General features: G+C 34.0%; 3 protein-coding genes across 3 annotated transcripts; 2 read left to right on the forward strand and 1 right to left on the reverse strand.

Moving 5' to 3' along the window:
* Nucleotides 1–9,675: 9,675 nt before the first annotated feature.
* On the forward strand, nucleotides 9,676–9,915 carry K441DRAFT_530084 (uncharacterized protein; the record flags this gene model as incomplete). The annotated part of the gene is made up of 1 exon (XM_067642173.1): nucleotides 9,676–9,915. A coding segment is annotated over one exon (240 nt), but the record flags the coding sequence as incomplete, so codon positions are not given.
* A 925-nt stretch (nucleotides 9,916–10,840) lies between these two features.
* K441DRAFT_461423 (uncharacterized protein) lies at nucleotides 10,841–10,990 on the forward strand (the record flags this gene model as incomplete). The annotated part of the gene is made up of 1 exon (XM_067641778.1): nucleotides 10,841–10,990. A coding segment is annotated over one exon (150 nt), but the record flags the coding sequence as incomplete, so codon positions are not given.
* Nucleotides 10,991–67,271: 56,281 nt separating this feature from the next.
* Nucleotides 67,272–67,673, reverse strand: K441DRAFT_578379 (DDE-domain-containing protein; the record flags this gene model as incomplete). Its single annotated transcript, XM_067644287.1, has 1 exon — nucleotides 67,272–67,673. A coding segment is annotated over one exon (402 nt), but the record flags the coding sequence as incomplete, so codon positions are not given.
* Between the last annotated feature and the right edge of the window lie 4,416 nt (nucleotides 67,674–72,089).

A 72,089-nucleotide genomic window follows, 5' to 3' on the forward strand; every position in this document is an offset into this window, starting at 1 on the left:
GCTCCGGCGATGGTTGTCTGCCTCCGGCGATGGTCGTCTACTAGCTGTCGTTCTGGTGTCTTCCTAAGTAGGGAGGATATAAGGAAGGGTAAAAAATGAGGTGGCTACCTAGGTATATATAGGGGGTATACTTAGCAGAGGTATGTGTAGAGGCTATTGGGAATATAGCGGGGACCCGATGCAGAGCTTCGCGTAGAGCCTCCATACGTAGAGCTTCGCGCAGAGCCTCGTGCAGAGCCTCTATACATAGAGCTTCGTATAAAGCTTCGTGTAGAGCCTCGTATAAAGCTTCGTGTAGAGCTTCGTGCAGAGCTTTGTATAGAGCTTTGTATAGAGCTTTGTATAGAGCTTTGTACAGAGCTTCGTGCAGAGCTTTGTGCAGAGCTTTGTGCAGAGCTTCGTGCAAAGCTTTGTGTAGAGCTTTGTATAGAGCTTCGTGCAGAGCTTTATATAGAGCCTTTATATATAGAGCTTTGTATAAAGCCTTATGTAGAGCCTTATATAAAGCTTTATATAGAGCTTTATACAGAGCTTTGTATAGAGCTTCGTATAGAGCTTCGTATAGAGCTTTATNTAGAGCTTTATATAGAGCTTTATATAAAGCCTTATATAAAGCTCTATGTAGAGCCCTATATAGAGCTTCGTGTAGAGCTTCGTGCAGAGCTTTTATGGTATTTTTGTTGCAGCCGAAAATTAGGGTTTAGCAATTTGCGGCGATTTGCATAAGTAGCCTGTGTGTTTGTAGTAAATCGCTACAAATCGCCGCAAATTGCCAAAATTGCGACTTACGCAGGTTTTGCAAACCCCGATTTTCGCTTATAACAACGTGCCTAAAAAAAAAATCCTGATGCCTTCCTTTCTTAAACTTGTGCCTAAGCAATTGTAGCTATTTCCTTTTTCTCCTTTCTACGCTGCTGTTTAGTATTCTTGGTCCTCTGCTTAGCCTTATCTACAGCCTCCCTAGCGTTGATAAGTGCTTTAGCCTATTCGGTAGTAAGGACTGATTTAGTAAAAAGTACTACCCGCTTCTTTTTTTTCTTAGCTCTTCTATCTACAGCGCCATTGCGAAGCTCTATATTTTCCAGCCGTAGTATTTTTATACCTTTATCTATTATATTTATATAGCTTATAAGCTTCCCAATAACAACGTTAATCGCTTTAGTAGTGGTATTTAAGGGTTTATTCGGTTGCAAATTGCCTCCGTTATAGAATCTGTTCGATCTATGCGTATTTTAGCGTCGCCCATTTTATAATTAGTGGCGGCTACTACCGTAGTTCAGTTAAATCTATAATTGAGCGATCGTTCGGTTAGGCTCCAGATAAGGCTCCAGATTTGGCTTTGCACAATGCGTGATTGATTTTGGTGAGCGATTTGAGTGCCTCTGCCACAGGCCCTATCGCGACTCTATGCCTTGGTCAGGGCTCCCAATGATGAATGAATGTATATTCATACCACTTATCGTATTCATATCATTAAGAGCCCTAAGATATTCATTATCGCGATAGTATCGCGATAATTAGTATCTTATGTAAGCTATACAACCAGTCTTAGCAAAGTATTAAATTACTTAGAATTCTTCTAAATTACCACCCACCCTATATACCTATGTATAGATATATATTAGAACGCGCGGAGTATCTATAGTTCTTAGCGAATCCTTTACTATAAGCCACTCTTTTACACTGCTACTAAAGCTTTAAAATATCTATATATATTTATAAGCTTATGAATATTCACAAGCAAATATTATATTCATATCGCTTATTATTATTAATATTATCGCGATAAGCTTATGAATAACGTTATCGTTGGGAGCCCTGGCCTTGGTGTAGTAATGGAACCTCCTCCTCAACTAACGCCCTCTCGTCCGTCAATATTTTCTACACCTTTGCCAACCTCCCGTACAAGCCACAGCAGAGTACGCACGCCCCCCGGAAATAAGCCCATCGCGATTACGAAGGTTAAGACAATAACATTATATAAGGCTTGCAAATGCGACAGCAGTATCGCAATCAGAGTGTGTGGAGTCGCCATATTATAAGAAGTCGTTACTTAGGCGCGTATGCGAGAGCTCTAGATTGTAACGGAATATGTAACGGGAGCTCAAAGCTACATATTGAAACGGTGCCAAGAACCTCATTACAACTACTATATATGGTATAGCTTGCAAATTTAACGCGCTTACCGATATACAGGAGCTCCATATTTAAACGGCGTTAGATCTACCGAACAACACCCTTATTTTTATATTTGAGCTCCGGTTCCGTTATAATATAGAGCCTCTATATTTGTAACGGAGGTGCAACCAAACGACCCCTAAATAATGGATTGTATAGCTGTACCGAGCTTAATTGGAGTGGCTTTTTAGAGTCTTTAGATGTAGAGGTAAGGATAAAAGCGTTGGTTTATTTAAGGGCTGAGGTGTATATAGTCGCGCATAGGAAGGTTACCCTATAAGGTGTTAAAGGACTTAATTAGGGTTAAAGGAAGGAGGCCTGTAGCTTTAAATGCACTATTAATGAGTTCGGGTGCGTATATTTAAGGCCTAATCTCGCCTAGGATCTATAGAAAGTAGTCTTTATTAATACCAGTAATACTATAGGCTGAGTATTCGTTGACTTTGGCTGAATATAGGCGCTTAACTACTGAAAAGATAATAAGATTTAGAGGCTATAGGAAGTGGGTTAAGTAAGGTAGAAGATATATAGGAATAATCTTATATTTCTAGCAGAACTCTATAAACTTAATATTAGTGTAAGAGATATGCCCATCTATAATAAGCAATCGGTAGCTATAGTGTTTAACGTTTAGTGTATTAGTTTTAGAGGCCTCCTATACCTCTATTTGTTAAATATAACGCTTAAAATATTAAAGCCACTTAAGGCCTATTTCTTTATTTAACTAGCCATTCTCTGTTATTCTAATTAAGCACTTGCCTGTAGCTTCCTCTACTGTTTCCCATAGTATATTTATATACTGCTTTCCTTTAAAAATAATAAATAGTGGAATTATCTATCTATGCATGCCAATTAAGTTAATTTAGGTGACCTACTCCCTATTGTCGTTAATCGTCTTAAAGTTAATAATTCTGCTTTTTAGTATATCTACTTTTGCAAAAAAAGCTAGTCCCATTATATAGCCTATCTCGTTTATATTCCACCTATTAAATTTACTAATATTATATCGGGTAATAGCGTCGGTATAGTTAGTAAAGAATCTCTAAATAAGGCCGGGATTATTATTTCTAAGAGCTTGTTCTTAATTAATTAAATATATATAGTAGTATTAAAGCTTATCCTGCCGTCTTAGGAAGTTATATACCTACTTTATACTAAGAGGGTCGATATAGACGTATTAAGAAAGGTTGGCATACTCCCGGTGGAGACTACTATAGCAATTAATTAAACGGTATGCTGCCGATATAGAAATCCGGTGTTTGCAAGATATATAAGGTGTTAAACGATTGCATCTTTGCTAGCCACGGTAATACAATTTTGGTTAGTATGGGCGACTTTATAGGGCTGTTGCTTTCCATTAAGACGACGTTAAAATGTCTATAAATCTACCTTATAGGCATTTACACAAGTTTCCCGGTCTTTGTAGAGCCTAGAATGCTAGGCAATAATAGCGCTCTATATTTTCTCTTCCCTATTAGGTTATAGGAGCCAGTGGGGCATTATAGTGTTAGTAAAAGATTTTTTAATTTAGTCGCAAACATTTAAAATAAGATAAAGTTGCTACTATTTTGATTTTGGAACCGGCAATATACTATATTAGGAAGGCGGTACTAGCCGACCGTTATAACCCTATCGCCGTTATAACTTTATCACCTACGTTATAAGTTAGTAATTTAAAAATTTTCCTTAGAAAATTTAACGGATTTCTCGTCTCTATATAACTGTCTTAACTTCTGCTTAGTCCGCACTATTATATATAGGAACATTTATATACTAAATTAACTTTTTAATTAAGTCTTATTAGTGGACTTACACTTTAAAAAACCTAGTTACCTAATCTCTACCCCATTAAAATACTAAGATTTTTACACTTACGATGCATCCCCTAATACTATATAAATAAAATTTCTATTTATATAGACTTATAGAGCTCGTAAAGCGCTTTAAAATGGTATAAATTTTATCTAAATATCCTAAGGATAAGTAATATTATGCGGATGTTTATAAAAGCCTATAAAACCAGGCTTAGGGGGAGCTGTACACGGAGCTCTATAGGCTCTATAGGCTCTATAAGCTCTATAAAAGCTCTCTATAAAGCTCTATATAAAGCTCTATAAAAGCTCTATATAAAGCTCTACTTAAAGCCCTATTTAGAGCCCTAAGGCTCTACTAATACGTAGTACTAATATACTAGGAAGTCTCTACAGACGCCCCTACGGACGTCTCTATAAACAGCTCTACATCGGCTCTATAAACGGCCCTATATTGTCTTTATAAACGGCCCTCTAAACGGCCCTGCATTGTCTTTACAAACGGCCCTATAAACGGCCCTATATTGTCTTTACAAACGGCCCTACAAACGGCTCTATAACAGCTCTGCACTATCTCTATAATTAGCTCTATAAGCGACCCTCTATAAACGACCCTATAAACGACCCTATAAATAGCTCTATAGCTACTCTACTAACGGCTCTATAACGGCTCTACTATCGCCTATATAATTGTCCGTATAAATAGCTCTCTAATAGCTTAGGGGGAGCTATACGCAGAGCTCTGCCTAGAAACTATTACGTATATACTAACTACGCGTATATAACCACCGCGTATATATTACCACTACTACTCTATAGATCTCCCCCTTAACTAGCTATTTATTCCCATTACTATTACGCTAGGTCTATTTCTAAATATCCCTCTAATTCTAACGGCCTCCGCTATACTATATGTATTTACTACCAGTATAGGTAAAAGGAGAAGAAGTAGGCACGACAGCGGCCTCCGCAGTAGCCTCTGTAGTAGTCTTTATAGTAGTCTCTATAGTCTTTATAGCAATCTCTATAGCCTCCGCAGCCTCCGTAGCCTCTATAGTAGCCTCTATAATAGCCTTTATAGTAGCCTCCGTAATAGTCTCTATAGCAGCCTCCGCGTTACTACTTTAGTTATAACTAGCTACGCTAATCGTTCTAATTTAATCGGTTTAAAACTTGTAAGATTTACTATATAAATAAAAAATCTATACGCTAAAGGTCTAAGTAGAAGTGGTTAAATAGCTAGCCTCTATTACGGGAGTTAGCGTAGATATATTTATAGCAATAGGTATAGTAGGCTGGTAAAGAGGAGGTTTATACTACTACGTAGATATATAAGGGCTAGAAACCGCTTCTTTAGTATAAGCGGCAGTTATTAACTATAGATAATTACCTTTAGGAGATTAAGCTATAGGGGCAGCTATAATAACAGGAGTAGTATAAATAGCGTAAGTAACGTTAAAAGCAGCTTTATTAGCTTTACTAGTAGGGGGTATATAAGCACTAGTGGGTATAGGCTATATATTAGGTATAGAAGCAGGAGTAGCAGTAATAAGAGTAAAAGCGGCGGCGGCAGTAGGGGGAGTAGGAGGAGTAGTAGTAGCAGGATATTAACTACTAGGATAATAGTGGATAGAATAGTCGCTAGCAGCCTAGATGGAGGAGTAGTAGGGGCGGTAGCGGTAATAGATGCATTAGGGGTAATAGGGGTAGTAGTAGTAGTAGGGTAGTAGTAGGGTAGTAGTAGGGCAGTAGTAGTGTAGTAATAGGGCAGCTACTTAGTTTGTAAATAGACTTTGTCCTAAAAGGATAAAAGCCCGCCGTAAGCGTAAGAAATCTGTTAAATTTCTCGTCTTATATATACTAAATTACGGTTTGACCTAAGTTTCTAATTAGTTAAAAATTTATCCTAGTTACCTGATCTTATATACTACCTTATTAAATCGCGACTGGTATTTACACTTATAAGGGCTTAATGAAATCGGCCTCTGCACCTCCACGCGGTGGAGCCCGGGAACCTGGCAGCTACTATTGATGTTCCATTTGGATCGTGTCAATAGACTACCAGAGCAAACGCAGAGACGTGTGTACGGCTGCGCAGCGCCTGCGCAGTGACGTGGTGGTGGTAGTGTGAAAAAAAAATTTCACTAGGGGGTGAGCCCCAGTAAAAAGTTTGAACATAGCTACCACGTCTATCGTACACGTTCGGTCATTCGAATCGATAAGCAATCATCCCTCCGGCGTACCCCCTCCCTCCTACGAATACTACATACACCGCGCAGCACCCACACATATACGTAAACAATCCGCGCCCTAAGCGTAGCAGAGGCCCCCTATTTTAACATTACCTGGTAACCTGGGTATCTAGTTATAGGGACTAGTCCCCCCTATTAAATACTAGAGCGTCCTCCTATACCTCACAAATAGGTGTAAGGGCCTGGGTTTGGGCCCTAGCGCAAAAGCGATACCAAGTTATATACACCCCGTTGTAGAAACCTTTTAATAGAGAAATAGATAAGAGACCTTAGCATGCAGGCCCGGGCGGAGGGCAAGCGTTATTATTAGGAGATATTTACAGGAGACTTAGAAAAGGAGCTAGGGACAGGCACACAACTCTATACAGGTAATATATAGACGTGGCAAAAATAGTTTAAATGGCAGATAGGGCAAGACAGGCATTTTAGACACTCCTGCGTAAGGGGAGTCTCAAAGCAGTAACCTGACGGTGTTTTTCCCCCCGTTGATGTAGTATGGATGCTATCTGGAAGTACTACCTCTCACGTTTCCCTTGGGGGTTTTTTATTCACCCAAAAATGGGTTTTTCTCAGTAAATATTGAGTTTTTACCATAGGAATTAGTCTGCGTGGACCCATTAGGGGGACCGGGTCGGACGGTAAATTAAATCTATTATTATTTACACTTATAATACACCCCCCAATATTACCTAAATAAAATTTCTATTATAATAGATTTATAAAGCTTGTAAAGCGCTTTAAAATAGTACCACTTTTATCTAAATATCTAAAGGATAAGTAATATTATGCTAATGTAGAGTTAAAAGCTCCGTAAAATACTTAGGGGGAGCTGCGTATAGAGCTCTATAGGCTCTATAAGCTCTATAAAAGCTCTTTATAAAGCTCTATATAAAGCTCCGTAAAAGCTTTATATAAAGCTCTACTTAAAGCCCTATCTAGAGCCCTAAAGCTCCACTAATATATAGTACTAATATACTAGGAAGTCTCTACAGACACCCCTATAGACGTCTCTATAACGGCTCTACTACTACCTATATAATCGTCTATATAATCGTCTATACTAACGACTCTATATCGGCTCTATAAACGGCTCTACATTATCTCTATAAACGGCTCTACGATGGCTCTGCATTATCTCTATAAACGGCCCTATAAGCGACCCTCCGACGGCCCCGTAACGGCTCTATGACAGCTCTATAAACGACCCTATAAATGGCTTTATAGCTGCTCTACTAACGGCTCTACGACGGCTCTATAACGGCTCTATAAATAGCTATACGAATAGCTCTATAAAATAGCTCTACTATCGCCTATATAATTATCTATATAAACGGCTCTCTAACGGCTTAGGGGGAGCCGTATACGGAGCTCTGTTCGGAAACTATTACGTGCGTATACTATATATATATAACTATATATACACAACCACGCGTATATAACCCTTATTACTACCACTACTCTATAGATCTTCCCTTTAACCGCTTATTTTATAACCGTTATTATTGCCCTAGGTCTATTTCTAAATACCTGTTATAGTACGTGCCGACTATTAAGGTACGTTGTACGAGGTGACTGTATATAATTAATAAACGATATTGTGTAAGGATCTATGTAGGAGGTAAGGCGGTATATATACACGTCGCTCAGGGGTCAGGTCTGTGCTCGTGTTATAACAACACTAAGTTATAACAACGTGTCAGGTCAGTGCCGTGACAATACCCCTTTAATTCTAACGGTCTCTACCTTATTATATATATCCACCACCAGTATAGGCAAAAGGAGAGGAAGGAGAAGAAGTAGGCGGAATAGCCTCTGCAATAGCCTCCGCAGTAATCTCCGCAGTAGTCTCCACAACAGCCTCTACAACAGCCTTTGCAACAGCCTCCGTAACAGCCTCCGCAATAGCCTCCGCAGTAATCTTTATAGTAGTCTCCGCAACAGCCTCCGCAATAACCTCCGTAACAGCCTCCGCAGCAGTTTCTACAGTAGTCTCCGTAATAGCCTCCGCAATAGCCTTCGCAACAGTCTCCGCAGCAGGGTTGTTTTGGATAAATCTTATCGCAATAAGGCGCAATGGATATCCTTATCGCGATAAGGATATCCATTACATCTTATCGCGATAAGTCTTGGCATACCCCAAATAAATTTTCAGTCGCCTTCTTCTTCTTTATTATTATACAAAATATGGCTTTAGAAGTGGAATTAGAAGCTCTTAACTCTATTAATACCTCTAAATAAAAAAAATAAGAGGTCGCTTAGCTCTTTTAACATAGGAGCATACCTGTCCACTAGGCAGTAATAAGCCCGTATAAAATAAAAAAAGCCTATCTTTTATTCTATTGTAAACACTATACAAAGTTATACGCTATATAGTTAACTTCTAACTTCTAAAACTACTTAGCGTTAAAGCATGGCATTACGGTTAAGCCTAAAACTAGTTATATAAAAGAAGCAATACGGGATTAATTAAAAGACCTTTACCTTAAAGCGTTATCTTAAAATAAGATAGAAGAGCTAGATTTAGAAGTACTCCGAGCAGTCCTAAATAAGGAAGTTATTAATAAGGCCCTTATTACATTAATTATCGTACAAAACTTACCATTTTAGATAGTTAAGTGGCCAGAGTTCCATGTTTTTCTATAGTTAATTAATCCTAAAGTAGACGGCCATATAACTATAGCCCATTTAATAGTTAGTAAAAAGATCTATAACTTATGGCTATCGTAAAAGGATATTGTATAAAAGAGGCTACAGTCTACACTAATAAGTATTTATCTCTCTATTAATATCTAGACCTCTCTAAATAATTACCTTCTTCTTATAATTTGCGGCTATTTTACGGACAGTTAGAAAAAGCTTATCCCTTAACCCGCCGACGTCCACTGACTATGTGGTCCGTGCGGAACACCAGAATCAAAAGTACGCGTATAGCCAATGTAGATTTAATCAATACAATACTATCAACTATGCCGTCTAATCTCACTTCTAATGATATAGACATTATTCAGCCGACTCAATATAATGTTCAACCAAATCGCGTCGCTAAAAACCTACCACCAGAGCCGTGGCCGCTGCTCGATTTTACAACGGCTTTGTATTTCTAATCACGACGATTTGATTGCATTGATCTTATTGGTTAGTCCTTATCGATACCGAGTGGACGAATTTCGGCGGGTTAAGGGATAAACGCTCTTCTCGGCCTCCGTATGGTAGCCTCCTATAGCGGGGATAAGTAATAGAATACTCTCCTTCTAGTGCTTAAGGACTACGGGATTACGCGAAAGCTGGGTGCCGTTATATCCAATAACTATACTATAAATAATAAGCTCTGTNNTANNATAAGCAACTAGCTTNTNTAGGAAGAAGGAATTAAATAGAATCCCGTCTACTAACGGATCCGCTATTAGGGTTATATTCTTAACCTTACCGTATAGGCTTTCCTCTTTAAAAACTTAATTAGTCTTAATAACATTAAGTTGTATAAAGAAGATAAGGTAAAAGGAAAAGAGTTAGATCTAAAAGAGGAGAAAGAGAAAAGTAATATATTTCGGAAACTTGGCGCACTTAAAAAGCTTTATAATATTACTATACACACCTATAGCTCAGCCGGTTATATAAGGGAGTTTAAAAGTCTTATAGGGAGAAGAATTCCGCTTAATAATCGTATGAGATAAAATAGCTAGTATTTTATACTCAGCGTAGTAATTAAGAAAGAGTCTGCCCTTAATACGTATACTAAGCGTAACCTTAATACGCTTAAAAAGGACTATCTTAGTCTAAAGGACTAGGAGGCGCTTCGTATGATAAAAAGTGTAACCGACTACGGTGCTGCCGAGACAGCCTTAACGCCACCCAATATATTGATCGCAGATCAATATTGCTTGCAGATCACTGTTCCCATTTCAGCTACCATTTCATATATATATACCTCTTAATACCCATAGATTTACAATCAAGTTGCTCGTTTAATTTCACACACTGCAAAGCTTACAAAAAGTTTTCTTTAAATATTTTACTAAGCAACCCTAAAATGCCAAGGACACAAAGCAACGCTTAAGAATATACTCTTTATAATAGATATTATAATTAAGCACCTTAATAAATCCTAGGTTAGTTTATCCCCCCTTTTTATTTCTTAATTTAGCTAATATTATATAATAAAGGGAGTATATATCTAATAAGGAGTTCTCTAAACGCATTAAAAATGCTTAGAATACCTTTAATAGATATTATTATAAAACAGATAACTCGCCCCTTTACGCCGCTGCACTTATTCTTTATCTAGCCTATTATATAAGATATATTAAGTAGGTTTAGAAGAAGGAGTAGCGTAAGCCTACACTTAATAGCGTTAAAGAGCTTTGGGAAAGATATTAGAATAGGAGTTTTACGCCTAGAAGTATATTGTGATATAAAAGGCTGGCTCTAGCTCAAAACCTTAATAAGTTTAATAAGATTGCTAAGGATTTTAATAGTATAATGTTTTGACTAAAAAGTCAAAACGAGTATAAGGACTTTATCTCTAAGACGCCATATAAGATTTTAACAACTGCACTTTAGTGGTGGTCTTAAGAACAGCAACAAAAGCGCTAGCTACGGCTCTCGCTTATGGCAATTAAAATTCTCTTAATTCCAGCAATAAGCGATAAGCCAGAAAGAGTCTTTTTAGGAGGACGTTGTACGGTATTATGGGAGAGAATGCAGATAGATTCTAAAACTCTTAAGAAAACAGAGTGTTTAAAGAATTGGCATTAGAGAAGAACTATAAGAGAAATAGGTAATTTTTCTCTAAGTATTTAGCTATATAGTTAGGGGGGAAAGGTACTGTAATATCCGCAATATCTACAATATCCGCAATATCCGCAATATCCGCAGTATTCGCAATATCCGCAATATCTGCAATATCCGTAATATCCGTAATATTTACAATATCTGTAATATCTGCAATATCTACCAAATTCTGCTAAGTCTACTAAATTCTGCCGAATTCTGCCAGGAGTCTTACTAGTTAAGGTAGAAAAGCTCCGCATAGGCACTTTTATCCTTATCAATTGCGATATTTTATACATTTTCTATTGGATAAAGGATATTTTATGCTCGCTTATTCGCATTATCCAAAACAACCCTGCTCCGCAGCAGCCTCCATAGTAGCCTCTATGCTACTACTCTAGTTATAACTAGCTACGCCAACCTTTCCAATTTAGTTGGTTTAAAACTTGCGAGATCTGCCTTATAAATAAGAAAGCTCTATACAAAAGGTCTAAGTAGACGCGATTTTATGGCCTTTAGAATTAGCGCCGGCCTTTATTATAGGAGTTAGCATAAATATATCTACAGTAATAGGTACAGTAGGATAGTAAAGAGGAGGTCTATACTATAGCACAGATATCTAAGGGCTAGGAACCGCTCCTTAAGCGGCGGCTATTAACTATAAATAATTACTTTTAGGAGATTAAGCTATAGGAGCAGCTATAATAAAAGGAGTAGTATAAACAGCGTAAGTAACAATAGGTGTAACGCTAGTAGGTTCGTCAGCAGTAGGTATATAAGCACTAGCGAGTATAGGCTATATATTAAGTGTAGAGGTAGAAGTAGTAGTAATAAAAGCGAAAGCGGCAGTATTAGTAAGGGGAGAAGGAGGAGGAGGGGCTAGGTAGTAGCGACTGGGATAATAACAGCCGGGGCGGTCGCTAGTAGCCTAGATAGTAGTAGGTAAAGCAGCTAAAGCAATAGCTAGAGTAGTAGCTAGAGTGGTAGCTAGAGCGGTAGTTAGAGTAGTAGCTATAGCAATAGTTATATAAATAGATACGGGAACAGATACGGATAGGCGGCGGTAGTAGCAGTAGTAGTAGTGGTAGCAGTAGCAGTGGTAGTAGTGGTAGTGGTAGCAGTAGTGGTAGTAGTGGCAGTAGTAGTAGGGTAGTAGTAGGGCAGACTAAGTTTAGAAGGCTAAAAGCCCGCCGTAGGCGCAAGAAATCCGTTAAATTTACCCAAGGAACCAAATTGCTAGCTATAAGTTAGCAATTTAGAAAATTTCCTTAGAAAATTTAACGGATTTCTTATCTTTAGTATACTGAATTTGGGTTAAACCTAAGGTTCTAATTGGTTAAAAATTGGTTTAGGTTACCTAATAAGGAGACGTGTTACCTTACGTACTACCCTATTAAATTTATAACCTTACGACTTCTTCCTACCCCTTACTACTTAAATATCTTCTATATATTACTACCCTAGCTACTACTCCCTACTTACCGCCTAAATACCTTCCAATTGTATATTTTGCAACACCTATAAGTAGTATTGCCCTTTTACTCACTTTATACCAAATCGCTAAAGAGCTCTATATAAGACCTGTAAATCTTATAGGGTTAATTCTCTTTTTACTCTTTTTACTTACTACCTTTCTAACTCTATATAGGAGAAAAGAAAGAAATGGTCCTAATGATGACCTTTAGCGGACCTTCCGCAGCCTATAAACCAAACTACAGCCGCTACTACTTCCGCCGCTACTTCCGCCGCTGCTTCCCCCCTTATACCGCCTATATTAATCTAGCCGCGACTACCTATATTAATTTAGCCGCAACCCCCTATATTAATCTAGCCGCGACCTACTATATTCTACCCTATTTTAGAGTAGCTAAATTATAGTCCTATTATTATAGTCCGCCATATTATAGAGCAGCTAGATCTTAGTCCTATAGATATTACCTATAACTTCTACGCGGCCCTATATTAGGTTAATAAACATATTAATATATTACCGCCTAGTAATCTATAGTTTAAACCTGCTATAAGTATAGTAATATAAACCTCCCTCTATTCTAGCCTCCGCTAGAATATTTACGCAATCTTTTAGAGTCCTATAATACTTTTACTAGATAGTTTAGGGAGCGGGTTCGCGCATATAATGCAATATTAGCTTTTATATCTATAAACTATACTATTACTAACTGTATTATAGCTTACGGCGGCCTAAATTGCTTTTAGATATATAGTAAGCTTTACTATCTATAGGGCCCACTAGAGCCTTCTACTAATATTACTCTATGGTATACCTAGCTATACTTTTATAACCCTAGTTATACTATAAATATCTAGCTATAGGCCTATCCTAATACCTAGCTAGATATAACTATTTTATAGTGCCTTATTACTATACTATTTAAGGAACGGAACCCTTTTATTGCCCTTTATTAAACCGTAAAGGAACGGCTTTAAGCTTAGCCTATAATAGCCCTATTACGGATTATCTTAAACCTATAGATGCGGCTTATCTTAGAGGCTAGTACTAATTAGCGCTGTAAGAACGTTAGGAAAAAATTTACTAGCATTTAATTTTACTTTTCTGCCATTTTAGCATTTTCTAGCATTTCTAGCATTTCCTAGCATTTAGCTGCTAAATGCGGCATTTAGAATCAAGTGTTAGCATTTAGCCGCTAAATACGGCATTTAGAATTAAGTGTTAGCATTTAGCTGCCAAATACCACATTTAGAATTAAGTGTTAGCATTTAGCTGCCAAATGCCGCATTTAGAATTAAGTGTTAGCATTTAGCTACTAAGTGCTAACTATAAGATTACTAAGCATATATAAAAGTATAATTTTCATAATTTTAATATTTTATATACACTTTATTAATATTACTAAGCATATATAAATGTATAATTTTCATAATTTAAATATTTTATATACGCTTTATTAATATTACTAAGCATATATAAATGTATAATTTTTATAATTTTAATATTTTATATACGCTTTATTAATATTACTAAGCATATAAAAAAGTATAATTTTTATAAATTTAATATTATTAATAAAAATAATATATTTTATATTTTATATATATTTTATTAATATTAGTAAGCATAGGGGGCAGGGTGGCATTATAAAAAAATTTACTAGTATCTTAAATTAGGTTTATGCTAATTAAGTAATTTTAGTATTTAGCCGCATTTAGTTGCATTTTATAGCTATATACTACACCGCTAATAATAATGCTGCAATTTATGGCTAAACGCTGCCTTAATAATAAAAGTGCTATAAATTGTAACTTAATACTCTCTTAGAAATAATAATACTAGAAATATTTTAGTTAACTAAGTTTACTATATACGCTATACTACTACCTATAAGTTACTAAAAGATATATCCTTTAACCCACGTATATACCACTATATAATTATAATAGGTTTCGCTATATAGCGACTATATATAGTGTTTAGAACTATCTACAGTTTTATTATACTCTTATAATCGCTACCAGTATTAGATAGTCTTGGTGTCTTCCTTCTTACCTTAGCCTGCTTTTAAGCTTAAACTGGCCTTCTCCTTATATACTAACTTGTGCAGTAACAACGTAAATTTAGTTAACTTTAATATTCTCTACTTAATACTTAACTTCCAATTAGCTATAATAGTACTATAGTAGATAGGCTTAGTCTGTCCTTATTAATCTATCTAAGCGAATAGTTGCTTTACCTCCGAGAGCTTATAGCTTGGCTTAACTATAATAATATAATTTACGCGCTATAGGTTAATAGATAGCCTAATTAATGTGAAGGTGCAAAGTAGGATCTACTTAAAGTTATTAGTGTTAAAGGTTTGCCTAGCCTCGGCCTTTTTAATATTAGATATGCCGGCTATATAGTAGAGCACCTTATCTTTACTATATTCTTTATATAGCCTATTAAACTAATAAGCTAGTGTAAGAGGTGAGCAAGTAGTAATAATAATCTTATACGCTAAACCATCCGTTTATTTTTCGACATAAACGTAATTATAGATTTTTTTAGCTTAAAAGAACTTTATATTCTGTTAAAAATAGCAGTTAAGTATATTAGTGAACTCCTTACTAAGTGGGTTAGTAGTCTATTTAGCGATAATTAGGTCCTTAAGTATGCAACTCTAAGTTTTTAGGCATTTATTATTGGACTTATTGGACTTATCGGACTTAATAATAATAGGGGTATACTAGTCCCAGTATTAGACAACCTAGGCTACACTTACTGCCGTTTTCGCGTTAGTATATAACTTGGCTTAGGTAAGTTTTAGTATCTTAGGTTTAGTATTTAGATCGCTACTATCTTCCTCCTATATAGCTAGAAGTTCCTTATATTAGCGCCTCTACTCTATCCTTACTCGGTCCTCTATAGTTGTAATTATAGCCACCTTAGTGTTATTAGGGTCGGCCTATAATATAACTAATTTAAAATAGCTATTCTTTAGGATAAGCTTTTACTAGTTAAACTAGAGTGTTAACTCCCCTTTATATATCTAAAACATTAGAATAACTATACAGAAAAATGCAGCTAGTTTACTAAATTTTTTATCCGCTATTGCTCTAAATGGGTTAGTCTTCGTATTCTTATAGAGACGGTTAAATTCCTTCTTCTTTAGCTAGATGTTTTCTTCTTTAAGCTTAAGCAGTACTTCAAACTCCGTTCCCTTTAGCTTATCTACTTCTTCCTACTTAGGCCTCTTTAATCCTACTATAATAAACCGCATTAGTTGCATTAGGTTCCCGTTATTAGGCGTGCTAAACGCACCCTATATAGTAGGGCTACAATTATACGCGATACGGTACTCCTTAACTATATCTTTAATAAATAATATTAAGACTCTACCGGTTGTGTCTAGGTAGCATTTATCCTAGAGGATACGCCTAACCTATATTATACTCTTTAATTTCTAATACGATCTAGGGGTTTTGCCCTTTAGGTGTTTTTATATACTAGTTTATATAGTAATAAACCCGCGTATTAGTTATATGGTAATATAATTTCGCGTAGTAATTAGAAGGAATTAGGTTAAGTGTCTTAGCGCTAATAGTTCCATCGTATTAGAGGTAGGGTAATAATTATTCTTAAACCTAGCTTTGCCCTATAGGTGTAATAAGAAAGTCTTACCAACCAGATATATATTATTATTATTCTCCTATTATTCCTTATTAGTCCACTTAAGAGCCTTATAGATTTGCGGCCATTTATCCTTTTTTAGTTTACTAAATATCTTAACTTTATTATAGCTAGGGGCGAGAATTGTAATCTAGGGCGGGTTAGGGCGCTTTATAATCGCGCCGTCTTATAATATTACACTCGCGTCTTTTAGGAATCCTAGCAGGCCCAGGGTCGGCGTAAGGATAACTAAGCAGCCTTACTGTGGGTCTATAGGGTACAGCTTCTTAAAGTTGTCTTTATAGTAGTATATAATCGGCTGCTTTGCTACCTATAGGCATTTTATATCTAGCAGATATATCTTAGGTAGGTAGCGGGTTATATCCCTAGCGGCTTAAGCCTTTTAAACGTCCATTATATTCTAATAGTAAAAGTAGTTTATTAGCTATTAAGTGATTATTTATATAGTCTTGCCCGCGCTAGGTTCGTCTGCATTGTTACGGACGCTTTAAGTACGATGTTACGACTACTAGGAGAGGAGTCGGAAGAAGCTAGTTAGTTAATTTAAGCACGGTCTAGGATGGAGCCGGTGGAACTATATGATAAGGAATAGTAACCGAGGTTATATAATATAATCTATATAATCTATATAATCTATATAATCTATATAATCTATATAATCTGCGACAGAGTAGATAAAGCACACGTACCTTATATATAAGGAGAATTTTATAGGAGTATAGTTGTGTATTTAAGGACCCTTAATCCCTACCTAGATAGTTCCTTCCTTGTAGTAATTCTTAGAATACAATTAGAGTTAATTTATTAGGCAACCACTCTACCAGTTATTATTACGTTATTAACTTTAATTTGTATTACCTATATACCTAGCCTAATAACAAGCCCACCGTAGTTCTTACTATAAGGTTCCGTTATACAATTACTACCTAGTTATAGTATTAAATATAAAAAGTCGAATAATATGCTACCAAAAGCAGCTACTATAACGCTATTAACGGCGGCAACTACTTTAAGGTTAGGAGGGGACACTAGTATAGCGGACACTAACTCTTAATAACCTGTGACGGTTAGATAGTTATAAGAAATAATTAACTAGTTAATAATAAACAATACGGCGCTAAAAGAAAGGGTTAATAGAATAGGAGTAGTAAAGATTAAGTTACTATTAATTAAGAGATACTTAGGAGAAAGATTAAAGCTTAAGGGATTTCTTATATAAATATACTTTAAGGTTACGTAAGAAGGAGCTAAGCTACCAATACTATAGATTGAATAGCCTATGTAGGACTATTCCTATTAGGAAGAGCACTTAAATAGTTTAAGCCTTACCTTATAGAAATATAGGTAAATAGAATGACGACCACTAATTAAGAGGTGCGGTTTATATTCTCTAGCTAGGAAGGGTTTACGGAACGACTTATATAGATATTTAGAGACCTAGAAGGGACAACTATAGTAAAAAGGAAACTCTAGAATATTACGCAACGGACTTTAGTAATTAAGTATACTATATAGTTCCAGACGTTAGCTATATAAGTAAAGTAGAATAATAGGGCGCTTATAGTATAGTATAAGCAAGGATTTAAGGCTAAAGTTTAGGACGTAATTATCCTAATAGAAGATATGGATACCCTAAGGGACCTAATAGATTAAGCAATTAAGATTAATAACTAGATCTACTAAAGGGAATAGGCTAAGAAAGGCTAAGATAGAGTTCCATAGTTATATAAGGCGTAGAGTATATAATAACTAAAGCTAAGTTAAAAACTATGGTATAGCGCAGAGCTAATAGACCTAAGTGGTACTAAAGAAGCCTATAAGAGATAGAGTAAGAAACTATAAAAACCTAGAGGTTAAGGATCTAGTAATTATAGGACTAAGGAGTAGAGGCTAAACTAGGGATCTTAGTAGCAGAAGACGTTTAGGCGGACTCTATAGTAAAGTTAATAGTTTAAAGATAGAGCTTATATAAATTGCGGGAAATAAGGTCACTTTATAAGGGATTATAAAAATAGTTAGAGTTACTATATAATAAAGGGAACTAGACTAATAAAAGACATATATATATAGAGAGATAATAGTATACTGCGAGGAACAAAAGAATGTTTAATTAGAAGTTTTACGTTTTGTTATAATAACATATACCAAATTTATAAAGACGCTAAGTACGGCGTAAGCTATTAGCTATAGGAGCTAAAATTAATAGAGTTTAGAGGAACCAACGAACTAGTTTATAGATCGGATATTAAGGACAATAAGTTTAACACGGGCGAAATATTCTATAACGATAAGGCAATAAAAGCAGCTTACTAGGAGCATATAAACCTTAAAGATGTTATATAAGAGGTAGAGGATAATTCCATTATAGAATAGGAAATATTAGTAGGGATTAAGACCCTACTAGATATGATGTTTATTACTTCGCGAAACGTAAGAGAAGTAGGATAGCGAACTACTTTGGCACTCGATAAAGGTAAAGGGCTAAAGGCTTAAGATTCTTAAGACGAGATAAGAGATGACTAAGATTCTTAAGATAAGATGAGGTAAACCTAAGGACCTATAATAGACAGCAACTAATAGAGTAGGGTAGTAGCTTAGTTTAAGGATATACGGTAATAATAAGGCAGTACTAAGAATGCCTTAGTTATAGGAATATAATCCAAAGATTAATTGGGTTATAGGTTAAGTTAATATTAGGGATACTTAACGGCGTAAGATATAATAATAGGCTAAGTTGGTATAGTACTAAGTTAGAGTAATATATAAGAAGACTAAGTAAGGCTTAAGTTATATACTAAAGAGATACTATAAGTACAGTAAGAAACTATAGTTACTAAAAAGTGAAAAGCTGTTAAAATATATAGTATAGGACTATAAGATAGAGTTAAAACTAGGGATAAGTCTAAGGTTTTTTCTAATCTATAAGCTTACTAAAGAAGAAGGTAGAGTACTAAAAGAGTTTGTTTAGGAAAACCTACAAAAGGGATATATTAGACTATCGCAGTCGTTAGCAGGTTATCTAGTACTATTTATACCTAAGAAAAATAGCAAACTAAGGCTGTGTATTAACTATAGATAGTTAAACAGCATTACTAAAAAGGATAGGTATCCTTTATCCTTAATTAGCGAAATCTAAGATAGGATAGGTAATGCGTAAATCTTTATAAAGATAGATCTAAGATAGGCGTACTATTAGATTAGAATTAAGGAAGGCAATAAATAGAAGGCGGCCTTAGGTTAAAAGAAGGACTATATAAACTATTAGTTATATAATTCGGGCTTATAAACGTATTAGTAATGTTCTAGAAGCGTATTAACAATATATTAGGAGAATACTTAGATAAATTTGTTATAGTATACCTTAACAATATTATTATCTACTTAATAACTAAGGAAAAATACGGGGAATACGTTAAATGGGTTTTAAAGAGACTATAAGAAGAACAGATGCTAGTAGTAATTAAGAAATACGAGTTCTTCACTAAGAGGACTAATTTTGTTAGATTTACTATTAAACTAGGCCAACTTAGTATAGATCTAAAGAATATTAAGGCTATAGTAAATTAGTAGAAACTAGAGAATATTATATAGTTAAGATTATTTTTAGGGTTTTATAATTACTGCAGGAGGTTTATAGCGCAATAGTTAAAGGATATTAAACTATTTATATAATTAATAAAGAAAGAAGAACTATAGGCATAGGGAAAGAAATAGTAAGAATTATTTAAAAAAGTTAAAAAGCTATTTACCTAGGAGCCAGTTCTTAAGATCTATTAATTAGAGTTAGAGACGGTTATAAAGATAGATATATTAGACTATATATTAGGGGCGTACTTTATATAAAAATACCAAAATAGATAGCACCTAGTGGCATATTATAGTCGGAAGATAACACTACTAGAGTTAAACTATAATATCTATAATAAGGAGTTATTAGGTATAGTTATAGTATTAAAAAAATAGAGAGCATTCTTATAAGGCACTAAGAAACTATTTATAGTTAAAACGGATTATAAGAACCTAATAGGATTCCTAATAATAAAGGAACTTAACTAAAGATAGGTTAAATAGGTAGAGATACTTATAGAATACTATTTCAAGATTTAGTATATTAAGGGTATAGATAATATATAAGTAGACGCTTTAAGTTAGAAAGCTAAACTACAAAATAATAAAAAGCTATTAGGGGCTTTACTACGAAAAGATATAAATAGATTAATTAGGCCATCGAAAACGGACTCTGCACCTGTATGTGGTGACGGCTACAAACCTAGGTCTTTGAAGTTCAGACTTAGAGCTAATGTAGAGACGTTATATAGCGTGCGATAGGACCTAGTGGTTGTGGTTATGAGCGTTATAGGCGGTAGTGAAAAATTTTTAGATAGTGAGATCTTGAAAACCACTACTGTGGCCCTCTATAATTTAGCTACGCTATTCTCCTATTAAGGCACCTATATAATCCAACGTGGATAAACGGCATTTAATAGCATCCCCCGACCCCTAATAGAAAGCATTAACGACCTCTTATATTAACGAACGAGCGATCGTGAATAAACAAGCAACGAGCAAATATACGGCCCCTCCTAACCCCTAGGGCGATCGCCCGCGGAGCATACGGTTACTCGCTGTTTTTTCTACTAAATACTACCTAGCAGCCTAGATTACGACCTACGGTTTTCCCTATCTTCTTTTAACGGAGTGGTAACCCTTAGAAAGGGCCTAGCTGGGGCCTAGGTATAAAAGATACCCAAATATACAATATCCCGCTCGCTTATTAGTATTACGGTAGTTAGAACGGATAAATCCCCCTTACGCCTTTAATAGGCCCTAGGGGGGGGGAGGCATGGCGTATATAGTAATGGTTAAATAAGAGATAGTATATAGGGGATGGCCAAGATATAGGAGACAATAGTAAGATACAGCAATTAAGTGGCAAGGCCTAGCTAGGACGTAGTGAACCCTAGCTTGGATAAGCTAGAGAAGGAAGTAGTGGTTCCTAAGAAGTTTGAATATTTAAGGAGGATAGGACATAGCTGTAGGCCCGTAGGGCCGCTGCTATATGCGGATATGGCAAATGGGGTTTTTTATCCTACTAAGGTGGCTTATAGGGTTTTTCCTCCCCCCTAGCAGCAAGGGTTTTTTCCCGTTAATATTACTTTTCCCTTATATACGGAGTAGTCTGTATGGGGCTAGATAGCATCCGTATCAGACGTTAATTAAAGAAGAATTATTAAATAGATTAATTAGGTATAATTATTTAAAAATTATAGCAACTTAAGAGGAACTAAAAAGAGTTTATAAGTTACCGAAAAGCTTTTAGGTATAGAGAATTCTAAAAGCATAGTTAGAAGATCTACAAATAGATATATATAAAAATTAAAAAGTAAAGTATATCCTAAAGAGCATAGCGGAATATTTTATAAGAGATTTCTATAAGGGAATAACTTAAGGATATAATAGAGCTAAGGGCTTAGTGTTAAGACTTTAAGAGGAGTATATTATTAACGGAATCTAGGGCTTAGTAAGGAAAGTTATAAAGGAGTATCTAGATTTCTAAAGGAATAAACTAACGAGGTATAAGCTATATAGAGGGCTACAACTTATTAAAATATTAGAGAGACTATAGGAGGTTATATTATAGGACTTTATTATTAAGTTACTAAAGTTAAGAGACTATATTACCGGATAAGATTATAACGTAATCTTAGTAATAGTAGATAAGCTTATAAAGTAGGGATACTTTATAGTATATACAGAAGAAATCTTAGCAGAAGATGTCGCTAGAATTTATGTTAAAGAAGTGTTTATAAGATATAGAGTACTAAGTAAAATTATATCGGATAGAGATCTAAGATTCGTAATAGCATTTTAGGAGGTATTCTTAGCGGAATAAGGAGTTAGAGTAGTAACTTCTACCGTATATTATCCGCAGACAGACGGTTAAACGGAAAGATTAAATTAGATACTAGAGTAGTATCTAAAACATTATATTAATTACGTATAGAATAATTAGGTATTGTTACTACTAGTTATATAGTTTATATATAACGCAATACCTTAAGAAGGAATAGGTATATTACCGTTTAAGGCAAATTATAGATATAAGCTAAGAATATTGTTATTACTATAATAAGCGAAGAAAATAAGTAGTATAGCTAAAGAAAGAATAAAGATATTAATAAATCTTTATATAGACCTTATGGAATTAGTAAAGATAGTATAAGAGAAAATAAAAAAGTACTATAACGCTAAGAGATCTAAGGGACTAGATCTTAAGGAGGGAGATAAAGTGTAGCTACTATATAAAAATTTCAAGAGTTAATAACTAAGTAAGAAGTTAGACTATGCCAGACTAGGACCTTTTAAAATTACGTAAAGAAATTTATTAGTTACGTTTAAGTTAGACCTACTAGCTAAAATAAAGATCTACCCTATATAGTATATTGTAATGCTAGAGCTAGTATATAGAAATGTTAAGCTACTAGTTTATAAAGTAGATATGTATAGAGGATAGGAAGAAGATAAATAGCAAGTTTTAAAGATCGTTAGTTATAAGGATATTGATAATAAAATATAGTATAAGGTTAAGTAAATAGGCTATATTAAGACTACCTAGGAACCACTAAAGAATTTAAAAAATGCTATAAGAAAGGTAGAGGAGTATCAGAAGAGATTAGGTTAGGTAGTATTAATAAAAAAGGATTACTAAAGAACGGGTTACCTAAAGGGGACCTAAGAAGAGCAGTTACCGAACTACTTAGATCTATTTCCTTTTTAGTTAGAAGAGAATCTATTTTTTTATTACTAAGTTTCTATAAACCTTATTTTATAAGTTTTTATTTCTTAGAATAAACCTTTTTATAAACCTTTTTAAGACGGATTAACTAAGCGGACGCCGCAAGATGAGATTTAAGGGCCCGTTGCTAAGTATTAATAGCCTCTTATTTAGTATTATAAGAATAGCGTAACTCTGCTAGAGTAATAAACAGTTTATTATCTAGTTATATAGCAGTAAATTAAATATAAAACCCTAAGATAAATTAATTAGGGAACTAGACGACTATTAAGAGTAATAGGTCGCGTATATTTAGTATTAGAGATAAAGCAAATATTATAGGATAAATAAATATTTGCTTTAGTATAATTTAAATAAAAGGACGGTTGTTATAAAGATGGGTTCGCTAATATAATATAAACTAATCCCTTTTTTAAGCAACAAAAACACGGAGACGGTATAATCTTACTAAGAGATAATATCGCAGCGATAGTGCGAATGCGATAAGCGGTTAAAAAAGAGGAAATTGCTTTAGGTATAATAAGTAACAATATTAACTAAATTAATTAAACGGATATTATACCTTTAGTAAATAACTTAGAGATATTTTAAATCTTTAAGGATAAAGATAAAGAGGAGGGAGATAGTATTACGGACGCTTTAAGTATAATATTATAACTACTAGGAGAGAAGTTGGAAGAAGCTAGTTAGTTAATTTAAGTATAGTTTAGGATAGAGCCGGTAAAACTATATAACGAGGAATAGTAACTAAGGTTATATAATATAATCTATATAATTTATAGGATCTATATAATCTGTAATAGAGTAGATAAAGTATATATACCTTATATATAAGGAGGATTTTATAGAAGTACGGTCGTTAGGAAAAAATTTACCAGCATTTTCGCAGCATTTGGCGGCATTTAGCGGCCAAATGCGCAATCCGCGCACTGTAACGTGTAGCGTATGGTATCGACTTAGGTGCGGCATACTACCGCATCTAATAACGCGGTGCAGTATACTGCCGCATCTAACAACGCGATGTAGCATACTGCCGCATCTAATAACGTAGTGTAGCATACTGCCGCATCTAGTAACGCGGTGCAAGCATACTGCCGTATTTAATAACGCGGTGTAGTATTCTGCCGTATCTAACAACGCGGTATAGTATTCTACCGTATCTAATAATGTAGTATAGCATTCTACCGTATCTAATAACGTGGTATAGCATTCTGCTATATCTAATAACGTAGTATAGCATTCTGCCGCATTTAATAACGCGGTATAGTATACTACTATATCTAGTAACGCGGTGTAAGTATACTACTATATCTAATAACGCGGTGCAGTATACTGCCGTATTTAATAATATAGTGTAGCTAATTATGTATTTGCAGCCACCTAAGTAAATAGTGCCTTTATTCTATTAAGCTCTCTTTATACTTAATATATAATTAACATATAATACCCCCCTTACGCATTCTATATATCTTACTTATTTTAAGTAATAGATAAGCGTTGCTCTTTCTACGCACTTAATAGTATTTACTTAGTCTACGCGGTTAGTAGTATTTACCTATTCCGTATAATTAATATACTTTACTTAATCTATATAGTTAGTACCCTTTACTTATTTTATGCAGTTAGTACCCTTTACTTATTTTACGCAGTTAGTGTTTTCTGCTTATTCTATATACCTAGCATATACTATATAAAGAATATATTTTAACCTAATAGTAGTATAGTATAGCCTTAATACGCCTAATAACGCCCTTTAGTTAACCTACTATTTTAAGTTTAATATTTATATAAGTCCTACCGTAATAGTAGCACTATACTATTAAACCCCTAACCGTCTTTATTCTCGCCGTTATTTTTATTATTATTTTCCCCGTCTATCCCACTACCTTCTCTACTCTTATCCTCTTTATTACCGTTATTTTCCCTATTTATTCCGCTGCCTTCTCTACTCTTATCCTCTTTATTAGTAAATTCTAGTATTACTAATCTATCTCCACTCTATAGGCGGGCCTTTATATCCTCTAGTATAGCACTATCTATAATATTTATAACCTTAGACTTGCTAGTAAAAGTACACTATAAGATACGGTAATTAATTCCTATTTCCTATTTATTATTACCTTAAATTTATTTAAGGCGCGCTTAGATAATATTAATATTATAGTTATATAGTATTAAAATTATCTTATTAGTATACTATAAGAAGAAGACCTTATATATAGTTTTAGGGTTTATTCTTTATAATAAATACGCTAAGCTACCGTTGTCCTATTATATTATCTTTATTAGCCTATATATAATAATTAAAATAGCGCGATATTGTAATATAGGAAACGGTAGTAAAGTGCTATAGTATATAGTAAGTATCGCGATATAACGTTATAATATAATTAATATAATATTATATGTTTATACTTATAGTATATAGTTATTAAGTAAACCTATTATTATACTTAGGATCTAGTTCCTCTAAATCTTTTATAATATCCTTAAACGGATTACTAATTACCTGCTAAGTCTATAGCATCTTATTTTTAGTTATATTCCGTATCTTATTAACTTATTATAGAAGTAGCCTATATAGCCTTTTATTACGCTTAGGTTAGTAGCTCTTTTAGGTATTCTATAGTTATTCCTAACTATCTATAATATGCTTTAGTAAGTATAGTAAAAGGCTTCCTATAGATTTACCTATAATTATAGCGTTAGCTTTAAACTTATAAATAACTTATATTCCGCTTCTATAGTCCTTAAAAGTATATTAAATTACTACGCATATAAGCTATATTGTATTAGCTGTAATAGGCAAGAAGAGGTTAGCACTATTTTTATTAAGGGCGAGTAACCTTAGCCTAGTATTAAAAAATACGCGCTTAATATAATATATAATAATTAGCGCCCTAAATCTTATCTCTCTATCCTAGCCTTAGTTAGTTAGGTATAGTAAAAGGTAAAGTACTAACTAAGCTACTAAGCGTAAAGCGGTTATCCTTAAGTAGTTCCGCTACTTCCTTTATTATAGCCTTAGTATCTAGTTTAAGGCAGTTATAGCTCTTAGTAACGGTATCGCGCACTATATTTATTATATAATACTAAAACACGCTAAGCTGGTCGTATAGCTAGAAAATTAGTTAGTATAGTACTACTAAATCTAAGGACCGCGAACCTTATGTATTGCCGGCCCTAGTAGTATACTTAATGCTCTATTTATTAGGTTTTTATAACGGTCTATAATAGCAATCGCCTCTTTCTATATTTACTTTATTAGTATATTTAGACCGCTTATATTTGTTTTTGGCTAGGGAGAGAGATAAAGCTCTTTAGGTATAAAGCCTATTATTACTTATATAATAAGATATATCTAAGCGATACTGTATATTATTATATCAACTAGGCTAAGTAGCTGCTTTATATATTGTCTAAAGTCATCCTATAGCGGTTGTTTATTTAAGTAATATATACGTTTCTTTTAAGTATAGGTTTTAGATATCTTACGGTCGCTTAGGGTTTATAAGCTTTTATCTAATAAGAACAGGACTATCCGTTAGGATAATATTATTAAAATTAACAATAATAGGTTATATTATAGTACATTAATAACAGCCTTGCCTTTTAATAGAGATAGTTACGGTATAGAGCCTAATATTATCCCCTTTAAGATTTAAATTATCTTAGGAGCTACTACTTAACTTATAGCGTCTTTATTTACTTTTCTATAGGATGGGTAGAGGATAAGTATATTAGTTTAGTAGAACTATTTAGCTTTTATACGCACCTTACTTCCTTAAAAGACGCTAGACGGTCTAAAGTCTTATACTTAATATACTTTAAATAATAACCTGGTTAACTTTTATAATATAAATTAGGCATTTCTTACTAAGTATATAAAAAGGAGCTTTAATAAACTTATAATAATAAGTTAGGAGGGCGGCCTAACTATTTATTAGGCTTTATAATAGGGTAATTAGATTGCCTTACTATAGTATAGGGTCCTACTTTATATAATATTTTTTCTATACTGTATAAAAGCCTAGTTCTTTGTAATATTTGCCTACTTTTAAGGTAGATAGTACGGTATATAGAATATAAAGGGTAGCTAGCGCGTAAAGGGTAATATGTAGTGGTATTATATTCTAGTTTATTATAGTCGCGGCAATTTACCCCTTTATTATAATCCGGCGCCGCTAGTTATAACTTACCGCTATTTTAGCTAAGTTATATTTATTTACCGCCTAATATAAGCCTATTTCCTTATATATATATTAACCTAAAAAAACGCTAAAAGGAGCTCTTGCTGTACCTGGCCTAAAAAGACTAAAACCAACTAAAAGAACCCTGAAAAACACCTAGAGAATCCCCCTGAGATGCATGCATCGCAGGGGAGGCACACGTTGAACGACGGTGGCTCGCACTCACGCGTGATCGCTAGAACTACGCCTAGTAATGGCCCTCTATAACAAAGATGGGCGAATACCATACTATAAAGCGGAAATACCTCTATTAAGAAGGCATCTGATAAAATATAAAGCCTATTGGACGCGTCTAGTATCTAAAATTGTGGGGGAGTAACCGTTAGCTATAATAAACTAATGCAGCTAGTAGAATGGCTCCGCCAGTTTAGTGAACCTTAGGCGCCCCTTTAGTAAACCCTTAATTAAATCCTCTAATGGCTAAATAAAATTAAAAATAAGCATAACCCCCCCTTACCGGCGAACCGCACCTAGGCCGCTATAGCTGCGCTTTTACAGCATAGGGAACCCACCCCCCTTAAGTTAATAACCGGGTATATAATTATAATATGACTAAATATAGAATAAGTAGAGGGGCTTAGGGGATAATTAGAAANAGAAGTNNTTATANAGATNNNNAAAGAGGTNTATAACGCTNTTNTAGTCNAANACCTTAAGAGNNGAGATATTAGAGTTACCCTAAAGGACTAATAGGTAAAGGAATAAGCCGTAAGGGCAGGGGATAGGCTAGGAGAATGTATTGGTATAAAAGTACTTTGTGAGGATTACCTAGTTGAAGTCCTAGCGGTTCCTATAAGCCTTAGGGTAGAAAAGGGACGCTAGGCGGATAATATAGCAATTATATAGGAGATAGTAAGATAAACGGAACGCCTTATACTAGGACTTGAAATCACTTGAATCTAATGGCTTTAACAGGAAAATGTAAACTAAGCATATAATGAGAATAATGAGAGGATATAAGGGTCGCCGGAGACTCGCTAGGGAGACGCTGGACAAACGTATAGCTCCCTTATTGTTAGCATACATATACCAGGAATGTAAAAACTCCTTATCTAAAAAGGAATAATTATAAATGGCCTTATATATAATATAAGGCTCTATAACCACAGACTACGCCTAAAATAATGCTATTGCTATGTATAATGGGGATATACCTAATCTATATGCGCAGTATAGGTGTGCTGCGGCCACTGTGTAGGCCCCTATAATACGAGACATTGCTTAAATTAAGACTAAATAAAATGCGTAAACTGCCACTGAAGCATATATAAGGCGTGGGAGAGAGAAGACTGCATTAAATATAGGAGACGGAAGGTAAGGGCTTAACAGCTGCGGGAATAACTGCATGCTAGGTTATATGAATGGAAATAATAGGCGATAAGCTAGGGGGACGTAGGCGCCTTCCTAGCGTTTCCTACCTTTAATACTGGAGGGCTAGGCTAGCTATCTTAAGCCTTAACGGGCTAGAAGCGACGCCGTGCGATATTACTAGACTAATTAGGGATATAAGGGTCACAGGGGATATAAGGGAGAGGACGCCCCGTAGGAAGACCCCTATAGACAGTAATAGCAGGCTTAAGACCAGGACAATTAAGAATTAGACTTAATGTGGTAAATATAACATTTATAGCCGACCTATAAAGGGCATATAGCTGATTAGTAAGAATAGGGGAAGAACCGGTAATAATAATAGATTTAGATATAGAAGCGCTAATAGGAACACAAGACACGGGAATGGAAAGCTCTATATAAAATGAGTAGTAACTAGGGTGTAGATATAAGAGATAGAAGCTCCGAATATCCTAGAGAAAGTGGAAATAGAAGAAGTGAGGAATAAAGGAGAGTTGAAGGACCCTTGCTGGGGGTCCGCTACCTATCCATTATATAGTATAACTGCGGCAATATAAACTACTGCCTTATAAGGCCCCTACTAGATAGTCTAGACCTAGAGAAATATTATATCCTTGCTATATAAGAACCGTATTATAATACCCTTATATAATTAATATACTGCCCCTAAGGATTCTAGCTCCTATATAAACCAAAAGCAGCCATATGTGTGTGCTTTATAATTAGCAAGGCTATTAGCCTATTCTTATGGTTATGGCAGGTAGTTAACCCAGATATTGTAGTTATAATAATCTAAATATATAGGGGACCGGTATAAATTATTAATGTGTATAACCCTAGGGTTGAAGGGGTCCTATAAATAGAGAATATTATATTGGTAATAAGCTTACTGGAAACTAAAGGTATAGAGTCTATCCTACTAGGAGACATAAACCTTTACTACCCGCGGTGGGGGGGTATCTATGTTGCTGTAGATTAATAGTTAGAGTGCCTATTAAGAGCTATGGATATCTAGGGCCTTAAGCTAGCTACCCCCTTAGGAGTAATTATATAGCAACGAGGCACCGCTAGAAGTATAATTGACCTTATATTTATAGATAAAGGCCTATACTAGAGACTTAAAAGGTGTAACCCTGAAGAAGAATGGGCACTTACCCTAGACTATATCCCTATTTAGATATAGCTAGATCTAGATACTAAAGCGCAACTAAATAGAAAAAGATATGTAATAAGGAAGTTTAAGATAGACAGTTTCCTTAATGTAGTTAAATAATAACTTTAAAACCTAGAAGAAATCCACCTAATACCAAACGAGCGAGGTTTATTGGCCACCCCTAAGGAAATCGACTGAAGACTAGAAAGGATTTAGGCAGCGATTAAAAATGGGTTGGAAGAGCACTGCCCGATCTTAAAACCGGGCCCCTATACGCGATACGTATGGTCTATATAATGCGCAGTTCTGGTTGCCAGCTAATGATAAGCAAGAAGGAAATATATAAGCAGCTACGACCCTAAAGATGAGAGACGATATAAAGATATAAGAAACTAGCTAAAGAATACCCTAAAAAAAGAAGTAAGGAATAACTGGAGACGGTTTATAAACGAGCATACTTTTAACCCGAGCCTCCCCTATAATAAGGGCCTTTGGGCTATAGCGAAATAGGTAAAGAAAAAGGTAGGGCGCCTAGCAGAAGACCTATACCTACTACCCTTACGAAGAGTAGGAGAATTATAGGCTATAAACGATAATGATAAGAAGGTAAAGATTCTTATAGAAAGGTTCTTTCCCTAACCGGCTTTAGTAGACCTTAGTAATATTATAGGCGAAATACCGGTGACTTGCCTGCGGGTCGACAGTGATATAATAATAGAGGAAATGGCTAGAACTATTAGCCGCCTTTTAAATAATATAGTACTAGGACTAGATGGGATTTTAAATAAGGCCCTAAAAACCTGTGGGCCACTTATAGCACCTTAGCTTGTAGATGTAGCTAGAGTATGCTTTGCTATAGGTTACTACCTGTAACTCGGAAGATCTATAACAATGGTTGTCCTACGAAAAGAAGGTAAAGTAGATTACTTAATCCCAGGAAGCTACCGCCCTATTGCCTTAGAAAACACCCTTAGTAAGATCTTAGAAAGGGTAATAGCGGAACGTATGGTAGATATGGTAGAGGAATACGCCCTACTACTATAAAGCTAAATAGGGGTAAGAAAGAACCGCTTAACACTATTAGTACTTACGCTACTCGCTGCCACTATTAAATCTGCATGGGCGATGCGAAAGGACTTTATAGTATTAATGCTTAGCCTAGATATTAGTGGTGCCTACGATAATGTACCCTACGAGCGTCTCCTATATATCCTTAGGGTAAAGGGCTTCCTAGAATGGATTATATAATTTGTCTAAGGGTTTATAGGCTAGAAAGAAATATTATTGGTCTTTAGTAAATACTAGAGCCCCCCTATTGCAGTTGCAACAGGAATACTATAAGGATTACCCCTCTCGCCTATACTCTTCCTTTTCTTTGTAAGCAACCTGCTTAACTCCTTTAAGGAAGGGGCGACCCAGGGGATAGGCTTTATTAATGATATAAACCTAATTATATACGGGCCAACAGCCGTAGAGAATTGTAGAATACTAGAGAAAGCCTATGATACTTGTATAGAATGGGTAAAACGTTATGGAGTCTAATTCTTACCAGAGAAATACTAGCTAATCTATTTTATAAGAAAACGCAACTAATCTATAGATCTCTAGTATACAATTCGCATTTAAGGCTTTAGGGGTTAACTAGTTTAGGGCCTAAGGGTATTAGGAGTATAGGTAGANAGNAAGCTCCGGTAGAGCGCATATACGGCGTAAGCGGCCCGTAAAGGCTAAGTATAGTTTATCGCTTTATCTAGGATTGTTAATTCTATATAGGGTCCATGCTTTTAGAGGTTACGCCTACTATATATAGCAGTTGTCTGGCCAACCATAACATATAGATCTAGTATTTGGGCCATTGGAGAAACTAAGAAGGGTTTCCCTAAATTACTCCTTAAACTACTTTAAAAGGTCTAGATAGCCTGCCTTTAGAGTATTATAGGTGGGTATAAGCGAACGGCTATAGTACTGCTTGAGAAGGAATCTAATATTCCCCCCCTATAGTTATATATTAAAGCCGCTGCAATATAAAGGACGTAAAATGAATGTAACTCTAATGTTATAAAGTATATTAAGATACGCCTAAGTAAACTATGGAGGGACCCTAAGGTGCCCTGTAGGAGAATAAACTAATAACCCTAAAGTAGGGAAGAGATATTAGAGAAATAGGTGAAGAAAGTAGAAGAAGAATAGTGCCGCTTTAGGGCCCAGGCCTATATAGAGGAGGAAGGGAGATGTGTAAGAGGTTAGTAAAGATAGTAAGATAGAGAAAGGAGCTAAAGTAGAATATGTAAGAACGCTGGGAAACTATCTACCGTAATGTAATACTGGTTGGACTAATGCTGGAGAGGTAAATGGGAGTTAAAGGTATAGAGGCTGACTTAGGTAAGACGAACCTAAGCTATAGTATGGTTAACGCTATAGGGGGTAAATACTTAAGGGCTCTGAGAAGGCCTAATAAAGGCAGAAAATATAATAGTAATACTCTTAAGAACAGGAATAATAGGACTAAAAGATTGGCTTTACTGGGTGGGTGTCCTAGTAGGTAGCCTGAGATGTAAATGTGGCTGGCTAAGACAGACACTAAAATATGTAATACTGCTATGCCCCTTACGCACCAATTGAGAAATAATGCTCTTAGCAGCTGGTATAGAGAACTATAATATACTGCTCTTAATATAAAAAGGCCTTAAGGCGGTTACCTAGTGGCTTATTAGTTAAAATGTGCTAAATTAGTTCTGGGTTGTAAGGGAAATGGTAATAGAAGGTAAGGGGGCGAGTAGTAGGTGCCCCCTAGTAACTCTATAGTAGTAGAGTAATAGTTTGTGATACTAGCGCGTCTGTAGGCTTGTTACGGCAGTAGTGGTTCCTAAGGAGGTTAAATAGTAAGGTAGTAGAGTACTATAGGCGACTTGTAGGCGCTAAGTAGGCGAGTCCTAAAAGGCGGGGAGATGGATCACGGGGTTTTCTTATTTTTTCTTAAATAGAGTTTTCTCCCTATATGTAAATAAGGAGTAGTCCGCGTGGGCCCAATAGGGATCCAAATTGGACGTTAAGTAATGAATTATTATTATTATTATATATTAACCTATACCCTATTTATTTACTTAAAATCTTTGTTATATATAGTATTATATATATCCCAATCGCTATAGTTATTTATAAAGAAATAGTCTATAACGTTAATATCTATTAATATAAGTGCGATAGGCCTTGCGATATAGTTAATATTATATATTTAAAGGGCATCTAATATGCGTTTTATCCTGCTATTAGATAGCTTTATACTCTATACTTTAAGCATTCTGGTTTTTATATTAATCTTACTACTATTATAAACTTAGAGGGTCTCTACTAACACACTAGTGTATTTTAGGTATTTACCCTCGCTATTTAATTACCTAGTATCCTAGATTATAAGTAGCAGATAAAGCCTCCCTACTTTATTACTATAGAGGCTATTGTTTACCCGCTTATATTCTTATACTATTATAGCATTATAGCGGGAGGCTTTAGTATTAGCCTATAATAGGGTATATTAAGCAAACACCTTATTAAGCTTATTAGTGTTAGTAGCATCCTTTTTAAAGCAAATATAGTATATAACACTATAATAGATGCTTAAGGGTATCTTTAATACCTAATTATTATCGGCCTCTGGTTGGTCAACGTCCTAGTCTATTTACTAGATTCCGTTAATCTACTTATGGCATTCCCTTATAAAGGGGGCTAGTTTAGATATAAGGTTGGTAATCTCTATTTAGCGCTATACCTCCTTAACTATACGCTAGATAGATATATTAATTCTTTAATCTTAAAGTATCTAAGTTATATAGTCGTTAAAGTTCTATATATACGAGCGATATACGTATATATTAACTATAGGGCCTAGTTATATTGTCTATATTACGCTTATTAGGTCTACTATATTAATTATATTAATTAACGCCTATAGCTTAAGTTTGTTCTAAAGCATAGTATTAAGATATATAGTGTTATATTATAGTATTTACTCTTTATAGTTATTCCGTTTATTAGTCCTACGGTAAAATACCTTCTATAACTTATATACTTACTCTAAATACTCTATATCTATGCCTCTAATTACTCCTAGTCGCTAGATACTCTTTAGATAGTAGGTAATAGCATATAGCTTAGGAATATTAAAGTATAATAGTTCTACCTTACTTAGTTAAAACAAAAGGAATACATCCTTTATCTTATCTATTTTATAAATAGCTGCTGCTAGGTACTAAATAGTTAATTCGTCGTGTAATATATATTAAGATAGTATAGTAAAGTCTATAAACACCTAGATAAATAGTATAGCGCCTTTGTTCTATTTTAGTAAGGGTGCTATAGTGGGGACCAATTATTATAATAGAGATTTATACATCTTTCCTATTTATTGGCCGACATTTACCTAGCTATTCCACACTATTATATTAGTAAATCGTTCCACCTATATAAAGCGGGTAGTAATAAGTATATTAATATTTAATATCTTCTAGCCGCAACTATTTGTGTGTAGGATATTAAGGCCCTAATATTTTCCGGCCTATATTTCGCTTTATATAAGCCCCTTAATCTAGTGTATAAGATATTTACTAGTAAGGCCTTTAAGCACCTAGTGTAGGAAATTAGGCGCTATTATCTTATAGATATTAGATAGATTATAGCCCTATATAAAGTTATAGAACGGCCAAATATAATCTAAGTTATCCTTCTTATTAGTATCGTAACCTTCCTACTATATTTGTATTTAGTCTTTTGTCGATTAGTATATATAAAACAGCTATAGTTACTAGATAGCAGTTGTTAGATTATGCCGTTTATTTATATATATATAATAAGTTAAATATTTATAGCCACTTTTAATACCTATAAGCGTGACCTATTCTTTATAATTAGCTATAAATATAACTAAAAGTAGAAAGTAGTATTAATCCTAACTATCTATATATAGGAGATATACTCCTTCTTTACTAGCTTTCTCTAATATTATAGGCATTATTAGTATAACCATACTAGTAGTAGGGTTGTCGCTAAAGCATACGTTTAAGGATAGCCGCGAGGGTCTTATATTACACCGCTAGTTATATTATTTGGTTGCTAGGTATATAGACTAGGAGATATATAAGCAGTAATAGGGCTAGTTAATTTACAGATTATTAAACGCGTAGTTTAATGTTTCTAATTAAAATATAGAGCGGCTATACTTTCTTGCCGCCGATGTATTGTGTTAGTTAGGTCTTATCGCTAGCTAATATAATTGGCACTACGGTTATACTAAGCGGTAGCTACTTTTATGTCTTTTACTACTAGTCTGCCGTATTAAGCTTATTGTATATTTTTGTTCCTGCTAATAAGTACTACCTTACTAGCGAGAAAGTTATGTCTCCTTAGAAAGGGCCGTGACTAATAAGAAAGGATATAATCTTTAGAGTATTTTGGTAACGTACTAGTAGCTGCTAGTCCCCTATGGTTATAATTATTTTAATCCACTGCGGTTAATTACTCTTAGATTGTATCTATTTCGAAAGTAGTTTTACTTTAACATTATTAGCACTCTAGTAAGAAAAATAGTTAGTAAACACTCCCTAAAGCCTAATATTGTTAAACTACTCGTTAATAGCGCGGTTAGAAGTCCCGTAGCTTACCTACTATAAGACCTATATATATTCTGCCTTACTGCCAAATAGATAAAACGGGGGAGGTATCTTATTTAGTGTACTGCTAGTACGCTTAATACGCGGCATAATATTGTATACTGCTATAGTATCGTCCGCAGTTTATGGATTTCCTTAGTTCTGTCCTAGAGGCTTTCCTATAGCGCGGCTAGTAGCCTCTTTAAATATTTTAGTCTAAAAGACGTCTATAAATATTCTAGTTAAAGTTTGCTAATTGGTCTTAACTATCACCAGGTTATATACCCTATTAAATATTATAGAATTATTGTTATAGTGCATATCCACAGCCCTATTATTTAGCTTATTAATAATATTATCGCCTAGAGCTTATATAGGTAGCCACTTATTACCTTACTCCGATTCGGCCTTATAATTAGTTATATAATGCCCTTCTGAGGTTTAATAGTATAATAGTATATCGTCGTCTATATATTATATAAGTGGCTACTTATTATATTGCTCTAGCTTAGCCCTATAATAGGCTGTCTAATACTCCTCTAAGCTTTAATAGCGTAAGGGTACATTATTATTTGTCTCTTTAATATTAACGCCCTTATATCTACCCTTTTTCCATTTCTGTTATCTTAAACAATATTATTTATAATAGGTTAGACCGCCTATACTTTTTACTTTAGTCCCGCACTTTCTATATTGCTGCTAGATAGAGCTTATTTATAAATTGCCGCATTAAGCTGCAATTTACTATAGTTTAGTTAAAAGGGAGCTGAAAATAACATCTATATGGAACCGTATGTTTGAAGTAGTATTTATAGCTTATACTATGTTATAAGCTAATTAAGATAGGAGGAGTATAGTAAGAGTACGGCGATATCTGTAGACACTAATATGCTAGATAGCGTAACCCGTTATATTTTACGCTAATTTACGCTAGATCGCGTTATGTTGGGCTAAGAAACTCTACTTATTACTAATATCGCGCCGCCTCTCTGTTATACTAAGCATAGGATTCTAAATACTACTATTCCCTACTTAGGATACTAGACTGTTTTTTATAATAGGACGCGATATATAATAGCGGTATACTATAAATACGGCGTAGTATAACTCTATAAGCGCTATAGACCCGCGAAAAGATATATAGCTTATTACTGGCTTAGGTATTATTACGGAGAGACTTAATACTATTAAGCGGACTTTTAAGCAGGTTATTATTAAGGACGGCATCCTATATATTTTATTTTGCGGATAACTAAACAATTCGCTATACGAGTAGGCAATCCAGAAAGTTATCTATTAGGTAGTAGAATATAAAAAGGTACTAGCGCTATAGGTATATAAGGCCATATAGAATATGCTAGCCCGCGTATAGTTAAATATATATAAGAAGATAAAGGTGCTAGGGCGGCCTAGCATTAACTATATAGTAGATACGGAAAGGGGGTATATAGCTACTATAAACTTGTAGAGTTTGTCCCAGCTTAACCATATATAAAACTGCGGCTATAATCTTAAATAACTTGTTATACTACTTTATAAGCAAAAACTAGATAGTATAAACTTAGTTCTAAGTATAGACGTAGCCTTAAGTCTAGTGTCGCTATCTAATACGCCTTAAGACCTACGTATAGTTAAATATTAGCTGCTAGTTAAGATGTTTTTAGAGGCCAAAGTGGATTATAATAAGGAGTAGATATAGGCCGTCTATATAGAGACTATACCTATCCGAAACAATAGGGCCTTAAGGGCTGCTCTGTTAAGGGTAGTTTATTATAGGGTAGACTAGGTTATATTTACGGCTATCTATAGAGATAGTATATAGGTATCCGTTGTAATTATAATATATTACTAACGTTTATCTAGCCCTATCTCTAACGTAATACGTTTCGCTAGGTGGGCTAAAAGGTATTAATTAATTATAGCTAATCTAATCTACATAGAGATAGTAACTTTAGTTAAGTTTACCTTATAGTAAGACCTCCTATTACACTAGGAAGCCCTAAGATTATTACCTATATATATAATCTTAGGTTATCTAGATATAGTATAGCGAATTACCTTTACTATAGGCTCTTCTATTAGGGGCAACTATATAGATATTATATTTATCCTGTGTTTTGCTAGCTAGTAGCTAGTATAGTAAAATAGGTATTATTCTAAGGGCCTATAGTATTAGCGACAAGTTTCTTAAGATATAGTAATAATGTACTAATGCTAGGAATAGCATACCCAATATAAGTAGGAAAGGGCATTAGGTTATATTACCTTAGCGGTAGCTATAGTGAGAAAAGGATTAGATCCTATTTAAGGTTATTATAGTTTAGCAAAAATAGAGGCGGCCTATACTATACGGAGAGTAATTAATAATAGTTGCGGTTATTAGTAAGATATCTAAACTACAATCTAACTAGTTAAGTACTTAGGGAATGTTTAGTTATAAGTTTAAATTAGAATAAGGGCTTTAAAATAGAGTTAATCTAAAGCTTTAATCTAATTCTAAGGCGATTATTTGGTTAAATTCTAGTTTAACTTAACTTTAGCTATAAATTTTTAATGTTCTAAAAAACACGCTAAAAGTTACTAAAAAGTTGGCAACTTTACTATATACAGAATCTAAACTAAGGTCTTGGCGTTAGTTTAAATTAGGAGCTTAAAGCTCCTTATTTAAACTTTAGATTAAATCTAAAGGCTTTAAATTATATACGTCTATATAACCTATAGAGCTATAAACGCGTATTAAATTGGGAAGGAATATATTCTTTCTACTAGACTTTTAGTTTAGATTTAAAAGTAATAAATTATAACTAAATAACCCCTTAAAATCTAGATTATAGATTAGTATTAATTAACTGCTAGCCTAAAAGGGATAGAAACTAGGATTACTAGGCTTTATAAATTAGGCTGTCTTTACTATAATACGCTTGTCTATTTTAGAGATCTTATTTAGCTATAACATATAATATCGCAATATGCCGTATTTTACCCAGTGCTATAGTAAAATTGTAAATATTAAAGGCCTATAGCTACTACCGCTCTTAACTTTTATCTAATGTCCCTATTTAAGGGTCTCGCTGCTAGTAAAGTTTATAATATTTATCCTTACTACCCTCCTTATATTCCGACGCCACTAATATCCTCTCTATTATTATTATCCTTATTATTATTACCGGCACCGCCCTAGCCGTTATTATTAGTGCCTTCTCCATTAGCCTTGTTTTACGCTTTAGTATAATTACTAATACCACTAATATTTACTACACCCGCAAAGTTAGGGATAGTAATATTAAAGTCAACGTCTATACTATATAAAATGGGCATATAATCGGCTATATGCTAGCGGTAAATACGCTATATAGTTTTATTGACGTTAAATAGGGCAATAAGTTACTAGAAGTGCTCTTTCCGCTTAGGATTTTTAAGGTTAATAAATACCTTATTATCTTTATACCACTTCTTAATTTTATAATACGCGGTATTTATAAAGGTTTTATTGCCGGTATAATAATTATAAACTACCTAGGGACTACTAATAATAATAAGGCCCGCTTATAGTCTAGTAATTATAAGAAGGTTCCTTACTATATCCTAAACAAATTTTAGTAAACTGGTAACTATTATATTATACACCAATAACTCTACCTAGCCGCCTTAAATACCGTTAACGGTAAAGACCTTAATCTTACTAACTACTAGCGTAAATTCCCACTACTTACTACTATCTTGCTAGGCGTAGCACCATTCTTTAAGCGCATATAGCGCTATGGAGTAGACGGCAAGTTAGGCTATATATAGAACGGCAAGGCCAACCTCTAATAGCTTAAATCTAAAGTCTATTAGCGCCATGGCTACCTAGAATACGCGTTAAGCGTAGACTAGGTTATATGTTAATTGGCTAAGCTTATTTACCTATATAGTACTATTAACGGCGAGGAAGGCGATAGGGTAGTTATAGCGTAGCATATCCTTAAAAAAGCTCGCCGCTAGCTTTAACTACTTTTAGTCCTTAACTATTAGGCTTATCTAAAGCTAGCTATATAGTAGGATAGTATTTACAAAATATATAATGTCTTTAATAAATTAATATTACAGTAAGAACTATATTATATCCGTACTAGCTATAAGGAGACGCGTATAGAGGGAGATAAATTTCTAATAGTGGAACGGATCATTAAAATTAGGACTAAGAATTAGTTTTGGTTAGTATATATTACTAAGGAAAACCTAAGGCATAGGGTTATTAGCCTAGATCTATAGACCTCCCTAGATTAAATATAGTTTGCTTTAGGTAAACCTAATAAAACTACCTAGCTTAGACGCCTTCCCGGCCTTGTTGTAGAAAACTATACGTATAGCGCTAATAGAATATATATAAGTCTACAAGACTATATCGGGTGTTATAAGAATAACATCAGCCTTCTTAGCCAGGTCTATAATAACTATATTAGCTATAAGTATTAATCCCATCTTATTATCTTATGTTATATTATTACTAAGCGCAAATTAATATAAGTATTAGCGGAATTTAGCGTATTTAGTTATATTAGGGTCTATAATAGAATATAGGTTTTTATTACTATTTAGGACACCTATAAGGCGTAACAACTACTAACCTTTAGATAAATCTATAACCTATAACCGCTTATTAAAGCTAGTGGTATTACTAGCCTTAAACGTACGGTAGAGTAAAAATGCTATATTTAGTATAAACGCGTCCTCATTAATTATAGCATAGTTATCCTATTTCTTAAAATACTTAGGACAAGTATTAATGCTTGCCGCTATTCGCTATATAACGGCATTCTGCTTATAGACCTTAGTTTCCGTTAAGCGTATATAGCGGTAAAGAATAATAGGAAATTTAGTAGGACGGCCTTATATAATTAGTGCCTTATAGTCCTCTATAAGCGTATTATTAATTATCTTAGCTAGTATATCTAGTTAGTAATTAAGCGGCGATAAAACCTAGATTCTAGTAGGATCCTACTAGAGCAACCTAAGTTAATACTAGTATTATACTAAAATAGTTAAGAAGGTTAATTTCCTAATACTACTAGGGCCTTATATTAGCAAAATACCGCCTATTATATATTTAAGCGCAGTATAGGCACCTGTTTACTCTTCGTTAAATAGTAGTAAGACAGCCTTAAGGGTATTATTAACTAAGTTCTTCCTATATTTAGTAATATCGCAGTTAAAGTAATTAATACGCGGGAGATCTATAAAGTTATTAAATAGCGCAATTTAGTACTTAATATAGAAACTATCGCCTCCTTACTATAAATAGCGTAGAGTGTTAATCTCTTAGGAGATTCTAACCTTAGGAATACGCTTAGTTATAAAATATTTAATGCCCTATACCGTAATTAGGGCCTTACTTAGGTTACTAACTATTATAAAGTTATTACTACTTAGGATATGCTCCGAAGTAAATATAGGGTTTAGTATAAACTTATAACCCACCCGTAGTTAAAAGATAAAAGTATAGTAGTTATAGCCGGAGCTAAAGGGAGTAGTATTAATAATAACTCCTTTCTAGCTGGCCTAGCTATCTATATCTTTACCTAGAAATAAGATATTAATAATAGAGTTGGTATAAAGGGTAAAACTATTAACTATTTAAATAGTAGCGTAGTAGACTTAATCCGCGCTACCTAGGAAGGTAATAAAATAAATAATAATAGGTACCTAGGGGTTCTAATTAACGGCTTTAAGGCTTGCGACTATAGTATAGAACTAGACTATAAAATACTTAAGAACGCTATTAAACTAATACCTTATAGGGATTTTATATAATAGTTAGTCCTCTACTAAGAGCTATATACTAAGCTAGACATTTATATTATAGTTCTTTCACTAGTAACCTAAAGGATTGTTAACGCTCTACTATTATAGGCTTGCGTTTAAGCTCGCGATATAACTATTAAGCTATTTAATAATTCTTCTTTGATTAACGTCTGATACGGATGCTATCTAGCCCCACGCAGACTACTCCGTACACAAGGGAAAAGTAATATTGACGGGAAAAAACCCTTGCTGCTGGGGGGGAGGAAAAACCCTATGAGCCACCTCAGTAGGATGAAAAACCCCGATTTGCCATGTCCGTCCGTAGCGGCGGCCCTGCGGGCCTACGGCTACGTCCTGTCCTCCTTAGATGTTCGAACTCCTTGGGAACCACTGCTTCCTTCTCTAGCTTATCCAAAGCTAGGGTTCACTACGTCCCAGCTAGGCCTTGCTAATCGATTGCCGTACGGTCGTTTCCCATATCTTAACCACCCCCTGTATGCTATCTCCTATAACCATTGCGTTGCCATATACGCCTTGCCTCCCCCCCCCTAGAGCCACCGAAGGCGTAAGGGGGATTCATCCGTTCTAACCACCGTAATACTAATAAGCGAGCGGGATATGTTGTATTTGGGTATCTTTTGTGCCTAGGCCCCAGCTAGGCCCTTCCTAAGGGTCACCACTCCGTCGAAAGAAGACAATGGGGAAAACCGTGGGTCGCAATCCAGGCTGCTAGGTAGTATTTAGTAGTAAGACGGCGAGTAACCGCATGCTCCGCGGGCGATCGCCCTAGGGGTTANGAGGGGCCGTATATTTGCTCGTTCGTTCGTTCGTTNATACGCGCGTTCGTTCNTNAATNTNAGGTNGTCNATNCTTTCAGTCGAGGTTTAGGGATGTTTATTGAGTGCNANATATCCACGTTGGATCGTATAGGTGCCCCAGATAGGAGAATAGTGGTAGTCGTCGTATTGTAGAGGGCCAACAGTAGTGGTTTTCAAGATCTCACCATCCGAAAATTTTTCACTACCGCCCTTAACGCCCACAACCACCACCAGGTCCTGTCCGCACGCTATGCGACGTCTCTGCGTTGGCTCTGGGTCTGAACTTCGAAGACCCAGGTTCGTAGCCGTCACCACGTACAGGTGCAGAGTCCGTTTTCGACGGCCTATTAAGCTATTTAGTACCTAGCGTAAAGAAGTAGATAATAACCGCAGGACTATTTAATAGTATATTCTAAGCTTTATAGATTTATGGTATAAATAGGCTAAAGTCCCTATTAACGAAGAAGTACTTACTAAGTAACATACGCGTACCTAATATGAGTTTATTAGAGGCGATAACGAACCTAATATAGTAAAGTTATAGGATTATGGCATCTTACGGGAGAATATAAGTAAGATACTTAAGCGTGGTTAAATGTAATAGTTATTAAGTAACTAAAGAAGTAGCATTAGCAGTATTAACCTTAACGTTGCCGGCGATATTATTATCTATAAATTAGATAGACGCCATCTTATATAAATAATAAGTAGGCATTTTACCGGTCTTATAAGATACCTAAAACGTAATGCTATATACTATAATATACTCTTTAATAATTTACATAACAAACTAAACTATAAGGTAGTTATTATTTAGAAGCTAAAGTGTATTTAAAGGTTCGGCTATTATAGAATTACTATCCTCTATATAGGTATCTAAATTATCTATTAGGTTATTTGCTACTAGATAGAAGCCGGCTATATTAAAAGGTTTAAGCGATAGAGAGGTAGCAGTTATACTTAAAGCGGTAGTACCTAGTATATTTACCTTACCTAGAGCAGTTACGGCGTCTATTACCTAAATTAAAGTAGGTCTACTTATACAATTATTAATATTATACCCTATAATTCTATAGTTCTTATATGCCTAACTATAAAAAACAGTTTAATGGTCTAGGGAGCTATAGTTTAGGTAAGTTTACTTCTTCTTACCTAATAGCTAGGGACAGTCTCGCTTTCTATGGCCTATAGTACTATATTAGTTATATATTACACTAAAATAGTTACTCTTAAGATAACTAGCTTCCCTATAATTATTATATATAGGGTTAAGGTAGTTAGCTTTAAGATAACTGGCCTTACTATAGCCGTAATAAAGTTAAGAGGCTTTCTTAAAAGGATAATCGGCGTGTATATAGCCGGTAGATAGATAGAGATAGCATTTTAGAGTATTATTAGCTAAGAGATATAGACTGCTAAGCTCTAAAAGAAAAGGCTTATTAAGCGTAAGGCCCTTACTATTACCTTATAAGACACTGGAGCCTATAGTTGCTATAGTTAAGGCAATTTTAAAAACTATAACGCCCTTAGCGAACTTTTTATAGTTATAAACATAGTTAACGTCGTAAGTTATAAAATAATTAGTGGGTAGGTCTATTTTAGTAGTAGGCTATATTAAGCGGTAGTTTATATAAACGTATTAGTAAATATAGACCCTCTATTATATAGTTAAGGCCGAAGATAAGGTAGCTAACTTACTATATTATAAGGCTCTATAGCTTAGATAAATCTATAAAGGCACCGGTTATAAAGGTAGATACTAGTAGGGTAAGAGTAAGGGTGGGTAGTTAATAGAGTTAGGTTAACTAGTAAAGGTAAGGAAATAAGGTACGCCCTAATAAAATTATATAAGTAAGGCCTTGGTGGTAAAGTATATAGTTATATACTTTATAGGTTAAACGCGTATAAGGGTAAATCTATAGTAATAAGACTAACCTATAGAGGAAGATGTGGTATAGTATAAGTTACGGGGACTACCCTACCTAGCCTATCTCTTAATATAGGCTAGGCGATAGTCTAGTACTATTAAGCTTTTATAGTTTATAATACGAGTATATAAATATATAGAAGGGTAAAGGAAAAGAGAAGTAAGTAGTAAAGTAAAAGTACTTTACTATAGGTAGGCTAATTACGTTATAGGTAAATAGAAACTTAAACACTATAATCCGTTAAAAATATTACTAATAAGTATAGCCTATTACTGCTAGAAAGTATAAGTCTTTTCCTCCCTTAATTGGTAAGAGAAAAGGTATTATTAATTAAATAATCTCTTACTAGAGTACTGGGTGGGGAGCGGGATATTATAAAACTATATATAGTTCTAAATAGATCTAAAATAAAGATATTAAATTTAAGAGACTTTAATATAATAAATACTATAGTAGAATACTAACCTCTTATATAATACTAAATAGATAAATAGTGAGATAAGTTAATATTGCTAAGCGGCTAGATGCTAGTATATATAATATATCTACTGTCCTAAAATACCCTAAAATGCCGCAAAATACTGTAAAATACTATTAATTATATAAACTTATAATAAAAGATATAAAACCTCCTACTACCTGTTATAGTAGATATGCGTTTAAATAAGCACTAGATATTTATATATAAATATAAATCCTATATACTAGATAATTATTATTCCAAATAAACTTATCTAGTAGGCCCTTAAGTGCTATATAATATAATAATAACACTAGCGATTATAAAGTAAGTATAATATATTACCGTCTACTAAAAGTACTACCTATTATATACTAAGCACTTTATAGTAATAGAGTCTATATATATAGACGCAGGCTAGCCCTCTAACTTTAGTGGCGTGTATATCTACCGACTTTATATAATAATAAGAAATATAGTGACGCCTATAATAAGTGCAATATATTACTATCTACCAGAAATACTACCTATTATATAGTAAATACTTTGCAGCGATAGAGCCCGCATATATAGATATAGGCTAGCCCTTTAACTTTAGCGGCGCGTATATATACTAACTCTATATAATAATAAGAAATATAGTAACGCCTATAACCTCCTATAGTCTACTATACCGTAATAACTAGTTACCCCTTTATAGGCACTTAATAAATCGCTTATATTAAAAACTATAAGAGTTTAGTGGTATTAGACTACTACCTAGCCCTAAATAGGCTAGGTAGGGTAGTCCCTATAAGTTATATAATTGTGCCCTTATTTAACTATATAGTACTAAGTCTAGCCGCATTTACCTTAACTAGTAGCAGCAAACTATAGCTAATTTCACCTCTATATGGGTATATATAAGCAATTATAAGATCTACCTCTTTACCTCTTTTTAATTAACTTTACTTACCCTACCTTCTATTTCTTTTATAACTAACCTCTAACTATATCTAATACTAGAGTTATGCTAGTATAGCGCTAGCTAGCTACTATATAAAGCCCTCCTACTTTAATAGTTACCTTCTACTTAATATATACCGCAATATTATATATACCTAACTAAATAAGCGACTTAATAATGATGTAACTATAGGTAAAGCTAGACGCGTAGTATAAGGCAAACCTAAAGCTAACTAAAGATATAGATATTGCCTAAGGCTTTAGAATAAGCATTAAAAACTATAATAGACTAAAAAAGAAGGTTAAAGAAGTTATAATTAAAGTTAAGCCTAAGTACGTAATATATTATAGCAACTCTATAATAATAAAAGAAGGGTATATTAAGGAATTTTATAAGTAACTTTTATAATTTACTAATACTCTACTAGATTAGAAACTGTAAGTAATCCTAAAAATCATAGGAAGTACTTATTTTAATTATATAAGAAAGGTACTAAGTACCTCTAAAAGTAGGTATACTTTATATAAATATATATTACCCCTAAAGACCAAAGTATAAGACGAGATAACGCCACCTTAGCTACTGTATATAATATAGCCTATAGACATTACTATAACCCCACTATATAGTATCCCTTCGCCTTAGCTAGTAACCCTAGTGGCGAGCAACGTAATTAATATAGGAGATATTAAGATTAAAATCTAATCTATAGGCTTAACGGGTAGGTTAATAGTTAGGGTAGTTTAAGTCTTATATCTAATAAGCGGAAACCTATATATAGCTCTAGGCAAGCTATAAAAGGAACTATAAGCCTATATAGAGCTTAACATTAACAGTCCGCCCAAAAAAAATATCTATATATCGCCGTAGAGATATAAAAACCTTGTAATACGGTTAAAGGGTATACTTATTATAGCTCTTAGCAAAATAGCGCGAAATAGTATAAAGGAGGCCGTGCTTATAGTATTACTCTCGCCTCCTAGCTTAAACTCCTAAGTCGCTACTACTAATAATATACTACTAGCTATTAAATCTAAGGCGCCTAAATATAATAAACGCAGCGTAAAAGATAGCTAGTAAGTCCTAACGCCGCGTAAGGCTAGCGGCAAGAGTAAACTAGGAGAAGGTAAGAAGCGGAGTCGTTTAAAATTAGCAGCATATAGCTCTAATAAAGATAGTAAGGGCGAGCCTATTAGATATAAGAAATCAAATAATAGTAAGACTAAATCGGGTAGATATAATAAGTAGCCTTAACTAAGATTAGTAATAAGTGCCCTAGTAAAGAATAATAAAAGCAAGCTAGCCGCGCCTAGGAAGTTAAATAGTCGTAAAGCCAACCTAAATAAAAGTAGGAAACGCCCTTAAGTAGAATTAACGGCAGGCACCCTTATAGAAAATAGTAATAATAAGCCGGTTATATGCAGAAGGTAATTAGTAAAGGAAAGATATAACCTATCTACCTATAAGCCTATATTAGTAAGTAACAGCGGTACTAAAGAAATTACCGCAGATAACGGCAAATTGCTATAATTTATTACCGAACCTAAAGGTATATACTAGCCTAATAATATAATAGACGACCCTACTACTATATTACCAACTGTTAATATCCCTTAAGGTATTACCGTAGAGGACAGCAAATTACCGTAATATACTAGTAGATATAATAATTAGTTCCTATATTACACTAACTCTAAGGATATAAAAAGTAGAGATAAAGATAAGGATTTAGTTAATAATAGCGACTAAGATAAGGATTTAGTTAATAATAACAACTAAGATATAAACGTAGAGGAAGAACTTAACTAGTAAACTTTCTTAGCCTAGCTCTATAAGGCCGGGAAGGATAACCTAAATAGCGTACTAGCGTATATAATAGAGGCGGATCTTCTACTTACTTTAGAGTATTTCCCACTTATTTTATTAAAAGCACTCTCTAAGACCGCCCTAATTAAACTCCCTAATTAGGGCCTTGTATTAGGCTTTAAATTTAGCCTATACTAAGTAGTATATATAGCTTAGGTATTTAAGCAAGAGAGGATAATTAAAGGAGGCGGCATTTATATAGATAAACCTAGCGCGGGTAAGACTATATAAATAATCACTCAATGGCTAATAAACTACTTTTATTATTAGAATGTAATAGATATTTAAAAGGCCTAAGCTACTGGGGATATAACCTACCACCTACCTAAAATATATCCGCCGGATTTAAAATGCCTATAGGTAGCAAAGCAGCTAATTATATACTACTGTAAAGATAACCCTAAGAAGCTATACCCTATAGACCTATAGTGAGGCTGCTTAGTTGTCCTTACGCTGACCTTAGGCCTGCTAGGATTCCTAAAGGACGCGAGTATAATATTATAAGATAGCGCGATTATAAAGCGCCCTAACCTACCCTAGATTACAATTCTCGCCCCTAGCTATAATAAAGTTGAGATATTTAGTAAACTAAAAAAGGACAAATAGCCGCAAATCTGTAAGGCTCTTAAGTAGACTAATAAGGAATAATAGAAGAACAATAATAATATATATCTGGTTAGTAAGGCTCTCCTATTATACCTATAGGGTAAAGCTAGGTTTAAGAACAATTATAGCCCTACCCCTAATATAATGAAACTATTAGCGCTAAAACACTTAACCCGATTCCTTCTAATTATTATATAAAATTATATTACCACACGACTAATACGTGGGTTTATTACTATATAAACTAATATATAGAAATACCTAAATGGCTAATCCCCTAAAACGTATTAGAAATCGAAGAGTGTAATATAAGTTAGGTGTATTCTCTAGGATAAATACTACCTAAACGTAACCGGTAGAGTCTTAATATTGTTTATTAAGGATATAGTTAAGGAGTACTATATTACGTATAATTATAGCCCTACTATATAGGGTGTGTTTGGTACGCCTAATAACGGAAACTTAATGTAACTAATACGGTTTATTATAGCAGGATTAAAGAGGCTAAAGTAGGAAAAAGCTAATAAGCTAAAGGGAATGGAGTTTAAAGTACTACTTAAGCTTAAAGAAGAAAACATCTAGCTAAAGAAGAAGGAATTTAACTATCTTTATAAGGATGCGAAGACTAACCCAGCCAGAGTAATAGTAGATAGGAAATTCGGCAAACTAGCTATATTTTTCCGTATAGTTATTCCAACGTTTTAGATACGTAGAGGGAAGTTAATACTCTAGTTTAACTAGCAAAAGCTTATCCCAAAGAACAGCTATCTTAAATTAGTTATATTATAGGCCAACCCTAATAACACTAAGGTGGCTATAATTATAGCTATAGAGGACCGAGTGAGGATAAAGTAAAGGCGCTAATATAAGGAACTTCTGGCTATATAGGAGGAAGATAGCAGCGATTTAAATACTAAACTTAAGATACCGAAACTTACCTAAGCTAAGTTATATACTAACGCGAAAATAGTAGTAAGTGTAGCCTAGGTTGTCTAATACTAGGACTAGTATGCCCCTATTATAATTAAGTTTAATAAGTCTAATAAGTCTAATAATAAACGCCTAAAAACTTAGAGTTGTACACTTAAGGACCTAATTATTGCTAAGTAGACTACTAACCCGCTTAATAAGGAGTTTACTAATATACTTAACCGCTATTTTTAATAGAATATAAAGTTCTTTTAAGCTAAAAAAAATCTGTAATTATATTTATATTAAAAAACGAACAGATGGTTTAGCGTGTAAGATTATTATTACTACTTACTTACCTCTTATACTAGCTTATTAGTTTAATAGGCTATATAAAGAATATAGTAAAGATAAGGTGCTTTGCTATATAGCCGGTATATCTAATATTAAGAAGGCTGAGGCTAGGTAAACCTTTAATACTAATAACTCTAAGTGGATCCTACTTTGCACCTTTATATTAATTAGGCTGTCTATTAACCTATAACGCGCAAATTATATTATTATAGTTAAGCTAAGCCACAAGCTCTTAGAGGTAAAGTAACTATTCGCTTAGATAGATTAATAAGAATAAACTAAGCCTGTCTACTATAGTACTATTATAGCCAATTAGAAGTTAAGTATTAAGTAAAGAATATTAAAGTTAACTAAATTTACGTCGTTACTACACAAGTTAGTATATAAGGAGAAGGCCAATTTAAGCTTAAAAGCAGGCTAAGGTAAGAAGGAAGACATTAAGACTATCTAATGCTAGTAATAATTATAAGAGTATAATATAACTATAGATAGTTCTAAATACTATATATAGCCGCTATATAGCGAAACCTATTATAATTATATAGTGGCATATATATGGGCTAAGGGACGTGTTTTTTAGTAACTTATAGGAAGTAGCGTAGCGTATATAGTAAACTTAGTTAACTAAAATGTTTCTAGTATTATTATTTCTAAGAGAGCATTAAGCTGTAGCTTACAGCACTTTTATTATTAAGGCGGCGTTTAGCCGTAAATTGCAGCATTATTATTAGCAGTGTAGTATATAGCCGCAAAATGCAACTAAATGCGGCTAAATGCCGAAATTGCTTAATTAGCATAAACCTAATTTAAGATACTAGTAAATTTTTTTATAATGCCGCCCCACCCCCTATGCTTACTAATATTAATAAAATATATATAAAATATAAAATATATTATTTTTATTAATAATATTAAATTTATAAAAATTATACTTTTTTATATGCTTAGTAATATTAATAAAGTGTATATAAAATATAAAAATTATAAAAATTATACTTTTATATATGCTTAGTAATCTTATAGTTAGCACTTAGTAGCTAAATACTAACACTTAATTATAAATGCGGCATTTAGTAGCTAAATGCTAGGAAATACTAGAAATGCTAGAAAATGCTAAAATGACAGAAAAGTAAAATTAAATGCTGGTAAATTTTTTCCTAACGGTTGTATATTTAAGGACCCTTAATCCCTACCTAAATAGTTCCTTTCTTATAGTAATTCTTAGAATATAATTAAAGTTAATCTATTAGGCAACTACTTTACTAGTTATTATTACGTTATTAACTTTAATTTATATTACCTATATACCTAGCCTAATAACAAGCCTACTATAGTTCTTGCTATAAGGTTCCGTTATATACATAAATACCACCTTTTTTAATTATCCTCTCTTACTTAAATGCCTAAGCTATATATACTACTTAGTATAGGCTAAATTTAAAGCCTAATGCGAGGCCCTAATTAGGGAGTTTAATTAGGGTAGTCTTAGAGAGTGCTTTTAATAAAATAAGTAGGAAATACTTTAGAGTAAGTAGAAGATCCGCCTCTGTTATATACGCTAGTACGCTATTTAGGTTATCCTTTCTAGCCTTATAAAGCTAGGCTAAAAAAGATTACTAGTTAAGCTCTTCCTCTATATCTATATCTTAGTCGTTATTATTAACTAAATCCTTATCTTAGTCATTATTATTAATTAAATCTTTATTTTAGTCGTTATTATTAACTAAATCCTTATCTTTATCTCTACTCTCCGCGTCTTTAGAGTTAATATAATATAAGAACTAATTATTATGTCCACTAGCATATTATAGCAATTTACTATCCTCTACGGTAATATCTTAAGGGGTATTAATAGTTAGTAATGCAGTAGTAGGGTCGTTTATTATATTATTAGGCTAGTATATACCTTTAGGTTCGGTAATAGGTTACAGCGATTTACTATTATCTATAGCAATTTCTTTAGTATTACTGTTACTTACTAATATAGGCTTATAGGTAGATAGGTTATATCTTCCCTTTACTAATTACCTTCTACGTATAACCGGCTCGTTATTACTATTTTCCGTAAAGGTGTCTACTGCTAATTCTGCTTAAGGGCGTTTTCTACTTCTATTTAGGTTGGCCTTATAACTATTTAACTTCCTAGGCGTAGCCGGCTTATTTTTATTATCCTTTGCTAGAGTATTTATTACTAATCTTAGTTAAGGCCACTTATTATATCTACTTAATTTAGTTTTATTATTATCTAATTTCTTATATCTAATAGGCTCGCCCTTACTATCTTCCCTAAAGCTATATACTGCTAATCCTAATTAACTCCGCTTCTTACCTTTTCCTAATTTACTCTTACCGCTAGCCTTATACAGCGTTAAGACTTACTAGCTATCTTTTACGCTATATTTATCGCGTTTAGGCGCCTTAGATTTAATAGCTAGCGGTATATTATTAGTAGTAGTAACTTAGGAGTTTAAGCTAGGAGGTAAGAGTAATACTATAAGCACGGCCTCCTTTATACTATTTCTTACTATTTTGCTAAGAGCTGTAATAAGTATGCCCTCTAACTATATTGCGAGGTTTTTATATCTCTACGGCGATATATAGATATTCTTTTTAGGCGGACTATTAATGTTAAGCTCTATATAGGCTTATAGTTCCTCTTATAGCTTACCTAAAGCTATATATAGGTTTCCGCTTATTAGATATAAGACTTAAACTACCCTAACTATTAACTTACCCGTTAAGCCTATAGATTAGATTTTAATCTTAATATCTCCTATATTAATTGCGTTGCTTACTACTAGGGTTACTAGCTAAAGTAAAGGGATACCGTGTAGTGGGGTTATAGTAATGTTTATAGGCTATATTATATATAGTAGCTAAAATAGCGTTATTTTATCTTATACTTTAGTTTTTAGGGGTAATATATATTTATATAGAGCGTGCCTACTTTTAGAGGTACTTAGTACCCTCCTTACATAATTAAAATAAGCACTTTCTATAATTTTTAGGATTACCTATAGTTTCTAATCCGGCAAAGCATTGGTAAATTATAGGAGTTACTTATAAAACTCCTTAACGTGCCCTTCTTTTATTATTATAGAGTTACTATAATATATTATATGCTTAGGCTTAACTTTAATTACAATATCTTTAACTGTCTCTTTTAGTCTATTATAGTTTTCGATACTTATTTTAAAGCCTTAAATAATATCCGTATCTTTAGTTAGCTTTAGGTTTACCTTATACTACGCGTTTAGCTTTACCCATATTTACGTCATTATTAAGTCGCTTATTTAGTTAGGTATATATAATATTATAGTATATATTAAGTAGAAGGTAACTATTAAAGTAAAAGGGCTTTATATGGTAGCTAGCTGACGCTATACTAGTATAACTCTAGTATTAGATATAGTTAGAGGTTAGTTATAGGAGAGATAGAAGGTAGGGTAAGTAAAGTTAATTAAGAAGAGGTAAAGAGGTAAATCTTATAATTGCCTATATATGCCTATATAGAGGTAAAATTGGCTATAGTTTGCTACTACTAGTTAGCGTAAATGCGGCTAAACTTAGTACTGTATAGTTAAATAAGGGCATAATTATATAACTTATAGGGACTACCCTACCTAGCCTATTTAGGGCTAGGTAGTGGTTTAGTACTACTAAACTCTTACAGTTTTTAATATAAGTGATTTATTAAGTGCCTATAAAGGGGTAACTAGTTATTATAGTATAGTAGAATATAGGAGGTTATAGGCGTTACTATATTTCTTATTATTATATAGAGTTAGTATATATACGCGCCGCTAGAGTTAAAGGGCTAGCCTATATCTATACGTAGGCCATCGAAAACGGACTCTGCACCTATACGTAGTAACGGCTACGAACCTAGGTCTTTAAAGTTCAGACTTAGAGCTAACGCAGAGATGTTATATAGCGTGCGATAGGACCTAGTGGTCGTGGTTATAAGCGTTATAGGCAGTAGTGAAAAATTTTTAGATGGTAAGATCTCGAAAACCACTACTGTGGCCCTCTATAATTTAGCTACGCTATTCTCCTATTAAGGCACCTATATAATCCAACGTAGATAAATGGCATTTAATAGCATCCCCCGACCCCCAATAAAAAGCATTAACGACCTCTTATATTAACGAACGAGCAATCGCGAATAAATGAGTAATGAGTAAATATACGGCCCCTTCTAACCCCTAGGGCGATCGCCCGCGGAGCATGCGGTTACTCGCCGTTTTTTCTACTAAATATTACCTAGCAGCCTGGATTGCGACCCACGGTTTTCCCTGTCTTCTTTTAATGGAGTAGTAACCCTTAGAAAGGGCCTAGCTAGGGCCTAGGTATAAAAGATACCCAAATACATAATATCCCGCTCGCTTATTAGTATTACGGTAGTTAGAACGGATAAATCCCCCTTACGCCTTTAATAGGCCCTAGGGGGGGGAAGGCATGGCGTATATAGTAATGGTTAAATAAGAGATAGTATATAGGGAATGGCTAAGATATAGGAGACAATAGCAAGATATAGCAATTAAGTGGTAAGGCCTAGCTGGGACGTAGTGAACCCTAGCTTAGATAAGCTAGAGAAGGAAGTAGTGGTTCCTAAGGAGTTTAAATATCTAAGGAGGATAGGACATAGCTATAGGCCCGTAGGGCCGCTACTATATGCGGACATGGCAAACGGGGTTTTTTATCCTACTAAGGTGGCTTATAGGGTTTTTCCTCCCCCCTAGCAGCAAGGGTTTTTTCCCGTTAATATTACTTTTCCCTTATATACGGAGTAGTCTGTATAGGGCTAAATAGCATCCGTATTAGACGTTAATCAAAGAAGAATTATATCTATACGTATAGGCTCCATTACTATAAAGTATTTGCTATATAATAGGTAGTATTTCTAGTAAACGGTAATATATTGCACTTATTATAGGCATTACTATATTTCTTATTATTGTATAAAGTTAGTGGATATACGTGCTACTAAAGTTAAAGGGCTAGCCTATATTTATATATACGGACTTTATTACTGTAAAGTGCTTAGTATATAATAAGTAGTACTTTTAGTAGACAGTAACGTATTATACTTACTTTATAATTACTAGTATTATTATTATACTATATAGCACTTAAGGGCCTACCAGATAAGTCTATTTAGAATAATAATTATCTAGTATATAGGATTTACATCTGTATATAAATATTTAGTACTTATTTAAATATATATCTACTATAAAAGGTAATAGGAGGTTTTATATCTTATATTATAAGTTTATATAATTAATAGCATTTTATAGCATTTTGCGGTATTTTAGGGTATTTTAAAATAGTAGATATATTGTATATATTAGCATCTAGCCGCTTAGTAATATTAACTTATCTTACTATTTATCTATTTAGTATTATATAAGAGGTTAGTATTCTACTATAGTATTTATTACATTAGAGTCTCTTAAATTTAATGTCTTTATTTTAGATCTATTTAGAACTATATATAGTTTTATAATATCCTACTCCCTACCTAGTACTCTAGTAAGAGATTATTTAGTTAATAATACCTTTTCTCTTACTAATTAAGGGAGGAAAAGATTTATACTTTCTAGCAGTAGTAGGCTGTGCTTATTAGTGATATTTTTAATAAATTATAGTATTTAAGTTTCTGTTTACCTATAACGTAATTAGCCTACCTATAGTAAAGTACTTTTACTTTACTACTTACTTCTCTTTTTCCTTACCCTTCTATATATTTATATACTTATATTATAAACTATAAGAGCTTAATAGTACTGGACTATCACCTAGCCTATATTAAGAGATAGGCTAGGTAGGATAGTCCCTATAACTTATACTATACCACGTCTTCCTCTATAAGTTAGTCTTATTATTATAAATTTACCCTTATATACGTTTAACCTATAAAGTATATAACTATATACTTTGCCACTAAGGCCTTACTTATATAATTTTGTTAGGGCGCGTCTTATTTCCTTACCTTTACTAGTTAACCTAACTCTACTAACTACTTACCCTTACTCCTACTCTATTAGTATCTACCTCTATAACTAGTACCTTTATAGATCTATTTAAGCTATAAAGCCTTATAATATAGTAAGTTAGTTACCTTATCTTTGGCCTTAGCTATATAATAAAGAATTTATATTTACTAATGCGTTTATATAGACTACCGCTTAATATAGCCTACTACTAAAATAGACCTGCCTACTAATTATTTTATAACTTACGATGTTAACTATATTTGTAACTATAAAAAGTTCGCTAAGGGCGTTATAGTTTTTAAGATTATTTTAACTATAGCGACTATAGGCTCTAGTGTCTTATAAGGTAATAGTAAGGGCCCTATACTTAATAAGCCTCTTCTTCTAGAGCTTGGCAGTCTATACCTTTTAGCTAATAACGCTCTAAAATACTATCTCTATTTATTTACTAGCTATATACGCGCCAATTGTCCTTTTAAGAAAGCTTCTTAACTTTATTACGGCTACGGTAAGGTTAGTTATCTTAAATCTAACTACTCTAACCCTATATGTAATAATTATAGGGAAGCCGGTTATTTTAAGAGTAACTATTTTAGTATAACGTGTAATTAATATAGTGCTATAGGCTATAGAAAGCAAGACTATCTTTAGCTATTAGGTAAAAAGAAGCGGACTTGCCTAAACTATAGCTCCCTAGACTATTAAACTATCTTTTATAGTTAGGTATATAAAAACTATAGAGTTATAGGGTATAATATTAATAATTATATAAGTAGACCTACTTTAATTTAAGTAATAGACGCCGTAACTACTCTAGGCAAAGTAAATGTACTAGGTGCTACCGCTTTAAGTATAGCTACTACCTCTTTGTTACCTAAACCTCTTAATATAGCCGGCTTCTATCTGGTGGCGGATAGCCTAGTAGATAATCTAGATACCTATATAGAGGATAGCGATTCTATAATGGCTAAACCTTTAGATATACTTTAGCTTCTAAATAGCGACTACCTTATAGTTTAGTTTATTATATAAATTATTAAAGAGTATATTATAGCATGTAGCATTATATTTTAGGTGTCTTATAAGACCGGTAAAATGCCTACTTATTATTTATATAAGACGGCGTCTGTTTAATTTATAGATACTAATATCGCTAGTAATATTAAGGTTAATACTACTAATACTACTTCTCTAGTTACTTAATAACTATTATATTTAACTATACTTAAGCATCTTACTTATATTCTCCCGTAAGATACCACAACCCTATAACTTTACTATATTAGGTTTGTTATTACCTTTAATAAACTCGCATTAGGTACGCGCACGTTACTTAATAAGTACTTTTTTATTAATAGAGACTTCGGCCCGTTTATGCTGTAAATCTATAAAGCTTAGGATATGCTGTTAAATAGTCCTACGGTTATTATCTACTTCTTTATACTAGGCACTAAATAGCTTAATAGTTATATCGCGAGCCTAAATATAAGCCTATAATAGTAAAGCGTTAATAATCCTTTAGGTTACTAGTAAAAGAACTATAATATAAATATCTAGCTTAGTATATAGCTCTTAATAGAAGACCGACTATTATACAAAATCCCTATAAGGTATTAGTTTAATAGCGTTCTTAAGTATTTTATAGTCTAGTTCTATACCGTAGTCGCGAGCCTTAAGGCCGTTAATTAGAACCCCTAGGTACTTACTATTATTTATCTTATTACCTTTCTAGGTAGCACGGACTAAGTCTACTACGCTACCATTTAGATAGTTAATGGTCTTACCCTTTATACTAACTTTATTATTAATATCTTATTCCTAGGTAAAGATATAAATAGCTAGGCCAGCTAGAAAGGAGTTATTATTAATACTACTCCCTTTAGCTCTAGCTATAACTACTATACTTTTATCTTTTAACTATAGGTAGGTTATAAGTTTATACTAAACCCTATATTTACTCCAGAGTATATTCTAAGCAATAATAACTTTATAATAGTTAGTAACCTAAGTAAGGCCCTAATTATAGTATAGGGTATTAAATATCTTATAACTAAGTGTGTCCCTAAGGTTAGAATCTCCTAAGAGATTAATACTCTACGCTACCTATAGTAAGGAGGCGACAGTTTCTATATTAAGCGCTAAATTACGCTATTTAATAACTTCACAGATCTCCCGTGTATTAATTACTTTAACTATAATATTACTAAGTATAGGAAGAACTCGGTTAATAATGCCCTTAAGGCTATCTTACCGCTACTTAATAAAGAGTAAATAGGTGCCTATACTGCGCTTAAATATATAATAGGCGGTATTTTGCTAATATAAGGCCCTAATAATATTAGGAAATTAACCTTCCTAACTATCTTAGTACGATACTAGTATTAACTTAAGTCGCCCTAGTAGGATCCTACTAAAATCTAGGTCCTATTACCACTTAATTGCTAACTAAATATACTAGCTAAAATAATTAATAATACGCTTATAGAGGACTATAAGGCACTAATTACGTAAGGCCGTCCCGCTAAATTTCCTATTGTCCTTTACTGTTATATACGCTTAACGGAAACTAAGGTTTATAAGCGGGATGCCGTTATATAGCGAATAGTAGTAGGTATTAATACTTATCCTAAGTATTTTAAGGAATAGGATAACTATGCTATAATTAATAAGGATATGTTTATGTTAAATATAGTATTTCTGCTTTACCGTATATTTAAGGCTAGCAATATTACCGGCTTTAATAAGCGGTTATAGGTTATAAATTTGTCTAAAGGTTAGTAGTTATTACGCCTTATAGGTGTTTTAGATAGTAATAGTAACCTATATCCTATTACAAACCCTAATATAACTAAATACGCTAAATTCCGCTAATACTTATACTAATTTATGCTTAGTAATAATATAACGTAAAATAATAAGATAGGATTAATACTTACGGCTAATATAGTTATTATAAACCTGGCCAAGAAGGCTAATATTATTCTTATAATACCTAATATAGTCTTGCAGACTTATATATATTCTATTAGCGCTATACGCGTAGTTTTCTATAACAAGGCTAGAAAGGCGTCTAAGCTAGGTAATCTTACTAGGTTTGCCTAAAGCAGACTATATTTAATTTAGGAAGGTCTATAGATTTAGGCTAGCAACCCTATATCTTAGGTTTTTCTTAGTAATATATACTAACTAAAACTAATCCTTAGTCCTAATTTCGATAATCTATTCTACTATTAGAAATCTATCTCCCTCTATACGCGTTTTCTTACGGCTAATATAGATATAGTATAGTTCTTACTGCAATATTAATTTATTAAAGACATTGTATATCTTATAAATACTATTCTACTATATAGCTAGCTTTAGATAAGCCTAATAGTTAAGAACTAAGAGCAGTTAAAGCTAGCGGCGAGCTTTTTTAAGGATATACTGTGCTATAATTACCCTATTACCTTCCTCGCCGTTAATAGTACTATATAGGTAAATAAGCTTAGCTAATTAACGTATAATCTAATCTACGCTTAACGCGTATTCTAGGTAGCTATAGCGCTAATAAACTTTAGATTTAAGCTATTAGAGGTTAGCCTTACTATTCTATATATAGCCTAACTTACCGTTTACTCCGTAGCGCTGTATATATTTAAAGAATAGTGCTATGCCTAGTAAGATGGCAGTAAGTAGCGGAAATTTGCGCCAGTAGTTAGTAAAATTAAGGTTTTTACTATTAACGGCATCTAAGGTGGCTAGGTAGAGTTATTAGTATATAATATAATAGTTGCTAGTCCGCTAAAATTTATTTAGGATATAGTAAGGAACCTTTTTATAATTACTAGACTATAAGTAGGCCTTATTATTATTGGTAGTCCCTAGGTAGTCTATAATTATTATACCGGTAATAAAACCTTTATAAACACCATATATTATAAAATTAAGAAGTGGTATAAGGATAATAAGGTATTTATTAACCTTAAGAATCTTAAGTAAAAAGAGCACTTCTAGTAACTTATCGCCCTATTTAATGTTAACGAAACTATATAGCGTATCTACCGCTAGCGTATAGCCAATTATACGCCTATTTTATATAGTATAAATATTAACTTTAATATTACTATCCCTAACTTCGTGGGTGTAGTAAATATTAGCAGTATTAGTAATTATACTAAAGCGTAGAATAAGGCTAATAGAGAGGGCGCTAATAATAACGGCTAGGGCGGTGCCGGTAATAATAATAAGGATAACAATAATAGAGAGGATATTAGTGGCGTTAAAATATAAGGAGGGTAGTAAGGACGGATATTATAGACTTTACTAGCAGCGAGACCCTTAAATAGGGACACTAGATAAAAGTTAAGAGCGGTAATAGCTATAGGCCTTTAATATTTACAATTTTACTATAGTACTAGGTAAAATACGGCATATTGTGATATTATGTGTTATAGCTAAATAAGATAGACTTTTAATAATTATAATCTCTAAAATAGATAAGCGTATTATAGTAAAGATAGCCTAATTTATAAAGCCTAGTAATCCTAGTTTCTATTCCTTTTAGGCTAGCGGTTAATTAATACTAATCCGTAATCTAGATTTTAAGGGGTTGTTTAGTTATAACCTATTACTTTTAAATCTAAACTAAAAGTCTAGTAGAAAGAACGCGTTCCTTCCTAATTTAATACACGTTTATAGCTCTATAGGTTATATAGACGTATATAATCTAAAGCCTTTAGATTTAAACTAACGCCAAGACCTTAGTTTAGATTCTATATATAGTAAGTTACCAACTTTTTAGTAACTTTTAGCGTGTTTTTTAGAATATTAAAAATTTGTAGCTAAAGTTAAGTTAAACTAGAATTTAACTAAATGGTCGCCTTAGAATTAAATTAGAGCTCTAAATTAACTCTATTTTAAAGCCCTTATTTTAATCTAAACTTATAACTAAATATTCCCTAAGTACTTAACTAGTTAGACTGTAGTCTAGATATCTTACTAATAACTGCAACTATTATTAATTACTCTCTGTATAGTATAGGCCGCCTCTATTTTCGCTAAACTATAATAACCTTAAATAGGATCTAATCCTTTTTTCGCTATAGCTGCCGCTAAGACAATATAACTTAACGCCCTCTCCTATTTATAGTGGGTATGCTATTCTTAGTATTAGTATACCGTTACTATATCTTAAGAAACTTGTCGCTAATGCTATAGGCCTTTAGAATAATACCTGTTCTATTATACTAGCTACTAGCTAGTAAAATATAGGATAAATATAATGTCTATATAGTTGCCCCTAATAAAAGAGCCTATAGTAAAGGCAATTTATTATACTATATCTAGATAACCTAAGATTGTATATATAGGTAATAATCTTAGGGCTTCCTAGTGCGATAGGAGGTCTCGCTATAAGGTAAACTTAATTAAAGTTACTATCTCCACGTAGATTAGATTAACTGTAATTAATTAATACCTTTTAGCCCGCCTAGTAAAACGTATCGCGTTAGAGATAGGGCTAGATAAACATTAGTAATATATTATAATTATAACGGACACCTATATACTATCTTTACGGATAGCCGTAAATATAACCTAGCCTACCCTATAATAAACTACCCTTAATAAAGCAGCCCTTAAGGCCCTATTATTTCAGATAGGTATAGTCTCTATATAGGCGGCTTATATCCACTCCTTATTACAATCTACCCTAGCCTCTAAAAACATCTTAACTAGTAGCTAATATTTAACTATACGTAGGTCTTAAGGCGTATTAAATAGTAACACTAGACTTAAGGCTATGTCTATACTTAGAACTAAGTTTATACTATCTAGTTTCCGCCTATAAAGTAGTATAACGAGTTATTTAAGATTATAGCCGTAGTTCTATATATAGTTAAGCTAGGATAAACTCTATAAGTTTATGGTAGCCGTATGTCCCCTTTCTATATCTACTATATAGTTAATACCAGGCCGCCCTAGCACCTTTATCTTCTTATATATATTTAACTATATACGGGCTAGTATATTCTATATAGCCTTATATACCTATAGCGCTAGTGCCTTCTTATATTTTACTATCTAATAAATAACTTTCTAGATCGCCTACTTGCGTAGTAAATTATTTAGTTATCCGCGAAATAAAACGTATAAAATACCGTCCTTAATAATAACCTACTTAAAAGTCCGCTTAATAGTATTAAGTCTCTCTATAGTAATGCCTAAGCCAGTAATAAGCTATATATCTTTTTACGGGTCCATAGCGCTTATAGAGTTATACTACGCCGTATTTACGGCATACCGCTATTATATATCGCGTCCTATTATAAAAAATAGTCTAGTATCCTAAGTAGGGAATAGTAGTATTTAAAATCCTATACTTAGTATAATAGAAAGGCGGCGCAATATTAGTAATAAGTAGAGTCTCCTAGCCTAACGTAACGCGATCTAGTATAAATTAGCGTAAAACGCAATAGGTTGCGCTATTTAGCGCGTTAGTGTCCACGGATATTGCCGTGCATTTACTATACTCCTCCCATCTTAACTGGCTTATAATGTAGTATAAGCTATAAACACTACTTTAAATATACGGTTCTATATAGATATTATTTTTAGCCCCCTTTTAACTAAACTATAGCAAATTATAGCTTAATACGGCAATTTATAAATAAGCTCTATTTAGCGGTAATATAGAAAGTGCGGGACTAAAGTAAAAAGTATAGGCGGTCTAACCTATTATAAACGATATTATCTAAAATAACAGAAATGGAAGAAGGGTAGATATAAGGGCGTTAATATTAAAGAGATAAACAATAATATACCCTTACGCTATTAAAGCTTAGAGGAGTATTAGATAGCCTATTATAGGGCCGAGCTAGAGTAATATAATAAGTGGCCACTTATATAATATATAGACGACAATATACTATTATACTATTAAACCTTAGAAGGGCATTATATAACTAATTATAAGGCCGAATTAAAGTAAGGTAATAAGTGGCTACCTATATAAGCTCTAGGCGATAATATTATTAATAAGCTAAATAACGGGGCTATAAATATACACTATAACAATAATTCTATAATATTTAATAGGGTATATAACCTAGCGATAGTTAAGACCAATTAGTAAACTTTAACTAGAATATTTATAGACGTCTTTTAAACTAAAATATTTAAAGAGGCTACTAGCCGCACTATAGGAAAGCCTTTAAGACGGAACTAAGGAAATCCGCAAACTATGGACGATACTATAGCAGTATATAACATTATGCCGCGTATTAAGCGTACTAGCAGTATACTAGATAAAACACCTCCCCTATTTTATCTATTTGGTAATAAGGTAGAATATATATAGGTCTTATAGTAGGTAAGCCACAGGACTTCTAACCGCGCTATTAATAAGTAGTTTAACAATATTAGGCTTTAGGGAGTATTTACTAACTATTTTTCTTACTAGAGTGCTAATAATATTAAAGTAAAACTACTTTTAAAATAAATATAATCTAAGAGTAATTAACCGCAGTAGATTAAAATAATTATAACTATAGGGGATTAGTAGCTGCTAGTACGTTACTAAAATGCTCTAGAGATTGTATCCTTTTTTATTAATTACGGCCCTTTTTAAGGAGACATAACTTTCTTACTAGTAAGGTAGTACTTATTAGTAGGAATAAGAATATATAATAAGCTTAATATAGTAGACTAATAGTAGGAGACGTAAGAGTAGCTACCGCTTAGCGCAACCGTAGTGCCGATTATATTAGCTAGCGATAAAACCTAACTAATATAACACGCCGGCGATAAGAAAGCATAGCCGCTCTATATTTTAATTAGAAATATTAAACTACGTATTTAACAATCCGTAAATTAACTAGCCCTATTACTACTTATATACCTCCCGGTTTATATACCTAGTAACTAAATAATATAACTAGCGGTATAATATAAAACCCTTATAGCTATCCTTAAACGTATACTTTAGCGACAACCCTACTACTAGTATAGTTATACTAATAATGCCTATAGCGTTAAAGAAAGCTAATAAAGAAGAAGTATATCTCTTATACGCGGATAGTTAGAATTAATACTACTTTCTACTTCTAGCTATATTTATGGCTAATTATAAAGAATAGGTCACGCTTATAAGTATTAAGAGTAGCTATAAATATTTGACTTATTATATATATATAAATAAACGGTATAATCTAATAACTGCTATTTAGCGACCGTAGCCGTTCTATATATACTAATTAACAAAAGACCAAATATAAATATAGTAGGAAGGTTATAATACTAATAAGAAGGATAACTTGGATTATATTTAGCTGTTCCACAACTTTATATAGGGCTATAATCTATTTAATATCTATAAAATAATAGCGCCTAATTTCCTACACTAGGTGCTTAAAGGCCTTACTAGTAAATATCTTATATACTAGATTAAGGGGCTTATATAAAGCAAAATATAGGCTAGAAAATATCGGGGCCTTAATATCCCGCGTATAGATAGTTGCGGCTAGGAGATGTTAAATATTAATATACTTATTACCACCCGCTTTATATAGGTAGAATAATTTACTAATATAATAGTATAGGATAGCTAGGTAAATATCAGCTAATAAACAGAAAAGATATATAAATCTCTATTATAACAATTAGTCCCTACTATAGCACCCTTACTAAAATAGAATAAAGGCGCTATACTATTTATCCAGGCGTTTATAAACTTTACTATACTATCTTAATATATATTATATAACGAATTAACTATTTAGTACCTAGTAGCAGCTATTTATAGAATAGATAAGATAAAGGATATATTCCTTTTATTTTAACTAAGCAAGGTAGGACTACTATACTTTAATATTCCTAAGCTATATACTATTACCTACTATCTAAAGAGCATCTAGTAACTAGAAGTAATTAGAGGTATAAATATAGAGTATTTAGAGCAAGTATATAAGCTATAGAAGGCATTTTACCACGGGACTAATAAACGGAATAACTATAAAGAGCAGATGCTATAATATAACACTATATATCTTAATACTATACTTTAGAATAAACTTAAGCTATAGGTGTTAACTAATATAATTAATATAGTAGACCTAATGAGTGCAATATAGATAATATAACTAGGCCCTATAGTTAATATATACGCATATCGCTCGTATATATAAAACTTTAACAACTATATAACTTAAACACTTTAAGACTAAAGAATTAATATATCTATCTAGTGTACGGTTAAGGAGGTACAGCGCTAGATAGAGATTACCAACCTTATATCTAAACTAGCCCCCTTTATAAGGGAATACCGTAAGTAGATTAACAGAATCTAGCGAATAGACTAGGATATTAACCGACTAAAGGCTAATAACAATTAAGTATTAAAGATGCCCTTAAGCATCTATTATAGCGTTATATACTATATTTACTTTAGAAAAAATACTACTAATACTAATAAGCTTAATAAGATGTTTACTTAATATACCCCATTATAAGCTAACACTAGAGCCCCCCGCTATAATGCTGTAATAGTATAAGAATATAAGCGGGTAAATAACAGCCTCTATAATAATAAAGTAAGGAGGCTTTATCTACTACTTACAATCTAGGATATTAGGTAATTAGATAGTAAAGATAAATACCTAAAATACGCCAGTGCGTTAGTAGAGACCCTCTAAGTTTATAACGGTAGTAAAATTAATATAAAAACCGGAATACTTAGAGTATAGAGTATAAAGCTATTTAATAGTAGGATAAAATATACGCTAAATACCCTCTAGATATATAACATTAACCATATTATAAGGCCTATCTCACTTATACTAACGGATATTAACATTATAGACTATTTCTTTATAAATAACTATAGTAATTAGGATATATATAATACTATATATAATAAAGATTTTAAGTAAATAAATAGGGTATAAGTTAATGCATATATAAGGAAATAGGCTTATACTAGGCGGTAAATAAATATAACTTAGCCAAAATAGTAGCAAGTTATAATTAGCGGCGCTAGATTATAATAAAGGGGTAAATTACCGCGACTATAATAAACTAGAATATAATACTACTACTTATTACCCCCTATGCGCTAGCTACCCTTTATATCCTATATACTATACTATCTACCTTAAGAGTAGGTAAATATTGCGAGGAACTAGGCTTCTATACGGTATAGAAAAAATATTACATAAAGTAGGACCCTACGCTATAGTAAGGCAATCTAATTACCCCGTTATAATAATAAATTCAATTTACCGCCCGTCCTAGTCCCCCTAGTGGGTCCACACAGGCTAATACCTTCTATAGGAAAAACTCTAACTTAGAGAAAACCCCACCTCGGGCCGCGCTAGAGAGATAGCAGCGTTCCGACATCGGAGCGCCGGCGGCTCGCCTTCTACCTATCTTTAAGTCTGCATATTAAGCCAACTGGCCGCGCTTCGCGGATAATCTTACTCTACCCCCTTCTTTCCTTATCCTTTTACCCTTATTCTTTTACCAGTCCTCTAGGCTTTAAAAGAGCTGGTATCTACTTATATCCTCTATATCTATTGCCTTTACTACCTAAAACTAGGGTAAAACACCTAACTATACTAGCCATTTTGCTACTGCTTGGGCGCTTTCTTTATTATTTAAAACATCCTAAAGGCGTTTAGAGGCGCATTTTACTATAAAGTCCGCCCTTTAGTAGTGTGGACACTGGAATAGTATATAGTGGACTATCTGCTTTATCTAACCATATTCGCACCGCGGGAGAATCGCTGGTATACCGACGGATGCAAGCTATGCATTAAGCCCTATTACCTTTATACGAAGGAGAAATAGTACTATAGCCTCTGCTTTTATTAGGCCTTTATATAATGGGATTATAGGTTTCCCCCATAGGGTCTTCCACATAGTTTCTGTGCGGTCTTTGGCCTTTGCCTGCCACCGTTATTACTATTCTAAATCTGCCTATTTCGCGATAAAGGTGGTTGCCTACCTTTGGTGCTGGTAACCTCCTATATAGTAGCAGCGCTCCGCCTACGCTCTGCTGGTGTTCCGCTAGCTATACTTACGGGGGTTTATTATAGCTTCCCGCTCTATATAGTCCTTCTAGTGCGTAAGGAAGCCTTATATCTCGTTTTTACGGTCCTTTACGCGTTCCCTAAGCGCTTCTAATAGTACTAGTAGCCGTTTTATTTTTTGCCAGCGCTTTACTAATATATTCCAGATACCGTTAAGTGCCTCTACTAATTCCTTTTCTACTCTATTAGAGGCCGTCTTGGCGGCTCTTTAAAGGGCTGTCGTTTTAATATAGAGTTAGATTAGGGGAATAGCCGCTTCCTTCTCTATTACAGCTATTAGTATTCGCCGGTATGCCCCTATAACCCTGCGGAGACACTAGTTCTAGACTTTCTATAGTAGTTTAAGTAAGCTTTTCGCTGGCGTTCCGCTGTTGTCCCGTACTCCCCACACTTATGCGCTATACAGCATCGCTAGTTAGACGGTGGCTGTATATAGGAGGCGTAAGCGGCGCATTAATAACGTAAAACCCCCCCAAGCGAGACACCCCCCTAAACGAGACATTCGCACCCAAATACATTTATATTAATAATTAAACCAATAACGCCTATATTTAAGATCCAAATAGCCCAAATTAAAGCGACTGCGCTTCTTATTACAGAAGAAAACGGCTTAGAAGTTTCCGGGTACGTTATGGGTGTGATATTACACCTAGCGTTGGCCAAGTAGATGGCTTACTACTACACTCTTCTGAAGCTCCCTTCTAGATTAGCTTATCACCAAAATCCTCTATAGGCTGAGGATTACACCGAAAGACGTGCGCAAAGGTTGCCCAGTTTTAATTACGTTCGCTAGGGTTTAATACTGATCTAGTATATAAAGCAACGTTAAGCTCTAGTAGAAAGGCCCCTTCCTTATACTCCTTTTAAGCTAACTTTTGGGCGGCGAGCTCTTGTTTTTCTAGGTCCTCTGCCTTTAATCTATCGACGTCTTCCTGGGTAAGGACTCTGCCCTTACTTAGGAGTCTCCTACTACTTTTCTTATCNATTTTNAATGCTTNAAACTTCTTNTTCTCTTCTCTCTNTATATNCGCATCAGTCGCAAAGCCTATAGCAGCTTTAAATAGCTTTTTAAGACGTCGTTGAACGGGGGATTCAAGCATACCGTCTAGTCGCTCGGTAGTTAATTCGGCAATCTAATTTCGTAGAGACTGAAGGTCCTTTACCGTTTTAGGTGTCCTTGGCGTTTAAGGATTTATATTCGCGATTAATTGATTTATTTCTAGGCTTGCGGAGGGCCCTACACGTGGTAGAGTCTTTAAGACAGCTATAGGATTGTACGGTAGAAGACCTATGGCTTTCCAGGCGCTGCAAATTGTCTTATAGGTAAACGCCTTTGCGCGTGCCGTTGGGTAGAGCTTTATAAAATACTCTTTGTTTACCCCTATATGGCCATATCGACAGAAGTTATCTACTTCTTCGCCGTAGTAGTGTTGAAGGGGTCCAAAACAGCCTATATCTAGTGGCTGAAGCTTGTGCGTTAAATAAGGCGGGAGAGCTACAAGGACGATCTTGCGCGATAGCGCATACTGGATAAACTGCCAGGTAAGATGGCTCGAATGATTATCCATTAGAAGCATATGGTAGCTTTAAATATTACCCTTAGCGTCCTCCATAAGTTGTCTTGTGTATTTATTATAGTGTTTGATATAATATAGGCCCAACGAGTCATCCGTCTAGCTATTAGTTGAGGTTACATAGGCATATCCGCGAAGGCGCTTATCGTGCTTAGTAATTTAATACTAAGTCTCCTAGTATTGCTGCCCCTTCCAAATTAAGAACGGAGGTAGGTAAGAGCCATTAGTGGTAATTGTCTCTATAATAGAGACTGACTCTCAAGATCCTAGTTGTCGAACAGTCCGATTCTTTAACCTCTCCCTACTATCCTTGCTAGAGACGATTATTCGAGCCGTTGCTGCTTAGCCTAGCATAACCCCTTTCTCGTTAAAGTTGGCTATAAATTTTAAGTGCTTAATTGAATATTTGTTTTGTACGCTTTAAAAGAACTTAAACTAATTATAGATAATGGCTGGATTATCATTCCAGGCCCTCTAGCAATCTAATTGACGACTTATAATAGTATAGAGCCCGTGGCGTTGTATAAATTTCCCCCCCTAGTATTTGCCTATTACCCTGCCTTCTGCTAAGAACGAGCTCGCCATCGTAGGAAGCATATTAACCTTTATCGCAAGGCCCCAGGACTGACATTCGTGTATCCATTTAACAATTTGATCCTCCTAATAAGGATGCAGTAGCGTTTTATAAGCCAGGTGTCAAGGGAGACGCCCAGCAAGGCGATGCGCAACGGTAGAATTAGGTAATGCGCGAACGCCAGAGGCTTTGCGAATTAATGGCTCAACGCCTGATTTAACGTCTTGTATAGCTTTTTATATAGAGGCTTCAGCTTCACAAGAACTTAATTGGGGAAGGGACATATTGATTTGTACAAGGAATTTCGGGTTTGGGTGTAATTTGGTAGGGGAAGAAGAAGAGCGCGTACAAACGCGTGTGTCTCGCTTGGGGGGGTGTCTCGCTTGGGGGGTTTTTACGTTAGGCCCTATATAGCCGCGGTAATCCTTAATATCGCTTTAAAGGCTACTAAGCCCTTACTCGCGGCCTTTTTAACCTGTTCTTTCTATTAGAGCTTAGGGTCTACTTAGATCCCTAGGACTCACATACTAGTTTTCTAGGGGGCTGTCTTGCAGCCGGCAATACGCACAGTAGACGCAAGGTCTACGATAGCGTGGCGCCATTGCCTTATAAAGAGCATAAGCTAGTACTTCTTAGAGGCGAACGCCGCCCCGTGTCAATTTACCTATGTAGCGTAGCAGTTATAGGCGGCCTCTAATTGTTAACAGTTCTCTACCGCGGAGTCCCCCTAGGTAATGAGGTTTATATCGTCTATAAAGCTAAACCCTAGCGTGCCACTATTAGGGCGCTAGAATTTCTCTAACAGCTCTGATATAAAAAAGAGGAATAAGATTAGTAATAAGGGTAACCCCTAGGGGATACCTGTCTGTGTCTAAATCTAGTTGCTCTCGTATTTTATAAACTTAATATAGGTTTTACGTGCTGTTAGGAAGCTTTATACGAAGTCTATAAGCCACTTTAAAAAGCCTTTTTTTTTAGGATATAAAGGAGCCTTTTATAGGAGACATTATTAAATACCCCTGTTAAGTCTAGGCTTAGCATTAACACTATATACCCGCGGCGCGTTCGCTATACCATCTATACACAGGAGCTAAGTAGTCCTACCACTAATAGTATAGATTATTTACGCCTTACTCCCATCTGGTTCTAAGGGAGTAGCCCATACTCCTCTACAGCCTTAGATATAATATTAGCTACGTGCTTTTCTAGGACTTTTACTAGTATATTTTTAAGGGTAATTAGTCTATAGCTGCCTAGGAGAGAGTAGTCTTTCTTTCCTTCTTTATATAACACTATAGTTATAGATTCTTTAAGGCTTTCTAGTATTATTCCGCTAGTAAAGCAATAACTAGCTACTTCTGCTAAATCTTTTATAATAACTAGGGCAACCACTTTAAGGACCTTATTTAGTATGCCATCTAGCCCTAGGGCTTTTCTATTTAGAAGACTCCTAATAAGCTTACCGATTTCTTCTGTTAAGATAGTGGGGCTAATATTAAGCACATTTTGTTCCCTTATTGTCTCCATATTACTAAGGTCTGCTATTCTAGTTTTAGGAAAGAACTTAGCTGTAAGGATATCAGCCTTTATAATATTATTGTCTATTAAAGGATCCTTAGTAGACCTCCTAAGGTCTAGTAGATAGGGGTCCGCCTTCGCTACGCTTACTTTTCTACTCCATTTTAATAGAGTCCAAAGTCCCTTATTATATGGTTTTAACTAGTCTTTAGTAAGTTTATAAACAAAGCGTCTCTAGTTATTACAACCAACTCTCCTAGTCTCTTTTTACAGTTAATTGTTTAATACTAAATATCTTTAATAGTCCTTGGGGTTATTATAAGCTTAGAGCTGTCATCGCGCCTATTAGGCGCCGGCGTGGAGCTATATAGCCTATAGCGACTATTCTTAACGGGCCTACCGGCTAGGCTGTGCTTATAGGCAGTATTCTTTAAGTACTTACTTTATCCCTTCCTAAAGGGCTTAAAAGGGGTCTTTAGATATAGTCCAGTTAAGCTCCTAGATGCTTTAGAGAAAGCCCTATAAGTTTAGCTTCTTAAGGGTAAGGCACTAGCGTTCCGCTAGCAAATAGCCGGCGTTATTAATTTAGATATAGATTAGTATATAGTCTCTTATAAGGGCCTATTCCTTAACTATACTATAGAAGTTAACTTTTCTATATAGATCTAGTGATATAAACGTAAGGTCTATTACACTCTCCTATTGCCCTCTTTTCCATATAGGCTCTCCTTTTAGTGTGGCGAGTACTAGGCCTCTAGCATTAGTTTTAGCCAAAAGGCATTCCGCCTACTCTTCACTAGCTATATACTTTCCGCCCTATATTAGGTAGTAGGCGTTAAAGTTACCTAAGAGTATAATTTCTCCCTTGGCTTTCTTAATAGCTATTTTAACCTTAGGCCATACCCTAATCTAAGGGCCATCTTCGCGCGGGTTATAAATATTAATAATTATAGCCTCTAGCCCCTTTAGGCGTACCCAGAGGGCTACGGTAAAGGGGCTATACTATTTACGCTTCTAATACGCGGCGTTAATATTCCGGCTAATTATAAAGCAGACCTTTATTATAGGGAGAGCGTTATATATAAGTGTAAATCCCCTAAGGCAGTATATTAATTTAGTATATCTATTATATACCAGCTCCTAAATTGCGAGGACCTAGTAGTCCGCCAGCGTAACACTATTAAAGAAGGGGCAACACGCCCCTTAGTTTGCATTTCCGCAGTTATACTAGATAATTATACACTTACTTATTTAAAGTAGGTGTGGGCTTATTTATATCTATATCCTATTCCTTATTGTTTTCGCTATTAACTATTATTACTTTATTAGCGCGAAGCCAGAGCCTTAATTGTAATCTATCTCTGCTTACTATTTTAATAAAAGATGGTTTACCTAGTCCCCGTTTAAGTGGTTATTCTTAAGTCCCTAAGTAAGACATTTCCCGTCCTCTTTTCTTATTAGTGCTAATTATAAGGTTTCCTGGTATTAAGGGTTGGTATATTATTTCTACAGCTTCTTATATACGGAGTAACTACGTTAAAAGGGCTATCCTCTTTATTTAGATACCTTTAAGGTAGCTTTAAAAGGTCCTATACTCTTTTCTTTACTATACTTTATAGGCTTTACCGCAGTTAATATAGGATACCCTTTCCTTAGGGTAATCTATAGTGTTATATGCTCCCGCATATTGCCTATATTTTATTTACTTTCCGCATACGCTTTATATATACCCCTATTAAACATAGCGGTAGCATTACTTTATAATTACACTATTCTTAAATAGCCTAGTCTTAAAAAACTAGGATTTAATAACTATCCCACTTTTTATAATCTGTTGCTAAATTACTTAGGTTAGGACGCTAATTATAATTATTCCCCTAGTCTTCTTAGGTTCTCTCTAGGCACTACTAGAGTTTGCCTAGCATTTCGCCTATACTTTAGGGTCATATAGCTATTAGATCCGGCTAATAGCTATCCTAGGTATAAGGCGCTTCATGGCTTTATAAATAAATTAAGTTAATTCCAAATTATCTATATCTCTTTTACTATTAATTAGAGTCTTAAGCGGGACTCCTAGTATTTCTAGGAGATAATCTTTCCTTAGTATCCTAAGTCCTAGCGCGTCTAGCCTATTTAGGATTTAGTCCTTTATTGTTTAGAAGGGGATATAAACATCTACGTCCCTACTATTAAGGGTGCGTACGGCGTATACGCTTAGTATTATTCTCTAAATGGTCTTAAGAAGCTCCCCTAGTTCGTGGCCCTAGGGCTCCTTAAGCCGGACGCGTATACTCACTCTCTATAATACCGCGACTGCGTTTACCGTATAGGCCGCC

Source organism: Cenococcum geophilum (assembly GCF_001692895.1).
Source record: "Cenococcum geophilum 1.58 unplaced genomic scaffold K441scaffold_45, whole genome shotgun sequence".
In the NCBI taxonomy this organism is placed as follows: domain Eukaryota; kingdom Fungi; phylum Ascomycota; class Dothideomycetes; order Gloniales; family Gloniaceae; genus Cenococcum; species Cenococcum geophilum.